The sequence below is a fragment of the Equus asinus genome, chromosome 2 (assembly GCF_041296235.1).
Source record: "Equus asinus isolate D_3611 breed Donkey chromosome 2, EquAss-T2T_v2, whole genome shotgun sequence".
In the NCBI taxonomy this organism is placed as follows: Eukaryota; Metazoa; Chordata; class Mammalia; order Perissodactyla; family Equidae; genus Equus; species Equus asinus.
Genome location: NC_091791.1, coordinates 47,061,364 through 47,122,311, shown reverse-complemented (window position 1 = coordinate 47,122,311; position 60,948 = coordinate 47,061,364). Strand labels below are relative to the sequence as shown.

At 38.7% G+C, this 60,948-nt stretch overlaps 1 protein-coding gene across 1 annotated transcript; it reads left to right on the top strand.

The window, feature by feature from the left end:
- Positions 1 to 2,389: 2,389 nt before the first annotated feature.
- On the top strand, positions 2,390 to 21,452 carry ZWINT (ZW10 interacting kinetochore protein). Its single transcript, XM_014861137.3, has 9 exons — positions 2,390 to 2,543; positions 3,455 to 3,545; positions 3,712 to 3,835; positions 3,985 to 4,151; positions 4,298 to 4,354; positions 4,734 to 4,876; positions 4,957 to 5,134; positions 5,225 to 5,347; positions 21,084 to 21,452. The coding sequence occupies exons 1-8, from the start codon at positions 2,503 to 2,505 to the stop codon at positions 5,300 to 5,302; spliced, it is 879 nt and encodes a 292-aa protein (XP_014716623.2). The 5' UTR covers positions 2,390 to 2,502; the 3' UTR covers positions 5,303 to 5,347; positions 21,084 to 21,452.
- Positions 21,453 to 60,948: the final 39,496 nt, after the last annotated feature.

Below are 60,948 nucleotides of genomic sequence, written 5' to 3'. Positions count from 1 at the left end.
GAGCTTCTTCGATATGTGAATTTATAGTTTTCATCAAATTCCAATATCTTTGGTCATTATCATTTAATTTGTTTTTGTCCTCTCCCCTTGCTTCTTCTTCAGGGCCTTCATTTACAAGTATATTTGGCTGTTTGACATTGTCCCACAGCTCACTGTTGCTTTTTTCTTTTGATTTTATATTTTATTTTCTGTGATTCATGTTAGTTTCTTTTCTTTATTTTTTGGGTGGGGGAGATTGGCCCTGAGCTAACATCTGCTGCCAATCCTCCTCTTTTTCGCTGAGGAAGACTAGTCTGGAGCTAACATCCATGCCTATCTTCCTCTCCTTTATATGTGGGATGCCTGCCACAGCATGGCTTGACAAGCAGTGCATAGGTCCACACCCGGGATCCGAACTGGTGAAGCCTGGAGTGCCAAAGGAGAATGTGAGAACTTAACTGCTGTGCTACTGGGTCGGCCCCATTCATGTTAGTTTCTAAGGCTATGTCTTTTTTATTATGCCATGCTTAATTTGCAACTGATCTCATCTAATTACATCTATACATTGTAGTTTTCACCTCTACAAGATTTAGGTCTTTATTATGTTTCATATCTCTAACTTTTTAAAGTCTTTTATTGCGATCCATTTAAAGTGTAAATTGAATGGCTTTTTGTATAGAATTGTGCAACCTTCACCGTAATCTAATTTTAGAACATTTTCATTTACCCTCCAAAAGAAATCCCATGTCTATTTGCAGTCCCTTCCCATATGCTAGCAACCTCCCCCAACCCCCTGCCAGCCCCTAGCCCAGGACAATCACTAATCTACTTTCTGTTTGTTTAGATATGCTTATTCCTGACATTTCATATAAATGGAATCATACAATATGTGCTGTTTTGTGAGTGATTTCTTTCACATAGCATGTTTTCAAGGTTCATCCACGTTTTAGCATATGTATTAGTACCTTGTTTTCTTTTATTGCTGAAAAATACTCCATTGAACGGATGTAGATTTTGCTTTTCCATTGACCAGCTCATGGGCATTTGTGTTATTTCTACTTTTTGACCTTGTAAATAATGCTGCTATGGACATTTGTATACAAGGTTTTGTGTGCACGTTTTCATTTCTCTGGGATATATATCCCTGAGTGGAATTGTGGTTCATATACTAACTCTATAGTTAACATTTTGAGAAACTGTTAAACTCTTCTCTAAAGCAGATGCATCATTTTACATTCCCACCAGCAATACGAGCATTCTACTTTCTTCACATCTTTACCTTTTATTATTTTTATTACAGCTCTGCTTATCTTTCTGAACATATGGAATATAGTTATAAAAACCGGTTTAATGTCCTTGTCTGTCCATTCTAACAACTATTTCTCTTCTGATTCAGTTATTGATTTTTCTCCTCATTATGAGTTTTGTTTCCCTCCTTTTTTTGCAAGCTTGGTAATTTTTATTTGGATGCCAGACATAGTAAACTGTACCTTATTGGTTTCTGGAAATTTTTGTATTTCTATAAATATTATTGAACTTTGGTTTGTCATATATTTAAGTGACTTGTTAACAGTGGTCCACTTGGGTCTAGCTTTTAAGATTTGTTAGGTGGTATGAGTGCAGTGATCAGGCTGGAGCTAATTATTCCCTAGTACTAAGGCACAAACTGTCAGCGTACTCTACCCAGTGTCCCACGGATTACGGTTTTGCAGCCTGACTGGTGGAAACAGTCACTATTTCTGACCGAAACTGATCTCTAGGAATCTTTAAACATCTTTTCAGGGTCGTTTCCTCAAACACACGATGCTCAGTGGTCAGCTGAATACTTGACAAAGCTCCGCAGAACTCCGAGTTTCTCTCTGAGCAACTATCTCCTTTCTCCTACATTCTGCAGAAAACATTAGCTGCCTTTGTCTCCCCAGAACTTCAGCTCGAGCCCGTCAATTCAGGAAATGCGCTGCGCTCTGCTTGGGTTCTCTCTCCCAGCACCGCCTCCTGGAAAATCTTCCAAGGCAGTAAGCTTTTTGAACTGATATCATTTGTTCCGTGTCTCCAGGATCACTGTTCTTCGTTAGTGAAGCACAGTGTTTTGGAAGACAGACCCAGTGTTGTCCTTCTACCTTAGCAGAATTTTCTTAAATACAGTTAATACTGAGAGTTTCCCCTAAAACCCAAAACTCACCGCAATACTTTTCCCACTTCCGCGTAGACAGAGAACCCAGCTGCCAAGCTAACCACCAGCGAGGTCAAGCCGCACCTCCAGTTTCCAGCACCGCCCACACGCTAGCGCGCAGGCGCAGAACTCCTGCGCGCCCTCTTGGCCCAGCCATAACTGCGCCTGCGCCAAACAGCGGGGCGCGCCAATGCGCGAATATGCACTTACCAATGAGAGCGCATGATCTGCCTTGATTCCCGCCCACTGACCGAGCAGCCAATCATCTGCCCTGGCGCGCAATCCGTGATGGATCCAAAGAGGACGGAGGGTTTGCGGTAGGGGAACGCTGAAGCGCGGCGCAGGGGAGGATGGAGGTGGCGGAGACCAAGGCGGAGACTGCTGCGTTAGAGTAAGTGTCTGTCACCAGGGGACAGCCGGACAGCCGGGGGCGGGCTGGGGCGGACCCTGTGGGCCCCCACGTACAATCGACGACCCTCTAGACCCCGTACAGCTGTTGGAATTCGACTGGGCCGTGAAGTGATCCTGACCCCAGTCCCTCAGGCTTAGGTTCCTGAGGTGACGGTTGCTTCTCCCCCGGAGGACGGCCGGTGAGGGACTGTCCGTGGCTCTTACCTACACACACGCCCCAGGGGTGTGGCCTGAAAGGCGACGGTTCAATCTGTCGCCCCTGCACATCTTTTTGCGGACCGCCCTATCCTAACAGGAGACTTTGCACCCCAGGAGACGTCCTGGAGGGGCCATTTCATTTCTGTCTCCCCTGTTCCAACACACACTCTCCCGGTGTGTTATTTGATCCTCATCCCGGCCTCCTGGTGGACCGCTTCAGCCCCTAAAGAACTCAGCTTAGACCGAGGCTTTCAGCGCGCTGTCCTGAGCGCCTTCTCAACATTCTGAGACCCTGGTCCACGGCTAGTGTTCTCTGCCTGGAGCGCTTCCCACTGCTCATCAGAGTTCTGCCCTTATTCTTCCTTTTCCCTGTATATTTCCCTCACTGCCTTCAGATCTTGACTCAAATGGTTTCTCTGCAAAGACGCTCCCTATTTAAAATGCACTCCCTTCCGCGCGCACTCCTTACTCCCCTTGCTGTGCTTATTCTTTCTCATGCCACTCATTAGCTCCATATATCCTCCATACACAGACCATTGCTGGTCCCAGGTGGCCCTTCAGTGTGTGGATACTGGTCAGGGCAAGACTCTCGGCATTAATACACACACCCACATGGGTGCATATGCACACAAGTTCTCCAGAACTAGCCCCCAAGGAGTCTGCCGTTTCCCTCCTTTCCTTTTGCCACTTAAGGACCCTGGCAGAGGTGGCAGATATCCTGGAGCCAAGAGGCCTGCAGGAGGAGGCAGAAGTGCCTGCCCAGATCCTGGCCGAGTTTGTGACGGTATGTGCAAGATGGGAGCCAGTCTGTCAGAAGCCAGGGACTGCGCCTGGGTCCTTCTACTGAGATACTGGGCAGCATTGATGGTGAGCAGACTGGAAGGTAGCCTTGTTGGCCTATAGTACAAGGAGGTAAGAATGTTCCCTGCCTCTACCCTCCCTCTAAACAGGACTCCCGAAAGAAAGACAAGCTGCTCTGTAGCCAGCTTCAGGTGGTAGACTTCCTGCAGAACTTCTTGGCTCAGGAGGACACTGCCCAGGGCCTGGACCCCTTGGCTTCTGAAGACACGAGCCGTGAGTAGGAGGGGTGGAATAGGGGCTGCCCTGAGGAGGAAGGAACTGGGATGTCAGTCAGGTCAGCTCTTTGGCTGATGGCAAGACTCAGTGCTGCAGGCAGGTGGGCTGACTTCACTGATGCCTTCATTCTTGGTGGCTCGTCTCAGGGCAGAAGGCAATTGCAGCCAAAGAGCAATGGAAGGAGCTGAAGGCCACCTACCAAGAGCATGTGGAAGCCATCACAAGTGCCCTGACTCAGGTCCTGCCCAAGGTGGAGGAGGCCCAAAGGAAGCGGGCACAGCTCCAGGAGGCCCTTGAACAACTCCAGGCCAAGGTGAACCCAGGGTGTGGGAAGGGAATGGCAGGCAGAGGGGAGGAGGGAAAGTATGAGCATGCTGGCTTAGACCCACTGGCTGCCTCCCAGAATCCAACTAGAAAAATCCGCTCCTCTCCTTGTCCCCCTTCTTTCTTTACCTGCAGAAGCAAGTGGCCGCGGAGAAACTCAGAGTAGCGCAGAAGCAGTGGCAGCTGCAACAGGTAGGTCCATCCTCGGAAAACTTCTATTCCCACCACCATGCCATTGCATGGGCTAAGTCCTCTGCCTGGAAAATCTTTATCTCGTTTCTTCCTGTGAGGCATTATAGTATAGGAACTAACTTTGGCTTGAATTTCAGCACCAGCACTTACCACTGCATGACCTTGGGTGCTCACTTGTCTGTGCTTCTATTTCTTCATCTGTGAAATAGGGAAAATATTAGCATCTACTCTATCAAGTTGTTAAGGTGATTATGTAATTAGTACAAGGGCTTAAAATAATGCCTGGCAGATAGTAAACTAAATGTTATCATCATCTTTGTTATCATCATCTAAGACCTCAGCATCTCAGGTACCATGTCTACATTCTCACTCCTGGTAGGAGAAGCATCTGCAGCATCTGGCAGAGGTTTCTGCAGAGGTGAGAGAGCGTCAGACAGGAATGAAACAGGAGCTTGAGCGGCTGTATCAGGAACTTGGAACCCTGAAGCAGGAGGCAGGGCAGGAGCGAGAAAAGCTGCAGAGGTGAGGCTGGGAGCATAGGCTGCAGACCTGGGGTGGTCCAGCCGAGATTCCCTCCCTTCACACCCACTTCCTCCTTCCAGGCACCAGACCTTCCTCCAGCTGCTCTACACCCTGCAGGGTAAGCTGCTACTCCCTGAGGCAGAGGCAGAGCTACCACAAGAGCAGGATCTTCTTGAACCTAAGTCCCAGCAGGTGACCCAGTCCCAGGAGCTCAACACTGGGGACACCATGGAGAGAGTCGGGGATGTGTCGTCCAAGGTGAATGAGAGATGGGACAGATGGGCAGGGAGGTGGAGAGAAAAGCCAAGAGATAGACCTTACTCACTGCCCATACCATGTCTCCCCAAGGCCAGTGGCCCACCACCTATTGCAGATGCAAGCTTGCCACAGCTTTCTGAGAGACAGCAGCATGGGGAAGGATCCTAGATCAGGTCAGACTCCAGCTCAGGCCCTGACGTCCCTGGACTGCAGGTATGGAAGGAGGGAGGGCCTCTGGTCTACCTGTCTCTGTATCTGAGCTCTGCTGCTCATGGAGAGGGTGGGTGGTGGGAAGGAGTAAGGAGTTTATCTTATGATTGAAGCTTAGCACCTCATGCCCATGCCAAGCGTGTCCTGGGTAACCCCTCTCTTCCTCTTCCCCACCCTCCCTGGCCCTACCCTCATTGTAGGATGAAGTGTGAATTCCTGAATACAGCCTGATTTTGACCACAACCCAGGTTGGGGCAGGCTCTGGATTCTGTTGATTAAACGTGATGGGGCTGTCTCAGTTGCTTCTTTGTCTGTTCATCTCCATGTATTGGTAGGAAGAGCCATACCATTCTCAAAGGCCAAGAACATGACAGGTGCTAGGACTGGTATGAACAAAGAGGGTGCAGATGGGGAGGGGACCCTGGCTTGGGGCCTCAGGGGTTGCTTGCCCAAATCGTTATGATGCAGACATACTGAGCTTAATTCAAGGAAGAGGAGAATGCTTTATGCAGGTGGTTAGATTTGGGAAGATGATTTTAATCACTCATCCAAATGTTTATTGAATCCCTGCTTCGTACCAGGCCCCTTGCTATGTACTGGAGCTACAGCAGTGGGCTTGTCTGATCAGTCCCTGGCCATGTGGAACATGGAACATAATGAGCATAAACAAGTCAATAAGATGCTTTCAGAGTATAGTACAACAGGGTAGCAAACTAAAAGTGTAATATGATAAAGAGCAACAGCAAGAGAATATAGAGACCCCTGTCTGTCTGTATTGACCTGTGTCTATGTGAGGTAGCATTTCTGTGTGTGTCTGTATGTTTCTCTGTTTGTTGCTTTCCATCTCGGTTCTTCTGTGTGTCTGTTCTTGGGGGTGTGGGCAGTGAGGGGCACTACTGTGTGTGAGAGGGGGATTGCATCCCTGATTGGGAGTGTGGAAACTGCTGTCTAAGAGAGGAGAGAGAGATCAGTGACAACTCTCAGAGTGGAGAACCCGTTTTCCATATGAGAAGACGACCTTCATGTTTGAGAAAGATCTAAACATCCATTTGAGAGACACTGAGGCCCTTTGTTTTTGGTGAGAGAGTGTTTCAAGGAACGTTAGTCCCTGTTCCGTCTCAGAATGGGATGCCCTCTCTCAGGTTGAGATTGAGATCCCTGTGCATGCTATGTTTGCTCTACTTTTCTGAGGTGTCCGTAGTTTTCTCTCACATTGTTCAAAGTGTGTTGGGCCCACTTTTTAGTTTTGAAATAGGACAGATATCAGAGGTCTTTGAGGGCCTGCATCACGACTGAAAGAGGGCTTCAGTGAGGATTGAGGATACTTCACTAGAGGGCACACAAATACCCAGAAAGGCTTCCTCAGTCTACCCATCCCACCGTGTCCCCCGTGGTCTCTGCTGTGGCCTTCTAGCAACCCAGCTATCCAGGCTTATCCTTCCCTCTCTTCCTGCTGGGTGAGCTTCCCTACCCCTGATTTCTTTTCTAGTCTCAGATACTCTAAAATTTTTGCAACACAAAGGAGAGAGTAAGAATGTATATATCCAGGGGCCATCCTGGTGATGTAGTGGTTAAGTTCCTGCGCTCCGCTTCGGCAGCCCGGGGTTCACCAGTGGGGATCTGGGTACAGGCCTAGCACCACTCATCAAGCCATGCTGAGGTGGCGTCTTACATAGGAGAACTAGAAGGACCTACAACTAGAATATGCAACTATGTACTGGTGCTTTGGGGAGGAAAACAAAAAATAGAATATATATATCCATCCTGGGCAAGGAGTGTGTCTATTAAGGGACACTGGGGAATGGGTTGGAATGGTGTGGAGTTTCCCTGTCTTTGCAGACATGGTGGCTGACAGAAAGTCAGCAGGGAAGGGAAGACACTCACATGGAGCCCAACAGGCTGGAGATAAAGATAACATCCTGACATAAGTCCAAGCGGCAGGGCAGAGGGAGGAGATTGGGCAAATGTACAGTAATCAAACTTAGAGGTCTGCAAAACTGCTGGGAAGCAGATTTCTTTCAAGGAGTGTGGAATGAGTCAGTCCACCCTGAGGTCAAATGGAAGGGGAGACTTCTGTATCTGTCATATTCAAATCCCCAAAATTGCCCAGTATGGCTGGAGCCTCGAGTTATCCAGAAGTTTCTTGACTGACAAGCTCAAGAATTGGGACTTGTTTTCAGATCAGCTTTCAGCTATTCTCAGCCCCCTCTTAGGCACCCCTACAGACTATCTTGTTCACTGATAGTTGCAGGAGGTAGATGTGTGCAGGGAGGGAACCTCCCTCTGGGAAAATGTGGTCTCTTGCACAGAGATGTGGAGACTTAGGAGTCCACAGTGACTTCTGAAAAGGCCCAGCTTCTGCCAAAGATTTTCTCTTCCTCTTTTCGATCCAAAGGAGGGACAGACACAGAAACCAGTGGGGAGGGATGGGGACTTCACTTGATTGTTAGCACAATCAAGAGAGTGTTACTCTACCTTGACCAGAAAGGGTCTTCTTGATAAAATGAAGATTATGCTTGCTCCATTAAGCTAATAGGAAAACTTGCTTTCTCTATTCTCTGTAAGAATAATATTTCACAAAATATTTCACATTTTCTAGGTATTGTCATTTTTCTAGGAATTTTTGATTTCTGATTTTTTAAGTTTATTGATATGAAGTTGTCATATCTTTTTTATCCTTTAAAATCATATGTTTTTTATCCTTTATCCTGTTTTAGGATTGCCTAATGTCATATTCCTGAAATTTTCTTTGTGCCTTGTATAATATTTTTCCTTGATCCATCTTTTCAGATGTTCATTCATTTTCAAATATTCAAAGATTGGCTTTTGTGATCCGCTATTGTATGTTTGTTCTGGTTCATTGATTTGTAGTCTTATCTTGATCATTTCCTACCTTCTGTTTTTAGATGGAGAAGATGTACTTCTTTTGTACACTCTTTATTTTTATCACGTTAAACTTGTGTATTTGGATCTTTGTTTTCTCAAATAAACTTTTAAGGCTATAAATTTCTTCTGGCTTCCTCTAAGTATTTTCACAATCATTCAATTCATAGAATTTTCTGTTTTCCGTTATAATTATTTCTTTGATTCATGAGTTCTTTAGAAAAATAATTTTGAAATTTTCTACTGTATGTTTCTGGGAGGATAATCTAAGTTTATTCCAATTTGGTCAGAAATGTCATCTATACAATAAAAGCTTTGAAATTTGGTAAGGGATTTTTTTTAATGTTTCATGTGGATTTGAAAAGAATGTCTGCTTTGGAACTGTTCTGTGTAATGTTTTCTATATGTCTGTTAGATTATGATGTTATTTTTTTCAGTTTCTATCTTCTATATACTTAATTTTTTGTTTTCTGAGTATCATCTGAGAGAGGTGCGTTCCAGTCTCCAAATATGATAGTGGATTTATTTCTCTTAATAATTCTGTTGAATTTTGCTTTACATGCTCTGTGGCTATTTTATTAACTTCCTTACGAGTTTACACTTACTATATCTTTCCTCTAAACTGAACTTTTACTATTATGTAGTGGGTTTCTTCATTTTTGTGCTAGTGTTTTTCAGTCTTGAAGTCTAATAGTTTTAATGTAACTTTGCCAACTATCTTTTGTTTCTCCTTTGCCTGATTTGTCTTTCCTACAGTCTTTTGAGTTTCGACCTTTGTTTATCCTTGTTTATCACTTGCATACCACATTTAAAGGGCTGTTTTTGGAAATGCAGTTTCATAATCTTTAAGATTTTGTATTTTTTATTCCCTCTCCCTTGTTTTTTAGTTTATTCCTTTCTTGCCTTTTGGTTTTATTTATTTTTTATCTTTTTGTTTTCATTCCTCTTACCTTTTTTCTTGTTTGGAAACTCTTCACTGTTTATTTTCCCAGTTTAGTTTTCATAGTTAATAAAGTCTAAAGTTAAGACTAAAGAATCTGATACTTTCCTTAAACAAGTAATGAAGCTTAGAAGGCTTTACCATTGATGGATCATCCCACTCTTAAGTAATAAGGTATTTTTGTCCAGTTTGTTACTTCTAGCCAGGTTTTGTTTTCACAAATTAGACATTATTGTTTTATAGTCAATGTTTTATTTATAGTTCCTTATGATTTTTTGCCTACTTAATTTTGATATGTCAGAGCTTTCATATGGGATAATTTCCCCATCTGAATCAGAATTTCGTTAGTTAAGATCTGCAGGCTGTGTAATACTTTAGTTTTTCTTAGTATGAAATAGTTTTGTTTCATTCTCATTCTTGAAAGATACTTTCTAGAGAATACTTAGTAGACAGCTACTTTCCCTTAAAACATTGAAGATAATTTCCCATGCTAATCTGGCTTTCATTGTTGTTGATGAGAAGTGAGCTGCCAGTTTAAAAGCTCTTTCTATACATCTTCTTTTACTCACTGGCTACTTAAAAAATCCTCTATCTTTGGTACTCTATAGTTTTACTATGTTATAAATAATTTGGGATTCTGGTTTGTTTATTTATTCATTCATTCTCCTTGCCGTTAGTTGGACTTTCTAAATCTGAAATTGCTGGTCTTTCAACAATTCTGGAGTATTTTCAGCCTTATCTTTTTAAAAAGTACTCTTACTTCTTCTGTATTAAATTCTTCTGAGACACCAATTAGACATCAATTAGATTTTCTAACTTTGTTCTTCATGTTACATAAACTTTGTTTTATGTTTACCATTTTTTTCCTGTAGAATGCATTTAGATAACTTTCCTTAAATCTATTTTATTAACTGTATGTTGCCAATGTATTGTTTAATCATTAGTTTCTTAATTTTTGTTTTTCATTTCTAGCAGTTATATTAGACCCTAATCTACTTTATTTGGATTTTTTTTTGTTATTCTGGCTCATGTTTTGAGCTTATCTTTTATTACCTTAAACATAACATACTTAGGCTTTTTATCATCTGTGTTGGAAAGGTTCAATTTACGTCTTTGTGGGCCAGTACGTTTTGCCTATATCACACACCTCCTATTTCTTTCTTTGTTTTGTGTAGTTTTACCATGAGCTGTCCAATTTTCCTGAACTTTATCTTTGGGGATACTTTGTGGCCTGTTATTAAATTGAGAGAATTTGTGTTTACTTCTGTCAATAGGTTGTAGATACTACCAATATAACATTTAGGAAAATTTAGAAATACATATATATTTTTAATGTTCTTTATGTCCATATACACTTGTATTTTTCATTCTTGCTGTTTGAAGATTCTCTCCTTTTCATTAGTATTTCCCAAAGGTTTTTTTTTTTTCATTTTAATTTGTCTTTCAAAAGCACAAGCTTTTGCCATATTTTCTTTAATACTGCTTTGTTGTCTTTTCATTGTGTTCCTATCCAAGATACCATCCTATAATTCTTTATTGGGTATCTTCTATTTTTGTGTGACTTATTCCTGCCACGAAAATATTCTTAGCACCTGGATAGTTTCAGCACCTTCTCCTATCTTTACAATTTTGAAATTTGTAAAACTAAAGCTTCACTTCAAATAGTCTACCCTGCCATGAAAAGAAAACTGTCATCCTGTTTTAGAATCTTTCTGTGGTTAATACACCCCATTCTTGTCTTGGAGAGTTTATGCACCTTCTGGTATTTCACTATTTTTATGTCTCCTGTTTGGGCCAAATATGTATAAGTTTTTAAATACAGACAGACTGTGAAATTAGGTAAACTAATTTCATTATTGTTCCCCACCCATATTTAAATGACCCTTTTGATACTTCAAACACTGGGCTGTGAAGAATTTAGTATTTGATTTTTGATACACTTTGCTCTTCGCTCTTGAAACCCTGAATAACCTAGGTATTAAGCCTGAGAACTGGAGTCTCAGGAATCAACATCTTTTATGTTTATTTTGAGGCCTTTTTAAACTGGCGTTTTTGGGGGGTATAAATTCTTCTATTTATGTTGTTAAATTGAATTTAGATAACTGTTGACATGGTTATGAAAAAAGGAAACCTTGTTAATCTTTATGGAGCTCTGTAATATGCAAAAATTAGATTTTGGATGCCATGTTCGCGTACATTTCTAAATTTTAGGTTGTCAGATAGACTTTAGGAAGCACACTTACACAAGGCATGCCTAATTCATTTCATCATGCATTTCATAGTGATTATACTCGAGTGTAGGAGTTGATAATCGTTTAAATGGGTTTATTACTCTGTATCTAAAACCATATTTTGAGATAGGAAAAAGAAGGGGAAAATCCAGAGTTATGCTTTCAGAAGATAACAGGACTATTGGAAATAAGAGATTGTCAGATATAAACATTATAAAAGAAATAAACCATAAAAATATATATAATCTAGTGCACAAATATTTGTTCTGTTTATAAATATTATAAAAAATCATAAGAAAAACAAATGTGAATTGGAGTGATTAAAATAGGGTTTGTTTTATAAAAGAATGAGTAAGTCTTTAAAATATCCTATATATTCTCCATGTTATGAAATTATATTGCAAAAACTTTGGGTCTGATCTTAATAACCAATCATAACCAGCAAGCCAGTCAATTTTATTAATTAAAATACTAGTGAAGAAAGTACATATATTAAATTTTCAACCTTTTCTTATAACTTAGTGGACAAGAAGTTAGGCTTTGGGAAAATTTCTCTTTAGCGACACAGGCCTGTCCACAGTCTCCATGTAGGTAAGGCCTGGATTACCCTGACCAGATATTCTAGAAATAAAAGAGGAAATAATTTGTTTACTGAAGTTTAGCATTATCTCTGGTGGTTTCATGTGGTTCACCATGAAGGTAATGGACTCATTGGGGAAGATATGCTGGTTTCTTTTTTGAAAACTCTACTCTTGATGATGATTCAAATGCCTGACTTTGTTCCAGTGTGCCATTTTCAGCATGAGAAGGAAATAAGGGGAAAAGGAAAAAATGGTAAATTCAGTAGAGGACTTCAATTATTGAAATATATTTATCTTGTGTGTGTGTGTTTATATATATACACATACATATAACATACACACATACAAACATAAAATTGGCAGGGAGAATTTAGATTAGATGGAGGAAGTGAGAGTGACTGCATGATGGATATTGGGTTTCTGTTTTCGGATGAAGATCCTGTCATTAACCATTTGTTCTCCTAATCCCTCTGTCCAGGAATCTTTGCATCCACAATTGAACATACCCCAGTGCCTTCATTCTTTAAAAGTACTTAGTAAGTGTTCATTGGATCATATTCAGGGGAGATTTCCTAAAGAGGTGCCTCTTGAACTCAAGTTCCAACAAATGAAATTATCCAGAGGCAGATTTCATCATTTATTGTTGGCTATGTGCTGAACATGAGTTCTGAGAATTAAAAGAAAAAGAAGGTGATAAAGACAATCTGAGTTTAAATTTGGAGACAGGAAGGAAAAATCTATTGAAGACTAATTCTAGCAAAAAATAATGTTTGTCATTGTTAAGGACTAAGAATTGGAATGTTTTGGCAGCGCCAAAGATAATCATATGTACTAGATGGAAGGAACATCATAAGTGAAGTACAGGAATTGAGAAACTGGTGATTTCAGGAATGCAAGTGGCCAAGCAGAGCTTGGAGCCTGGGTTATAAGGGACAAAATGGGAGTAGTGAGTTCATGAGGGCCTTTTACCTTTACCCTGATGGCTATAGGAAGTCAAAGCCTTCACCTAGAAGTCAAGGAAACCTATTTGAAACAGTTTCTTTTATACTTTGGCAAGAAATTTCCAAGTACATTTTAAATCTATTAAAATACAACTCTCAGGGAATTCACACTGTTAGTGAGTACATTTATGAATTCTGGGCAGAATGCACATTTAGAAAGCAGTGCAAATACTTCCATCCTCCTGAGGTAAACACATCTCCCTGAGTAACCATTGCTTATTATTGGGACTTGCTATAATGACAGCAGCTAGAAAGCTGAAATCCATTTAGGCAGTTAGAGATCATAGTAAGGCAACATTGGAGTGGCGTTCTATTTTAGAATGTTACTGCTGAAAAATATGCAGAATACAGTAATCGTAATTATGAACAGCTGCATATTATACCCACCAAAACAATCACTAAAGCAGTTCAGTGATGCTAGTATTCCTGTAGGTGACAGTTACCAATCAAAAAAAGTGCACACCAATTAGAAACTGATGAACCAGCTATCCCACAGCTCAGTGCTTTCTGCTACATTTGTCACTGAAGGCTTGGCACTTTCAGAGAACATTGGAAAGCCTTTCAGCAATACGGAATCGCTCATTGCACCTGAGTAATATTCTACTTAGCAAAGTTTAGGGACTAACAATTGAGAATAGAAGGGGAAAAAAACCCTCATAATGTACATTGTTTCTATTAGAGAATAGTGACATTCTTCACATCAATTAGCAAAATGAGTATGGTATTCAAACAGTACCCTATGACTACCATAACGACTTTAATTTTAATAATTATCTTGAACAATATTCAGAGATTACTGGAATGTAAAGATAAGAGGAGCTTTACATTAGGTGCCAGTGTCACCTTTGGCACTAGCAACAGGCTTATTCTTTTGAAAAGGAATATGACAAATCTTACCTGGTTAAAAAAAAGTTTGGTTGGTGTCATAAGAGATTTTCTATTTTACCTCTTCAACCTTATCTCTACCTCAATCTCAGGAATTTTCAGGAACTAATTCACTAACTAAATTTAACTTTTGGTGGTGGTGGTGGTGATCTGAAGGAGTAGAAGTAGTGAAAAGAATGTTATTTTTGTAAAACAATAAGGAAGGGCTAGTAGATATTCAGGTAAGTCTAATAATCATTATATATTGTATATCTTTTGTATAGGAAAAAAACTAAAACTGGAATTCTGTGTGCCTCAAGGCAAAACTTTTATATCTAAATAATGGAGAATTTCTGGTCTTTTGGATACTACAAACAACGTTATTGGTATGAGTCACGGTACCTGTAATTTAGCAGTCACACTGTCTAGCTCATAGAGGTAGCACAGTCTGGCAGATCAGAGTCAAGATTTATTTACAAGGTTCACAATTTCTCTCAAATTTCTTGCCTTGTTTGTTTTTCTAAAAGTTTGTGTGTGTGTGTGCACATAGCCAATGTATTCATATAAGATGTGCTATTTTATATTTGAAAGTAAGTTGTTAACATAGATTCAGAATTGTACTAACGCTGTTAACTTTTTCTGTCAGTATTCATACAGCATTCACTCAATAAACATTTCTGAGCACCTGTGTGCTAGGTGCTATTCTATTTCTTTTATTAAAATATATTTGACATATAACATTGTGTGATTTTAAGGTACACATGTTAATTTTATACATTTATGCATTGTAATGTGATTGTCATTGTAGCATTAATTAGCATCTCTCTCACATTACATAATTATCATTTCTTTCTAGAGGTTAGAATTATTAATTTCTAGTCTTTTAGCAAGTTTGATGACTATAATACAATTCTTGTTGTCCATATTCCCTATAATGTACATTAGATCTCTAGGGCTTATTTACTACTCATTGCAAGTTTGTACCCTTCAATAACATCTGTCCTATTTCCCCACCCCCTATCCCTTGGTAACCACCATTCTACTCTCTCTTTTGAGTTTGGCTTTTTTAGTTTCCACATATAAGTGATACCATATATAGTACTTCTGTTTCTTGGTCTGACATCTCTCACTCAGCATAATGTGCTCAAGCTCCATCCCTGTTGTCGCAAATGGCAGGCTGCCCTTCTTTTTATGGGTGAATACACACACACACACACATCTTCTTTATCTGTTCATCCATTGATAGGCACTTAGGTTATTTCCGTATCTTGGCTATTGTGAATAATGCTGTAATAGACATGGACGTGCACATATCTCTTCAATATCCTGTTTTCATTTTCCTTCAGTATATATCCAGAAATGAAATTGCTGGATTATATGGTAGATCTATTTTTCATTTTTTGAGGAACCTCCATATTGTTTTACATATTGGCCGAACCAGTTTACATGTCCACCAACAGTGTACAAGGGTTCCTTTTTCTCCACATCTTTGCCAACGCTTATTATATCTTTTCTTCTTGGTGATAGCCATTCTAACAGTTGTGAGATGAATCTGCATTGTGGTTTTGATTTGTATTTCCCTGATGATTAGTGATGTTGAGCATCTTTTCATGTACCTGTTACTTTTGGATTTCCTTTTTGGAGAAATGTTTATTTAGTTCCTCTGCCCATTTTTTAAATCAGATTGTTTGGTTTTTTGTTATTGAGTTGTGTGAGTTCTTTTTATATTTTGGATATTAACCCATTATTGGATATGTGGTTTGCAAAAATTTTCTCCCATTCTGTAGGATGCCTATTTTGTTAATTGTTTCTTTTGCTGTGCAGAAGCTGTTAAGTTTGATGTAGTCCCATTTGTTGATTTTTGCTTTTGTTGTTTGTGCTTTTGGTGTCATATTCAAATAATCATTGCCAAGTCCAATGTTAAGAAGATTTTTCCTACATTTGCCTCTAGGAATTTTATGGTATCAGGTCTTCTTATGTTTAAGTCTTTGATCCATTTTGAGTAAATTTTTGTGAATGGTGTGAGATAGGGGTCCAATTTTATTGTCCTGCATATGTTTATCCAAGAACATATCCATATATGTTTTTGGCTCCCTTGTTGAATATTAGTTGACCGTATACGCTGGGGTTTAATTCTGGACTGTCTGTTCTGTTTGATTGGTCTATGTGTTGGTTTTTATGCCAGTCCCATACAGTCATGCATTGCTTAACAATGGGGATATGGGCTGAGAAATGTGTTGTTAGGTGATTTCATCATTGTGTGAACATCATAGAGTGTATTTACACAAACCTAGGTGGTATAGCCTACTACACACCTAGGCTATGTGGTGCTAATCTTATGGGAGCACTGTTATATGTACCACTCGTTGTTGACCAAAACATCATTATACAGTGCATGACTGTTATTATTTTTATTACTATAGCTTTGTAATATAGTTTGAAATCAGGAAGTGTGATACCTCCAGCTTTGTTCTTCTTCAGGATGGCTTTGGCTATTCAGGGTCTTTTATGGTTCCATACAAATTTTAGGATTGTTTTTTCTATTTCAGTGAAGTATGCCTCTGGAATTTTGGTGGTGATTACATTGAATTTATAGATGGCTTTGGGTAGTACTGACATTATAACGATATTAATTCTTCTGTCCTGTGAATGTGGGATGTCTTTCCATTTGTTTGTATCTTCAAGTTCTTTCAGCAAAGTCTTATATTTTTCATTCTACAGATCTTTCACTTCTTTGATTAAATCTATTCCCAGCTATTTTATTGTTTTTGATGCTATTGTGAATGGGATAGTTTTCTTTCTTTATTTTTGAAATGTTTCATCATTAGTGTATAGAAATGCAACTGCTTTATGTCGATTTTATATCCTCTAACTTTACTGAAAATTCCAACAGCTTTTCGTTGAGACTTTGGGATTTTGTATATACAAAATCATGTCATCTGCAAATAGTGGCAATTTTACTTCTTTCTTTCCAATTTGGATGCCTTTTATTTTTTTGTCTTACCTATTGCTCTAGCTAGGACTTCCAATACCATACTGAATAAGGGTAGTAAGAGTGGGCATCCTTATTTTGTTCCTGATCTTAGAGGAAAAGCTTTCAGTTTTTCTCTGTTGAGTATAATGTTAGCTATGCATTTGTTACATATGGCCTTTATTATGTTGAGGTATGTTTCTTTTACACCGAGTCTCTTGAGGGTTTTTATCATGAAAAGGTGTTGTATTTTCTGCATCTATTGCAATGATCATGTGATTTTTAATCTTTTGTTGTTGGCATGTAATTGTTCATAGTAGTCTCTTAGGATCCTATGTATTCCTGTAATATCAGTTGTAATGTCTCCTCTTTTATTTCTAATTTTATTTATTTGAGTCTTCTTTTTTTCCTAGTCCTGCTAAAGTTTTGTCAATTTGGTTTAACTTTTTGAGAAAACAGCTTTGTTTCATTGATTTTTTTTCCCCATTGTTTTTCTAGTCTTTATTGCATTTATTGCTGCTATGATCATTATTATTTCCTTCCTTCTGCTAAGTTTCGGCTGAATTTGTTTTTCTCTAGTTCCTTTAGGTGTAAAGTTAGGTTGTTTATTTGAGATCTTTCTAATTTCTTAATATATGCATTTATTGCTGTGAACTTTCCACTCAGATGTGCTTTTGTGGGAATTGATATGGTATATTTCCATTTTCCTTTGTTTCAAGATAGTTTTTGATTTCCCTTTTGATTTCTTATTTGACTCAATGGTTGTTCAAAAGCATCTTGTTTACTTTCCACATATTTGTAGATTCTCCTGCTTTCCTCTTGTTGATTTCTAGTTTCATACCATTGTGGTCAGAAAAGATAGTTGGTACGATTTCAGTCTTCTTAAATTTGTCAAGGCTTGTTTTGAGTTCTATCATATGATCTATCCTATAGACTGTTCCATGTGTGCTTGAAATGAATATGTATTCTGCTGCTGTTGGATGAAATGTTCCACATATGTTGTTAAGTCCTTTGGTCTAAAGTATGGTTCGGTGCCTATGTTTCTTTATCCATTTTATGTCTGGATGATCTAACCATTGCTGACAGTGGGGTATTGAAGCACCCTACTATTTTTGTACTATTGTCTATTTATCCCTTCAGGTCTGTTGGCATTTGCTTAATATGTTTAGGTGCTCCAATGTGGAGTGCATATGTATTTATGATTATTATATCTTCTTGATTTATTGACCCCTTTATTATTATGTAATGATCTTCTTTGACTCTTGTTAACATTTTTGGCTTGAAGTCTATTTTGTCTGATATAAGGATCCTGGCTTTCTTTTGATTTACACGGGCATGGAGTATTTTCTTCCATCCCTTCACTTTGGTCTTATGTGTGTCTTTAGAGCAGAAATGATTCTCCTATAGGCAGCATATAGTTGGATCTTGTTTTTTTAATCCATCCAACCACTTTATGCCTTTGATTGAAGAATTCAATCCATTAACATTTAGAGTGATTATTGAGATGTAAGGACTTACTACTGCCATCTTACTGTTTATTTTCTGGTTGTTTTGTGTCTCTATTGTTATTTTTTCCCTCTGTTTCTGGCTACCTTTGTAAATTGGTGGTTTTCGTTGGCAGTATGCTCAATGTTCCCTTTCTTTAATATTTTGTGAATCTATTCTAGATTTTTGCTTTGTGGTTACCATAAGGCTTACATAAAACATCTTGTAGATAAAATAGTTAATTTTATGCTGAAAGCAACTTATCTTTGTTCCCCTATAAAGGCTTTACCGTTTCACTCCTCCTCTTTTATGTTTTTTTTTTTGAGGTATAATTGACATATAACATATTAGTTTCAGGTGTATGACATGATTCAACATTTGTGTATATTGCAAAACGATCACCGCAATAAGTCTAGTTGGCTCATCTAGTCTCAATCACCATACATAGTTACAAATTTTTTTTTCTCTTGTGATGAGGGCTTTTAAGATCTACTCTCAGCAACTGTAAAATGTGCAATACAGTATTGTTAACTATATTTTGTGTTTTTATGTTTTGTTTCTTTTTTTTTTTTGAGGAAGATTAGTCCTGAGCTAATATCTGGCACCAATCCTCCTCTTTTTGCTGAGGAAGACTGGCCCTGAGCTAACATCCATGCTTATCTTCCTCTACTTTATATGTGGCACGTCTGCCACAGCATAGCTTGACAAGCAGTGTGTAGGTCCACACCCAGGATCCAAACTGGCAAACCCTGGGCCGCTGAAGCAGAGTGTGTGAACTTAACTGCTGTGCCACTGGGCTGGCCCCTACGTTTTTATGTTTTTAATGTCACAGTTTACCTCTTTTTATGCTGTGAATTTGTTAACAAATTACAGTAGCTATAGTTATTTTTAATACTCTTTTCCTTTAACCTTTATAATATAGTTAAATGGTTAAAATACCATTCTAATATAGAGTCACAGTTTTCTAATTCTGACTATTTTCCCTGTACCAGAGGGTTCTGTACTTTTATATGTTTTTGTGTCACTTATTAGCATCTTTTCATTTCAGCTTGAAGACGTCCTTTCAGTATTTCTTGCAAAGCAGGTCTAATGGTGGTAAACTCTCTTAGCTTTTGTTTGCCTGGGAAAGCCTTTATTTTTCATTTATATGTGAAGGATAGCTTTGCCAGATAAAATATTCTTGGCTGGCAGTTTTTAATCCTTCAACACTTCGAATATGTCATTCCACTCTCTCCTGCCCTCTAGAGTTTTTGCAGAGAAATCGGCTGATAGCCTAATGGGGGTTCCTTTGTAGGTTACTTTCTTTTTTTCCCTGGCTGCATTTAAGATTCTTTCTTTATCACTGCTTTTTGACAGTTTCATTATAATGTGTCTTGGAAAAGGTCTTTTGCGTTGAGATAATAGGATGTTCTAAGAGCCTTGTAGACTTGCATGTCCAATTCCTTCCCCAGATTTGGGCAGTGCTCAGCTATAATTTCTTTAAATAAACTCTTTGCCTTCTTCTCCCTCTGGTACACCAATTATTCTTATATATGCCTTTCTAGTTGAAACCAATAGGTCTTGTAGGGTTTCTTCACTATTTTAAAATCTTAGTTCTCTCACCTGTTCTAACTGAATTATATCTATATTCCTATTTTCCAAGTCAGTTATTTTTTCTTCTCTCTGGTCTGTTCTGTTACAGATGTTTTCTATTGCATTCTTCATCTCATTCATTGAATTATTCAGTTCTCTTTTATAATTTCAGTCTCTTTGGTAAAGAACTCCTATTCCTTAATTTTAATTCCTCAGTTCATTGAATTGCCTTTCTAAGTCTTCTTGTAGATCACTGAATTTCTTCATAACAGCTATTTTGAATTGTCAGTTAGACCTCAGTATTCCATGCCTTTGGGTTCAGTTGCTGGAATTATCATTTTCTTTTTTTATGTCATATTTCCTTGATTTTTTGTAGTGTTTGAGGATATGCAATTCTACTTTCACATTTGAAGTAGCAGTCCCCTTCTTTAACTAAGGTTTTATGTTTACTTTGGATCTTACAATTCAAGAGACTAGCTATTAGAAATGTCTTTTTTATTCCGGTTGGTGGCACTAGAGCTGAACTTTGTGGTTTCTCCTACAGGAGCTGGATTTTGAGGACTCCCTCAAGAGTGGCACAAGAGTTGGCAGCAGAGTAGAGGGAGGTGTGGGCTTAGCATCTCGGGTATGGGGATGCTCATGGGTCCAGTGGGGAGATCCTCGAGCAGGGTACACCCAGAGGTCTGTGGGCAAGTCTCCTATTGAAGTCCTGAAGCAGGCAGGAAGAAACATGTTCCTTCAGTTCACTTTACTATTTTGATCTGCCTCCTTTCCTTTCCTCTCCCTCCCCCAAGTCATGGAAGTCCTTCCTCAGAAATCCAGGTGCTGCTGGAGAGAAACAAGTCTCCTGCTGCAACCCACACAACTGATGCTGACATCACTCTTGTAATAATTGTTGGAATTATTTTGGCCTTTGCATTACACTTTATAAATCTCCAGAAACTTGCTTCCCAATAATTAGGATGTAATTTAAAGGAAATATCTTTGTTAAATGACTTTTCCATAGAGTAGTATTTTCTATTAGATGTTATAATATTTAATTTTAGTTTGGAAACTTAGATTATACAGCTGTTTGATGTATTTTGGTTTTTCTAGCTAAGTATCTCTAGTGTCAAATATTTTTTAAAACGTGCATTTACATATATTCTAAACTGTGAAGTCAGGCATCATTCTCTCATTATAATTTAATTTATTTTGTGTTATTTTTTAAGGAATCATTTATTTCAATCATGAAGACACCTGGAAACTACGGGAAACTCATCTCACTTTGTTGTAGTACTGATTGCTATCAAAGGTTTGCAGTTTTTTACCTGAGTGTCCTGTTTATTTGTGAAGAAGCTAAATGACAGCCTGGTTCATTTTTGAATTTTGTACGAGGAGTAGAGTTCACATGTAGTGCTAACTTAGAATTCAAGAGATATTTTCTTCTTGGATGTTTGTCTTATTTTGACAATATTAAAGTTTTGTTATGAACAGTGTATTTGTTTTGTTTAATCTCAGTTGAAGTCTATCAAATATTTCCTTTATGGTTGAGTATATAAAATTATGTATAATATAAAATATAGAGAAATTGAAAATCTAGTGTCTTCCTCTAGACATCACTGTCCTCACAGAAGTATGTCTGCTTGGCAGAAATTTGCATAAAGCATTTCCATCCTTGTAACAAATCCTCCACAGATTTCCATAAAGTTTCATATTTTAGTCCTTGGCCCTTGATTTACAACTCTTCTAACCCCCTGAGGCATTTTCTATTAACATATAATATCTTTCTTTCATTGACCAACTCTCTCGATGAATTTACTCTTCTTGTGCTATTGAATAAGAAATCATACTCCTAGTATTGCTCTTACTTTGTTAAGCAGTGGTTGCTTGCTTCTTTAATGATGGTTTTTACTGATCAGCCCATATCTAACAAAACAAAGAGAAAACTGAACTTACTAATTCTCTTTAGTTTTTTCACCTATGTTATCCTAAGTATATCTGGCATGAGAATAGCCTTGTGAAGGCAATCAGACACTCTGTGAACATTGCATTTCCCTTCAAGAAATGGTCTTTCAAAAATCCACTTGAAATTCATAGATTAAGCGAATGAAGGCCTGAGAGAAGCAATTTCACCACTTATGGTACAATCATAACAAATAATTCAAGTATCCTTTGATCACAAGCATCTTTGAATATCTATGGCAATGGGTTTTCTAATTTGAGTTTAAATGAAAGATTGATGCAATATTATGGGGTATCAAATTCTAATTGGCTTTGATCCCTACAGGTGTAAATGGTTCTGTATAAGAGTTATCACTAATGACCATTCTCAGCTCCCACTCACATAACCGACATTGGTAGTTAATCCTGGCTCTTTGCTAATGGCCATAAATGTGATGGACCACTTCTCCCCACCCCTCCTCCCACATTACCCCATTCAGCCACTACTGATTGATAGATGTTTGGCATATAAGATAAGGTATTTTTGCTCTACCAACCACAATATGTTTAAATGAACATGGCATAAATATGCTACAGAGATATGTGAAGTAGGAAGCTAACTCTACATGAGGTGGAATAGATCCAGGAAGTGTTATGGAAATAATGGGATGTGAAACAGGCTTTTGTAAAAGGTATGTTTTGTCAAGGAATTTTAGAGTAAAGTATATTTTAGGCAAAATTGAGAAAAAATACAGATATAGGATAATATAACAATGTATCAAGGAACAGCAAAGCAGTAATGTGGCTGAAGGAAGGATGTACTGTATATGGATATGTGACTGGGAGAGAATTGTGATTAGACTGCAGAGACAGTTGGACAAATTGTGCTAAATTATGTCCTAAGAAGTTTGAAGGGTAGAGACAAAATCAAATAGATGTTGAAACTTCAGTTGAACTTGTATTCATTTGTCTTAATACAGGCATACCTCGATTTATTGCACTTTGTTTTATTGTGCTTCACAGATGTTGCAGTTTTTATAAGACCCTCCACCAACAAAAATATTACAATTCACTAAAGGCTCAGATGATGGTTAGCATTTTTAGCAATAAAGGTTTTTTCTTTTTGAGGAAGATTAGCCCTGAGTTAACATCTGCCGCCAATCCTCCACTTTTTGGCTGAGGAAGATCGGCCCTGAGTTAGCATCTGTGCCCATCTTCCTCTACTTTATATGTCTGATGCCTGCCACAGCATAGTTTGATAAGCAGTGTTAGGTCCACGCCCAGGATCTGAACTGGCGAACCCTGGGCCTTTGAAGCGGAACATGTGAACTTAACCGCTGTGCCACTGGGCTGGTCCCAGCAATAAAATATCTTTTAATTAAGATACGTATGTTCTTTTTTTTTTTTTTTTTTTAAAGATTTTATTTTTTCCTTTTTCTCCCCAAAGCCCCCCAGTACATAGTTGTATATTCTTCGTTGTGGGTCCTTCTAGTTGTAGCATGTGGGACGCTGCCTCAGCGTGGTTTGATGAGCAGTGCCATGTCCGTGCCCAGGATTCGAACCAACGAAACACTGGGCCGCCTGCAGCGGAGCGCACAGACTTAACCACTCGGCCATGGGGCCAGCCCCCGTATGTTCTTTTTTTAAGACACAATGCTACTACATATTTAATATACTACAGTATAGTGTAAACATAACTTTTATATGTTCTGGGAAATGAAAAAATTTGTGTGACTGACTTTATTGTGATATTTGCTTTATTGTGGTATTCAGAAACCATACCTGCACTCTCTTGGAAGTTTGCCTGTATTTATTTTGTCACCTACCTGATTGTTTTTTCAGGGAAAATAGCAGACTTTTGTCCGTTCAAAGTTTTTAAACTGAGATTAGTAATCAATTCATAGGTATTGAACATCACTATGCTTTTAGGCATTAATTAAATAGTATTGTTACCATTTATAGACTAAATAACTGAGGATCAGGTGCTTTGCCTAAAAAAAAAATGCCAGCAATAGCTATGATATTAAAATTTGGTGTGTTATGCTCAAAGTTTCTTTCCACATGTCATAGTTGCCACATGCAAAAAAGATTACTTTTTTTTAAAGGCACTCTAATAATCCAAACATCTTATCTGGGAAGATGGTCCTGCTGATTCTTGTAGTTCTTAAAATTTAATGTGCAATATGGTCACATGGAAGTGTTTTTCAAAATGTCAATTTCAGTCATCTCCCTGGGAGATTGTAATTCCCAATTCCTGGCTTAGATTTGCAAATTTAACAAACATCTCAGATGATTATGATGCAGTGAATTTAGGGACCATTTTGTGAGAAGCACTACACTATTTCCCATTAAGACTTTAGCATATATTATATTATCAATTTGTGAGGTAGTCCTTAAGACTATGGAACAACAGACATATCCATTTTGAAAAGGATTGGAGATCCAGAAAGGAATTTACAGTACTGATATAGTAGGAAGAGTTGGGTGTGAAATAATGATGGGAACACTGTGTTCTTGCAGAAGTCTGAAGTCAGTGAAGAGGTGCAGCCTGAGGCAGTAAGATAGTGCTGAAAGAGTAGTAAGAGAGTGAAAGCAAACTTCTGCTTTAGAGGGTTTGACAAAGTAATAATTTAAACTCGTACATGTACCTACACCACACACATGCACAAACACAGAAGCCGGGAAAGCAGACAAAACTGGATAAGATAAGTATACAAATCTTGTTTTGTTCTCATGGAAAATACACTCAAGAAATAAAAATTCTTTTCTATGAAGAGATAAATTGCCCAAATTACTCATTGTTCACCAAACACACAGCTAAGTTACATTTCCTGCCCTCCTTGGGAGTTAGGTGAGGCCAAGTGACTGGAGTATAGCCAAGAACATGTGGACACAAATGACGTAGACATACCTAAGAAATTGTGGGTTCTGTTCCAGACCACTGCAATAAAGCAGATATTGCAATAACGTGAGTCACATGAATATTTTGGTTTCCCAGTGCATAAAATGTTACTTTTAATAGATTATACTGTAGTCCATTAGATATGCAATAACATGTCTGAAAAACCAATGTACAGACTTTAATTAAAAAATACTTTATTGTAGAGGCCGGCACAGTGGCATAGTGGTTAAGTTTTCATGCTCTGCTTTGGCGACCTAAAGTTTTCAGGTTCAGATCTCAAGCCATGCTGTGGTGTCATCTCATATATAAAGTAGAGGAAGATTGGCATGGATGTTGGCTCAGGGACCATCTTCCTCAAGCAAAAACGAGGAAGATTGGCAACAGATTTTAGCTCAGGACCAGTCTTCCTCACACACAGACACACAGACACAGACACACACACACAATACTTTATTGCTAAGAAATGCTAACCATCATCTGAGCCTTCAGCAAGTTGTAATCTTGTTGCTGGTGGAGGCCCTTGCCTCCGTGTTGATGGCTGCTGACTGGTCAGGGTGGGGGTTGCTAAAGCTTGGGGTGGCTGTGGCAATTTCTTAAAATGGCAACAGTGAAGTTTGCTGCATTGATTCACTCATCTTTTCACAAATGATTTCTCTGTAGCATGCAATGCTGTTTGATAGCATTTTACCCACAGTAGAACTTCTTTCAAACTGGAGTCAGTCTTCTCAAATCCTGCTACTGATTTATCAACTAAGTTTATGTAATATTCTAAGTCCTTGTTTGTCATTTCAACAATCTTCACTGCATCTTCACCAGGAGTAGATTCTATCTCAAGAAACCACTTTCTTTACTCACTCATAAAAAGCAACTCCTCATTTCTTAAAGTTTATCGTGAAATTTCAGCAATTCAGTCTCCACGTTTTCAGACTCCACTTCTAATTCTAGTTCTCTTGCTGTTTCCACCACGTCTGCAGTTAGTTCCTCCAGTGAAGTCTTGAACCCCTCAGAGTCATCCATTAGGGTTAGAATCAACTTCTTCCAAACTCCTAATGTTGACATTTTGACCTCTTTCTGTGAATCACAAATGTTCTTAACGGCATCTAGAATGGTTAATCCTTTCAAGAGATTTTCAATTTATTTTGCCTAGATCCATCAGAGGAATCACTATTTTGGCAGCTATAGCCTGAAGAAATGTACTTTTTAAATAATAAGGCTTGAGAGGTGAAATTCTTGCTCCATGGGCTGCAGAATGGTTGTTGAGTTAGCAGGCATGAAAACAATATTAATCTCGTTGTACATCTCCATCAGAGCTCTTGGGTGAGCAGGTGCATTGTCAGAGTGCAGTAATATTTTGAAAATAATCTTTTTTTCTGAGCAGTAGCTCTCAACGGTAGGCTTAAAATATTCAGTAAACCATGTTGTAAGCAGATGTGCTGTCATCCAGGCTTTGTTATTCCATTTATAGAGTACAGGCAGAGGAAATTTAGCAAAATTCTTAAGGGCCCTAGGATTTCAGAATGGTAAATGAGCATTGGCTTCAACTTAAAGTCTGCAGCTATATTAGCCCCTAACAAGAGAGTCAGCCTGTCGTTTGAAGCTTTAAAGCCAGGCATTGATTTCTCCTCTCTAGATATGAAAGTCTTAGATGGCCTCTTCTTCCAATGGATGGATGTTTCAACCACATTGAAAATCTGTTGTTATTGTAGCCACCTTCATTGATAATCTTAGCTAGATCTTCTGGATAACTTGCTGCAGCTTCTAGATCAGCACTGGCTGCTTGACCTTGCACTTTTATGTTATAGAAGTGGCTTCTTTCCTTAAACCTCATGAACCAACCTCTGCTAGCTTCAGACTTTTCTTCTGCAGCTTCCTCACCTCTCTCAGCCTTCATAGAATTGAAGAGAGTTAGGGCCTTGCTCTGGATTAGGCTTTGGCTTAAGGGAATGTTGTGGCTGATTGGATCGTTTATCTAGACCACTGAAACTCTCTCCATATCAGCAATAAGCCTGTTTCACTTTCTTGTCATTCATGTGTTCACTTGAGCAGCACTTTTAATTTCCTTCAAGAACTTTTCCTTTGCATTCACTATCTGGCTAACTGTTTGGCACAAGACACCTAGCTTTCAGCCTGTCTCAGTTTTTGACATGCCTTCCTCACTAAGCTTAATCATTTCTAGCTTTTGATTTAAAGGGAGAGATGTGCAACACTTCCTTTCACTTGAATACCATTTTACGGTTATTCTTTGGCCTGATTTCAAGATTCTTGGGTCATAGGGAATAGAGAGGCCTGAGCAAACGGAGAGAGGCAGGGAATGGCCAATTGGTGGAACAGTTAGAACACACGCATCATTTATCAATTAAGTTCACCGTCTTATAGGGGTGTGGTGTGTGGAGCCTCAAAACAATTACAATAGTAACAAAGATTATTGATCACTGGTCACCATAACAAATATAATAATAATGGAAAAGTTTGAAATATTGCAAGAATTACCAAACTGTGACATAGAGATACAAAGTGAGCAAATGCTGTTGGAAAAATGGCACCAATAGACGCTTGACACAGGTGGTCACATACCTTCACTTTGCAAAAAGTGCAATATCTGAGAAGCACAATAAAGGAAAGTGCAATAAAATGAAGTAGGCCTATTCTCTAGATACCTCATGTGAGTGGAGTCATATAATACTTGTTCCTTTGTGATTGTCTTGCTTATATTAGCATAATGTTTTCAATGTTCATCCATGTCGTAGCATATGACAGAATTTCTTTCTTTATTAAGGCTGAATAATTTTCCTTCGTATGTATGTACCATATTTTGTTCATTCATCTATTGATACACACTTAGGTTGATTCAATTTTTGGCTATTCTGAATAATGTCTCTGAAATGGGTATACAAATATCCATATGAGTCCCTGCTTTCAGTTTTTTGAGTATCTGCTCAGAGGTGTATTGCTGAATCATATGCTAGTTCTATGCCTACTTTTTGGAGAAACTACCATACTATTTTCCACAATGGCTGTGCCATTTAATCTTCCCACCAGCTGTGCACAAGTGTTCCAGTTACTCCATATCCTCACCAAAACTTTTCTATTTTTTTCAATATAGGCACCATAATGGATGTGAAGTGGTATTTCATTGTTTTAATTTGTATCTTCTTATCAATTAGTGAAGCTTAGCATCTTTTCATACATTAATTGACCATTTATTTGGAGAAATGTCTATTCAGTTTTTGCCTTTTTTTAAGTCACATGTTTGTTTTTGTTGTTGAATTATAGGAACTCTCTCTATATTCTTGATGTTAATCTCTTATCAGATATATGATATGCAATTACTTTCTTCCATTGGAGAACTCCCATGGATTACCTTTTCACTGAATTGATTATGTCCATTGATGCACAAATATTTTTAATTTTGATAAAATCCAACTTAACTATTTTTTTTCTTTTGTGTCTTGCTTTTGGTTTCATATCCAAGAAATCATTGCCAAATCAAATGTACTGAAGCTTTTTCCCTATGTATTCTTCTAACAGTTTCATAGTTTGGATGCTTACATTCAAGTCTTTTATCCATTTTGCATTATTTTCTGGATGATGTGAAGTAAGAGTCTGACTTCGTTCTTTTGCATGTGGATATCGAGTTTTGCAGTACCATTTGCTGCAAAGAGTCCTTTCCCCTTTAAATGATCTTAGCACTGTGGCCAAAAGTCACTTGACCATGCATACAGGCAAGCATTTATTTTTGTAACTTTACTGAATTTCTTTATTAGTTCTAGCTGTTTTCTGTGGGATCCCTAGGGTTTTCTACATGTAAGATCATGTCATATGTGAATGAGATAATTTTGCTTCTTCCTCCCTATTTGGGTACCTTTTATTTCTTTTTCTTGTGTAATTGCTCTGACTAGGACTTCTAGTACTGTGTAGAATAAAAATGGCAAGAGTGGGGATCCTTGCCTTGTTCCTGATCTTAGAAGAAAAACTTTCAGGTTTTGCCTTTGAATATGATGGTCACCATGTGTTTTTCATAAATGGCTTTTATTATATTGAGAAAGTTTTCTTCTATTCCTAGTTTGTTGACTGTTTTATGATGAAAGGATGTTGAGTTCTGTCAAAAGCTTTTTGTGCATCAATTGAAATGATCACTTGGGATTTTTGCTTTCATTCTGTTAACGTGATGTATTTCCTTGTTTGATTTTCATGTGTTGAACCATCCTTGCATTCCAGGAATAAATCCTAGTTGGTCATTGTGCATAATCTTCTTAATATGCTCTTGAATTTGATTTGATAGTATTTTGTTGAGGATTCTTACATCAATATTCATAAGGAATATTGGTCTGTAGTTGTTTGGTTTTTTTCCTTGTAGTGTCTTTGGTATCAGAGTAATGCTAACCTTGTAGAATGAATTGGAAAGTTGTCTTAGTCTGTTCAGGCTAAATACTGCAAACTGGGTTGCTTGTAAACAACAGAAATTTATTTCTCACAGTTCTGGAGATTGGGAAATTCAAGATCAAGTTACAGAAGATTTGGTGTCTAGTAAGGACCTTCTTCCTAGTTCATAGCCAGCACCTTCTTGCTGTGTCCTCACATGGTGAAAGGGGCAAAGGATGTCTGGGCCTGTTTTGTAGGGGCACTAATACCATTCATGAGGGCTTCACCATCATGACCTAATCACCCCCCAAAGGCCGCACCTCCTAATACCATCACCTTGGGGGTTAGGATTTCAACATATGAATTTTGGGGAGACACAAACATTCAATCTATAGCAGAAGTGTTCCTTCCTCTTCGATTTTTTGGAAGAATTTGAGGAAGATTGGCTTAATTCTTCTTTAAATGTTTGGTAGAATTCATTAGTGACACCGTCTGATCCTGGGCTTTTCTTTGTTGGGAGTGCTTGATTACTGATTCAGTCAGGCTAGTAATTCTAAGTTATTCAGATTTTCTATTTCTTCATTATTCAGTCTTAGTAGTGTATGTGTGTTTTAATGTTTAAGTGAGAGAATTAGCGCCTGGAGCTTCTTAGCTCACTGTCATACTGCCATCACTCTTTATTGCATTATTTTTACATTTATGTTGCTGACACAACTGCTACCTCTCTATTCTCCAATTAATTTTCTTCATGTCAATTCCTCCATTTGACTTCTTTTTCCACAGTATCCTCTGATCACATTCTTCCACAGTGTCTGAGTAGCCAGCATACTCAATTGTGGAAGTGTTTCTCAAGACCCAGTACTTTTCTTAGCTGTATCACAGAAGAATGCTGTCCATCACAGAAAAGATTTATTAACAGATACAGATTCATTGGGGAGTTATATATTCAAATTCTAGTCTGCTTTTATAAGTAAGCTATTTTTTTAAAAAAATTTTCTTATCTTTCAAAGAAAGTCAGTGATTATAAACAGATCTAAACTTTCATTTTTAGTATATAACTTAATAGGTGCTTTAAATCTAATCAGTACAGGGTGCTTTCCTATGCAATCAAATGAGGATCAAAGGCATACTATACATTTTCTTCTGTGAATTATGCATGCCATGACCTCTCCAAAGCCATATACACTTTTATGTCTATAACTTGAAACATAATTTTTAAATGTTAACGTTGAGAATATTCTGGGATTATGTACTCCCTAACTACTTCCTTCCACTGACACAACGATGACCAAACAGCATTCCTCCCCCTCCCCTGCCCACACACTCAGTCCAAAAATACTCTCAGTAAGTGCCTTTCGTTCACCACTACACTTTTCTTATTTCTTTCTTTTTTTTTTTTATTAGCACCTGTGCTAATATCTGTTGCCAATCTTCTTTTGTTTTCTCTTTCTTCTTCTTTTACCCAAAGCCCCCCAGTACATAGTTGTGTATCCTGGTTGTAGGTGCTTCCACTTGTGCTATGTGGGATGCCACCTCAACATTGCTTGATGAGTGGTGCCATGTCTACACCCAGGATCCAAACCAGTGAAACCCTGGGCCACTGAAGCAGAGCATGCGGACTTAACCACTTGGCCATGAGGCTGGCCCCTACATTTTTGTTTTGTCAAAATTTAAGGTTTGCATATTTTTGCTACAATCAAGGACTCCTAGGGTTGCAAAGGAAATTTCCATGCAAATTCCTTGAGAACTTTCTATAAATTATTGACAGTAGTACAAAATAGTTCTTGCAATAAGAACTTAGTTTTCTTGTTTTCCAGCCAAGTGATCTCTCTCTCATTTGCACCACTGTGTATGATTGTACCAATAAGATCAATGATCAATATGTACATCACTTTTCTTCCTGTGAATAAATCCTGTATTTTACACTAAAGGCAGCATGTTTTAGTACAAGGAGTTGTGATGTGGCTTTCGAAAAATATGTATTTATGTTCCAAGCCTGGTGATAACCAACATTAGTATCTTGGGGACTCAATTGGCTCATCTGTAAAATGAGAATGTTAGATTGAGTGATCTTTAGATGCTTTATATATCTAACCCTCTGCGATTCTGTAAAGCAGATAGTAATTTAAATTTTGAATCTGGGTACCATAGTGTAAGTGAGAACAAGAATCCTTTTATGTATACTTGCCTCAGAAACATACCTACCTGAAGTGTTTTGGATTAGGTCACCAGGAATCCCCTATAGAAATAATGAAGAGGGCACAGGGATAAATTATTGTAGCCTAAGACTTTTAAGCAAACATGTGTCTACCTTAGGCTTTCAGAAAATGTTATAGGTTGTCTGTGACCTTTCCCCCCAGAGTAACATAGATCACATCTCTGGACATTTTCCTGGAGGGAGTGTTTATTGCCAGCAGGGAGGATCTTTGGAGAATAATACTGTATGATACACCTCAGATATCCTTTGATTCAGTCCTAGGCGAATATGGTTCAAGTTCTTTAATAAAATGGGGTGTAAGAATCTGACAGAAAGCTCACTATTGCTGAAATATAAGAATATATGAAGGAAAAAAATAGTGAAGAAGAACTTCAATGTCAATAGAAAAAGAAACTGAGTTAGAGAGGAGGATCCAAGATGGCAGCGTGAGCAGTCCTCTTTGTCTCTCCCCCTTCGAGTCTACAATTATTTGGACACTCATCGCTTAACAAAGGATATCCAGACAGCATCTCAGGACGTCTGAGAGACCCACGCGACTATACATCGGAAGGCGGAAGGACTTCCCTCCGGGAGGATGTGGAGATAGGTGAAAACTCTCCGACCGCGACTGAACAGCCTAGTACCTGCAAGCGGCTTTCTTCCAACGGACGCCCCCAGAAGATCAACACACACCTAGGGCAGGAGCGAGCACACAACAGAGGAGCAACGGTGGAAACAGGTGACCAGAACCCTACCTAAACCCCCTGCAATTACTCTTAAACACAGCGGGAAACTCTAGATTTACACACCTGAGCCCATGGGGAGAGTGTCTCCCCGCCAATGGCGGGGAGATCCTGCCTAGTTTTGACGGCACCTGGAGGGTCCCAGAGAGAATCACAGAGGGTACGGAGGCCCCCCGGCTGCCACTGTCTGCACGGTGGGGAAAGGGATTGCCGGAGATCTCGGAGAGGACTGGGGCTGGGTGAAGCTCCAGAGGCCAGCTCTGCGCCCCGGAGGGGAAGCTCTGGAGTTCCGCTCGGGCGGCAGCAGACAGAACTCTCTGTCTGCCATTAGCGGAGGGGCCATTCCCAGCATTCGCAACTCCGGGAAAGTCCCGGAGAGAATCCCAAGGGCGAGGTGACCCCCAGCTGCCGTTGCCCGCCCCGTGGGGTAAGGGATTGCCGGACATCTCGGAGAGGACTGGGGCTGGCGGGAGCTCCAGAGGCCGGCCCTGCGGCCCGGAGGGGAAGCTCCAGAGTTTTGCCCGGGCAGCAGACAAAACTCTCTGTCTGCTATTAGTGGAGGGGCCACGCCCAGCATCCACAACACCGGGAGGGTCCCAGAGAGGAGAATATCAGGCAGGGCAGCAGCTGACCAGCTACCACTGAAAGCAGGATCTCCGGCTATCCCCAAGACAGGGCAAAGGGCTCCCCGAGTTCCTGGGGAACAGGACTGGGGCTGGGTGGAGTTCCAGCGACCCAGCTCTGTAGCCTAGGGGGAAACCCTACAGGCTCACAGCAGCCTCAGGGAAAGCCTCTGCACAGCACTAGTAGAGAGCACCCATCCGGCAGCCACAAGGCTCGAAGACCCTGGGACAAAAGTATCATAGCTAGATGAGCTAACCACAGACTGTAGAAGATGCCAACATCTCTGCTGCGACCCATAGTGGACAAGTGAGATTTTGTGGGTGCTGACAGTGACAGAGTGACAAATATAAGTGATCCTACCCCTGGCCGCTGGAAAAGCCCATGACACCATTGCAGACCCCAAGGAGGGAGCACGTCTAGGTGGGCTGCAACACTAGGCACCAGCAGCCTGAAGCCGCCCCGTGACGGCCCCCAAGGCAGAAGAGGGAATCCAAAGGACCACTTTGACTACGAGGAGGGGCCCAGGCCCAGTTAACAATGGCGGAGAGGGTTCCTGGTTGGTGCAGTATAATCAGCAGCTCCCACACCACAGCAGCAGAAACAAGTGGAAGGAGCAACTAAACTCTATCTCTATGCGGAGGCACAAATCAACAACATCAAGCAATATGAAAAAATACATTAAATCTCCAGAACAGAAGGAAAATAACAAATACACAGAAAGCAATCCCAAAGAAAATGAGATATATAACCTAAATGACGATGACTTCAAAACAGCCATCATTAAAATACTCAATGAGTTAAGAGAGAATTCAGATAGACAACTCAACGAATTCAGGAGCTATGTCACAAAAGAGTTTGGTACGATAAAGAAGAACCATACAGAAATATTGGAAATGAAGAACACAATAGAGGAGATTAAGAAAAATCTAGATGCACTGAACAGTAGGGCCGATAATATGGAGGAAAGAATTAGCAATTTGGAAGATGGAAATATAGAAACGCTGCAGGCAGAGGGGGAAAAAGAAGTAAGACTAAAAAGAAATGTAGAAACTCTCCAAGAATTATCAGACACAATTAGGAGATGCAACGTAAGGATTATAGGTATACCAGAGGGAGAAGAGAAGGAGAAAGGGGCAGAAAGCCTATTCAAAGAAATAATGGCTGAGAACTTCCCAAATCTGGTGAGGGAGATGGATCTTAAGGTGACAGAAGCCAATAGATCTCCAAACTTTATCAATGGAAGAAGACCAACCCCACGGCATATAGTAGTGAAGCTAGCAAAAGTCAACGACAAGGAGAAAATACTAAGGACAGCCAGGCAAAAGAAACTAACCTACAAAGGAACCCCCATCAGGCTATCAGCAGATTTCTCAGCAGAAACTTTACAGGCTAGAAGAGAGTGGAATGATATATTCAAAAACTGAAGGACAAAAACCTACAGCCGAGAATTCTCTACCCAGCGAAAATATCCTTCAAATACGATGGAGAATTAAAAACTTTCCCAGATAAACAAAAATTAAGGGAGTTCATTGCCACAAAATCTCCTCCACAGGAAAACCCTCATTCCTGAAAAATCAAAAAAAGCAAAGGGGCTACAAGACCAAGAGCAGAGGAGATAAGTAGAAGGACAACAAGAGAGAGTAGCAGCTCTTCACCAGAACAGATTAAACCATGGGACAAGAAACAAAGGAAATTGAAGAAAACCGGAAAACAAGACATAAAATGGTAGTGGTAGGCCCCCACATCTCAATAATCACTCTAAATGTAAATGGATTGAACTCCCCAATCAAAAGACACAGAGTGGCAGGATGGATCAAAGAACAAGACCTCAACACACCATTAACACCAATGGACAGAACATCCAGACAGAAAATCAACAAGGAAATAATAGAATTAAATGAAAAATTTGACCAGATGGACTTAATAGATATATATAGAACACTTCATCCAAAAACAGCAGGTTACACATTCTTCTCAAGTGCACATGGAACATTCTCAAGGATTGACCATATTTTGGGAAACAAAGCAAACATCAATAAATACAAGAGAGTTAAAATAATATCAAGCATCTTTTCTGATCATAATGCTATGACACTAGAAACCAACTACAAGAAAAAAGCAGAGAAAGGTGCAAAAATGTGGAGACTAAACAACACGCTGCTGAACAAACAATGGATCATTGAAGAGATTAAAGAAGAAATCAAATATTATCTGGAGACAAATGAAAATGAGAACACGACATACCAAATCATTTGGGATGCAGCAAAAGCAGTCCTAAGAGGGAAATTCATCGCAATACAGGCTCACCTCACTAAACAAGAAAAAGCTCACACAAGCAACCTCAAATGACACCTAACAGAACTAGAAAAAGAAGAACAAACAAAGCCCAGAGTCAGTAGAAGGAGGGAAATAATAAAAATAAGAGCAGAAATAAACGATATGGAAACAAAAAAGACAATAGAAAGGATCAATGAAAGGAAGAGTTGGTTCTTCGAAAAAATTAACAAAATCGACAAACCTTTAGCCAGACTCACCAAGAAAAGAAGAGAAAAATCACAAATAAATAAAATTAGGACTGAGAGAGGAGAAATTACAACAGATACCAATGAAATACAAGAGATCATAAGAGAATACTATGAAAAACTATGTGCCAACAAATTGAAAAACCTGGAAGAAATGGACAAGTTCCTAGACTCCTACAACCTTCCCAAACTGAATCAGGAAGAAATGGAGAATCTGAATAGGCCAATCGCAAGTAAGGAAATAGAAATGGTAATCAAAATCCTCCCCAAAAATAAGAGACCAGGACCAGACGGCTTCTCTGGAGAATTCTACCAATCATTCAAAGAAGACTTATACCTATTCTTCTCAAACTGTTCCAGAAAATTGAGAAAGATGGAGAACTCCCTAACACATTGTATGAAGCCAACATCACTCTGATCCCCAAACCTGACAAGGACAACACAAAGAAGGAGAACTACAGGCCGATATCACTGATGAACATAGATGCAAAAATCCTCAACAAAATTTTGGCAAACCGAATACAGCAATACATCAAAAAGATTATACACCATGATCAAGTGGGACTTACACTAGGGACACAGGGATGGTTCAACATCCGCAAGTCAATCAACGTGATACACTACATCAACAAAATGAAAAACAAAAACCACATGATCATCTCAATAGATGCAGAGAAAGCATTCGACAAGATTCAACACCCATTTATGATAAAAACCCTCAATAAAATGGGTGTAGAAGGAAAGTACCTCAACATAATAAAGGCCATATATGACAGACCCACAGCCAACATCATACTCAATGGACAAAAACTGAAAGCCATCCCTCTGAGGACAGGAACAACACAAGGGTGCCCACTTTCACCACTCCTATTCAACATAGTACTGGAGGTGCTGGCCAGAGCAATTCGGCAGGAAAAAGAAATAAAAGGAATCCAAATAGGTAACAAAGAAGTAAAACTCTCACTGTTTGCAGACGACATGATCTTATATATAGAAAACCCCAAAGAATCCATAGAAAAACTATTAGAAATAATCAACAAGTACAGCAAAGTAGCAGGGTATAAAACCAACATACATAAATCAGTAGCATTTCTATACACTAACAATGAACTAACAGAAAAAGAACTCAAGAACTCAATGCCATTCACAATCGCAACGAAAAGAATAAAATACCTTGGGATAAACTTAACCAAGGAAGTGAAGGATCTATACAATGAAAACTACAAGACTTTCTGGAAAGAAATTGATGACGACATAAAGAGATGGAAAGACATTCCATGCACATGGATTGGAAGAATAAACATAGTTAAAATGTCCATACTACCTAAAGCAATCTACAGATTCAATGCTATCCCAATCAGAATCCCAAGAACATTCTTCACAGAAATTGAACAAAGAATCCTAAAATTCATATGGGGCAACAAAAGACCGCGAATTGCTAAAGCAATCCTGAGCAAGAAAAACAAAGCCGGCGGAATCACAATCCCCGATTTCAAAACATACTACAAAGCTACAGTGATCAAAACAGCATGGTACTGGTACAAAAACAGGTCCACAGATCAATGGAACAGAATTGAAAGCCCAGAGATAAAACCACACATCTATGGACAGCTAATCTTCGACAAAGGAGCAGAGGGCCTACAATGGAGAAAAGAAAGTCTCTTCAACAAATGGTGCTGGGAAAACTGGACAGCCACATGCAAAAGATTGAAAATTGACCATTCTTTTTCACCACACACCAAAATAAACTCAAAATGGATCAAAGACCTAAAGATTAGGCCTGAAACAATAAGTCTTCTAGAAGAGAATATAGGCAGTACACTCTTTGACATCAGTTTCAAAAGAATCTTTTTGGACACTATAACTCCTCAGTTCAGGGAAACAATAGAAAGAATAAACAAATGGGACATCATCAGACTAAAGAGCTTCTTTAAGGCAAGGGAAAACAGGATTGAAACAAAAAAACAGCTCGCTAATTGGGAAAAAATATTTACAAGCCACTTATCCGACAAAGGGTTAATCTCCATAATATACAAAGGACTCACACAGCTTAACAACAAAAAAAACAAACAACCCGATCACAAAATGGGCAGAGGACATGAACAGACATTTCTCAAAAGAAGATATGTCTATGGCCAATAGACACATGAAAAGATGTTCATCATCGCTAATCATCAGGGAAATGCAAATCAAAACTGCACTAAGATATCACCTTACACCCATTAGATTGGCAAAAACATCTAAAACCAAGAACGACTAATGTTGGAGAGGTTGTGGAGAAAAAGAAACCCTCATACACTGTTGGTGGGAATGCAAACTGGTACAGCCACTATGGAAAACAGTATGGAGATTTCTCAAAAAGTTAAAAATAGAAATACCCTATGACCCAGCCATCCCATTACTGGGTATCTATCCTAAGAACCTGAAATCAGAAATCCCAAGAGTCTCTTGCACCCCTATGTTCATCGCAGCATTATTTACAATAGCCAAGACGTGGAACCAACCTACATGCCCAGAAACTGATGATTGGATAAAGAAGATATGGTATATCTACACAATGGAATACTACTCAGCCATAAAAAAAAGACAAAATTGGCCCATTCACAGCAACGTGGATGGACCTCGAGGGTATTATGTTAAACGAAATAAGCCAGTCAGTGAAAGACGAACTCTATATGACTCCACTCATAGGTGGAAGTTAGTATATTGACAAGGAGATCTGATCGGTGGTTACCGGGGAAAAGGGGGGTGGGGGGAGGGCACAAAGGGGGAGGTGGTGTACCCACTACATGACTAACAAAAATGTACAACTGAAATCTCACAAGGTTTTAATCTGTCATAACATTAACAAAAAAAATAAATAAAATCATAATCCACATCTCAAAAAAAAAAAAAGAAACTGAGTTCACAAAGTTGGAAGAAACTATGTAATGTTTACATGCAAGATCCATCAGAAAACTTTCAAAACTGGCCAATCAAATATGAGAGAAAATAAGACATTGCTTTAATATTGCTTACTGCCTAAGAAATTATTATTGGTCATTTTAGGACCTGAGGCCTGTTTGATTAATGCTGCCGTGAAGAAAATTTGTGTAAACAACAGGAAATTCTTCTTTATCTTCATAAATCATGGCATGGAAAATAAAACAAAAAATATACTTGAAGGGGCTTCTAAAAGCAGACAAAATTCCATAAACATTCAGTTTACTTTAGATGTTAAAAGATAACATTCTTGAGTAATACCCTCAAACATTTCTTTTGGTGAATATGTTTTTTGTTTGTTTATAATTCATACCTAACTGAAGATTTTTACACTTTATAAATGTCTAGTATGCATTGCTATTTATATAGTATTTCCTATGCTATTAAAATATACAATGTCGTTATCTTCCAATATTTTCAGATATTTCTTTATTTCACATTTTCACACATATGGTACTGTTAATTTATGTCACTTTTTTAATGCTTGTGAATGTCAATAATAACAGAAAAGAGAAAACTGAAGAATAATGAAAATACTGAAGACTCCATTAAAGTGTGAATAAAATAATTCAAAAACAGGTGAAAGTTTATGAGTTTTGCAAATGTGTTTCATGAATGTGAAGTTAACTTATATGAATTAAACACTAGCAATTTTTGGCCAAGATGCTCAGTTCTAACGTTTACATAACAGATGCAGGCAAAATATGAAAGACCAAGTATAAAAATATGTCAGTATCGTTCTGGCTGTATCCCTTAACTAGCCAGGAATAAGTTAAGACCCTGTGGGAAGTAACTGATGAAACACCTCAGGGGGAGGATGCCGGAAAGATGGCAGACAGAATAGGAAGCGCCAGGAATCTGTGTCCAAATTAGACAACAATTGTGCTGGTAAAATCTGTTTAATGTAACTATTTTGGAACTTTGGAGGCTGTTGAAACTTTACAACTTCCAAGGGAAGGCTTAAATGGTAAATTGTGATTAATTTCAGTCAATTTTAGCTCCAAGCTCAGCAATGGCTACCTATCACTCAAGCCAAAGCCCCAAAGCAAGCAGCCATGCACATGTTCCTGGAGTAGCTTGCACACTGCTTGCAGTACCACGGTGGGCAATAAGGATGCTGTCCTCTAAATATCAATGATCTGTGTTTTGATCACTGATTGTTGTTTCTGACTATGGAGGTGCACACACAGAGGTGGACAACCATTGTTGTACCACCACCTCACTGTTACTAGGACCTTCCTTTACACTGAAGCAATTTCCAAGAGATTTAAAGGGCCAGCATGTTATTTTAACGTCTTCAGTTTTTTCTTATTTTCCTTTTTGGAACCAGACATTAAAGATTAGGACATTCAAAAACAGCTGCAAATATGAGGGAAATTTAGAAGTCTCTGCATGCCCAAGGAAAGGTGCAGGCTCAGAAAAGACTTCAGAAGACCTTAAGTTTACACCTCAGGCTGATCTTTGGCATGAAGATGGCCTAAAAGAATAAAAACAAAATGAAACAAAAACAAAAAGCAACAAATACTGGGGCAGTGACATGATGGGAAGAATCTGATTACCAGAGTTGCCACATTAGTAGATTCAAATGCCCAGTTTTAAACAAAAAAATCATAAATCATGCAAAGAAATTGGCAAGTAGGACACATTCAAAGGAAAGAGAATAAAGCAACAGAAACTGTCCCTGAGAATGATCAGATGATGGGTTTACTTAACAAAGACTTTCAAACAATCTAAAAGATGCTCAAAGAACTAAAGGAATATGTGGATAAAATCAAGAAAATGATGTCTTAAGAAAATGCTAATTTCAGTAAAAGTACAGAAAAATAAAAAAGAAACCAAAATAATTGTAGAACAAACAGAACAATAAATGAGAAGTTCATTGGACGGATTCAGAGACAGATTTGAGCAGGCAGAAGACAGAATCAATGAAATTTAAGATAAGACCATTGAAATTGAGTTAGAGGAAAAGAAAGAAAAATGGTTGAGTAAAAATGAACAGAGCCTAAGAGACTTGTAGGAGAACATTAATGAGACCAACATGTGCATTGTGGAAGTCTCAGAAGGAGAAGTGATCACGAAAGGCACAGAGAGGGGCCGGCACAGTGGCTCAGTAGTTAAGTTCACACATTCTGCTTCGGCGGCCCGGGATTTGCTGATTTGGATCATGGGTGTGGACCTATGCACCACTTGTCAAGCCATGCTGTGGCAGGCGTCCCACATATAAAGTAGAGGAAGATGGGCATGGATGTTAGCTCAGGGCCAGTCTTCCTCAGCAAAAAAGAGGAGGATTGGCAGCAGATGTTAGCTCAGAGCTAATCTTCCTCAAAAAAAGAAAAAGAGGCACAGAGAGATTATTTGAAGAAATAATTGCTGAGAACAATTGATGAAAGACATAAAGACAAACATTGAAGAAACTCCATGAGTCCAAGTAGGATGAACTCAGGCCCACTCTGAGACATATAAACAAACTTTTGAAAGACAAAGACAAAGAGAATCTTGAATAAAACAAGGGAGAAGCAACTCATTGCATATGAAGGATCCTCAATAATATTATCAACAGATTTCTCATCAGAAACTTTGGAGGCTAGAAGGCAGTGGGCTGATACACTTAAAGTGTTAAAAGAAAAAAGTTGTCAGCCAAGACTCCATATCCAGTAAAACTGTCCTTCAAAAGTGAGAAAGAAATTAAGATATTTCCAGACAAGCAAAAACAGTCATTACCACTGGACCTTCCCTGCATGAAATCCTGAGAAAGGAGTCCTGCAGGTTGAAATGAAAGTCACTAAAAAGTAGGAAGAAATAAAGGTCCCAATACAGGTAAATACATGGGCAATTATAAAGCTGTGATTATTCTAACAATGATTTGTTAGTCCATTTTTATTTTCTAGATGATTGAAGAGACTAAAGTAATAAAAAAAAATAGGCATTTATTAGTCTAAAACCTAGTATTATTTTACATTTTTTGTAACTCCACAATTTTTTTCTCCACAATTTAAGAGAATGATTCATTTAAAACCAGCTATTAGCTTATGTCTTTGGACAAACAATGAATAAAGATGTAATTGGGCAAATTGAATAAAACATTAAGAACTGAAAGAGGTGGGTAGAGAGGTGTAAAAGAGCAGAGTTTTGGTATGTTGTTGAAGTGTTCCCTTTTCTCCACATCCTCTCCAACATTTGTTATTTTTTGTCTTGTTAATTATAGCCATTCCGACAGGTGTAAGGTGATAGCTCATTGCAGTTTGGAGTTGCATTGCCGTAATAATTGGTGATGTTGAACATCTTTTCAAGTGCCTACTGTCCATCTGTATATCTTTGGAAAGATGTCTGTTCATATCTTCTGCCCATTTTTTGATCAGGTTGTTTGTTTCTTTTTTTATTGAGTTGTATGAGCTCTTTATATATTTTGGGAATTCACCCCTTGTCGGGTATATGATTTGCAAATATTTCCTCTCAGGTGGTGGGTTGTCTTTTTGTTTTATTCATGGTTTCCTTTGCCTTGTAGAAGCTTTTTGGTCTGATGTAGTCCCATTTGTTTATTTTATGTTTTTTTCTCTTGCCTGAGTAGATATGGTATTCGAAAAGATTCTGCTAAGACTGATGTCAAAAAGTATACTGCCTATATTTTCTTCTGGGAATTTTATTGGTTCGGGTCTTACATTCAAGTCTTTAATCATTTTGGGTTAATTTTTGTGTATGATGTAACATAATGGTCTACTTTCATTCTTTTGCATGTGGCTGTCTCGTTTTCCCAACACCGTATATTGAAGAGAATTTGCTTTCTCCATTATGTGTTCTTAGCTTCTTTTTCAAAGATTAGTTGTCCATAGATGTTTGGTTTTATTTCTGTGCTTTCAATTCTGTTCCATTGATCTGTGTGTCTATTTTTGTGCCAGTACCATGCTGTTTTTATTACTAGAGCTTTGCAGTATATTTTGAAGTCAGGGATTGTGATGCCTCCTGCTTTGTTCTTTTCTCTCAGGATTGCTTTGACTATTTGAGGTCTTTGTTTGTTCCATGTAGATTTTAGGATTCTTTGTTCTATTTCTGTGAAGAATGTCATTGGGATTCTGATTTGGATTGCATTGAATCTATAGATTGCTTTAGGTAACATAGACGTTTAGCTATGTCTATTCTTCCAATCCATTAGCATGGAATATCTTTCCATCTTTTTATGTCTCCTTTGATTCCTTTCAATAATGTCTTATAGTTTTCAGGTTATAGGTCTTTCACCTCTTTGGTTAAGTTTATTCCTAAATATTTTATTGTTTTTGTTGCGATTGTAAATGGGATTGTATTCTTGAATTCTCTTTCTTCTACTTTGTTATTATTGTATAGAAGTGCACCTGATTTTTGTAAGTTTATTTTGTACCCTGCATCTTTGCTGTAGTTCTTGATTATTTCTAATAGTTTTCTGGTGGATCCTTTTGGGTTTTCTATACATTGAATCATGTCATCTGCAAACAGTGAGAGTGATACCTTTTATTTCTTTTTCTTGCCTAACTGCTCTGGCCAAATCCTCCAATACTATGTTGAATAAAACTGGTGAGAGTGGGCACCCTTGTTTTGTTCCTGTTCTCAGAGGGATGGCTCTTAGTTTTTCACTGTGAAGTATGATGTTGGCTTGGGTTTATCATATATTGCCTTTATTATGTTGAGGTACTTTCCTTCTATACCCATTTTATTGGGAATTTTTATCATGAATGGATGTTGAATCTTGTCAAATGCTTTCTCTGCATCTGTTGAGATGATCAAGATTCTTATTCTTCATTTTATTAATGTAGTGTATCACATTGATTGATTTGTGGATGTGGAACCATCCCTGCATCTTTGGTATAAATCCCACTTGATTGTGGTGTATGATCCCTTTAATGTATTGCCGTATTCAATTTGCCAATATTTTGTTGAGGATTTTTGAATCTATGTTCATCAGTTTATTGGTCTGTAATTTTCCTTCTTTGTGTTGTCCTTGTCTGGTTTTGGTATCAGGGAAATGTTGGTCTCATAGAATGAGTTAGGAAGCATTCCATCTTCCTCAATTTTTTGGAATAGTTTGAGAAGGAAAGATATTAAGTCTTCTTTGAATGTTTGCTAGAATTCTCCAGAGAAGCCATCTGGTCCTGGACTTTTGTTTTTTTGGGAAGTTTTTGATTACTGTTTCAATCTCTTTTTGTGTGATTGGTGTATTCTGATTTTCTATTTCTTCTTCTTTTTAAATTTTTTTTGGTGAGAGAGATTAACCCTAAGCTAATATCCATTGCCAAACTTCCTCTTTTTTAGCTTGAGGAAGATTAGCTCTGATCTAACATCTGTGCCAGTCCTCCTCTATTTTGTATGTGAGATGCCTCCACAGCAGGACTGATGAGTGGAGTAGGTCTACATCTAGCATCTCTACCCCTGAACCTGGGCTGCCAAAGCCAAGTATGCAGAACTTTAAACACTTGGCCCTGTTGCTGGCCCCTCAGTTTTTCTTGATTCAGTTTTGGGAGGTTGTACAAGTGTACAAATTTATCCATTTCTTCTAGGTTATCCAATTTGCTGGCTTATTGTTTTTCATAGTATTCATTTATAATCCTTTGTATATCTTTGGTGTCTATACTAATTTCTCCTCTTTCATTTTTACTTTTATTTATTTGAGCCTTCTCTCTTTTTTTCTTTACAAGTCTGGCTAAGGATTTGTCAATTTTTTTTATCTTCTCAATGAACCAGCTCTTAGTTTCATTGATCCTTTCTATTGCTTTTTTTTGTCTCTATTTCATTTATTTCTACTTTAATTTTTATAATTTCTCTCCCTCTGCTGATTTTAGGCTTTGTTTGTTCTTCCTTTTCTAGTCCTGTTAGATATAACGTAAGATTACTTATTTGAGATTTTTGTTGTTCATTAAGTAGGCCTTTATTTCTATAAATTTCCCTCTTAGTACTGCTTTTGCTGCATCCCATAAGAGTTGGTATGGTGTGTTTTCATTATCATTTGTCTCCAGGTATTTTTTTACTTCTCCTTTGATTTCTTCATTGATCCAATGGTTGTTCAGTAGCATGTTATTTGGTCTCTACATATTTTTTACTTCCTCAGCCTTTTCCTTGTAATTGATTTCTAGTTTCATAGCTTTGTGTTCAGAAAAGATGCTTGATATGGTTTCAGTCTTCTTACATTTACTGACGCTTGCCTTTTCCCCCAAAATGTGGTCTATCTTTGAGAATGTTCCATGTGCACTTGAGAAGAATGTGTATTCTGCTGGTTTTGGATGGAATGTTCTATATATATCTATTAAGTCCATCTAGTCTAGTATTTCCTTTAAGACCACCTTGTTGACGTTCTGTTTGGGTGATATATCCATTTACGTAAGTGGGATCTTGAGGACCCCTACTATTATTGTTTTGCTGTCAGTCTCTTCCTTTGGGTCTATTAATAGTTGTTTTATATACTTGGTATGCCTGTGTTAGGTGCATATATAAGTGTTATATCCTCTTGGTGGAATGTCTCTTTTATCATTATACACTGCCCCTCTTTGTCTGTCATTGTCTTTTAAAATTTTGAAGTCTGCTTTTTCTGATATAAGAGTGGTGACACCTGCGTTATTTTGTTTTCATTTGCTTGGAGTATCATCTTGTATCCCTTCAATCTGAACCTATATTTATCTTTAGAGCTGAGCTGTGTTTCCTGGAAGCAGCATATTGTTGGGTCTTGTTTTTATAATCCATCCAATTACTCTGTGTGTTTTAATTGGCGAATTCATTCCATTTACATTTGGAGTGATTATTCATAATATGATAATTCATACTGCCATTTTATCTCTTGTTTTTCAGTTTTTCTATATTTCTATTGTTTCTTGTCCCTTGTATTTCTGACTGCCATTTGAGTTTGGTAGGTTTTCTGTGTTAGTTTCTCAGTTTTCTCTTTATTTATGATTTGTGACTCTGCTCTGATTTTTTGTTTAGTGGTTATAGTAAGGTTTGTATAAAAGATCTTATAGATGAAATAGTCCATTTTATCATAGCCTCTTATCTCCATTAGCCTAAGCAGTTTCCATCCCATTCCTCTTCCCCTTCTGAGTTATTCTTGTCCCGAATTGTTCTGTTTTGTGTTGTGAGTTTGTGACTAAATTGAATTGTTTATTGTTATTTTTGATGTTTTCCTTCCCTTTATCTTTTTTGTTAAAATTAAGTGTTTACTAACCTATTCTGATATAGAGCTGCAATTTTCTGATTCTGTCTATTTATCTTCTTGCTTAAGGTTTTGTAAAACTTTGCCTTCTTGTTTAAGGTAAGAGGGCTCCTTTTACTATTTCTTGTAAGGCAGGCCTAGTGGTGATGAATTCCCTCAGCTTTCATTTATCTGAGAAAGCTTTTATGTCTCCATCATATCTTAAGGATAGTTTTACTGGATAGGGTATTGTTGGCTGAAAGTTTTTGTCTTTCGGTATTTTGAATATATCATTCTGCTCTCTCCTAGCCTTTGAGGTTTGTGCTGAGAAATCTGCTGAAAGCCTTATAGGGGTTCCTTTTTAGATTATTTTCTTCTGCCTTGCTGCCCTTAATATTTTTTGTGTGTCATTGACTTTTGCCAGTTTTGATATATGCCTTGGATAAGGTCTTTTTGCATTGATATAATGAAGAGTTCTATTGACTTCATGTACTTGTAAGTCCAGTTTTTTTGCCCAGGTTTGGGAAGTTCTCAGCTATTATTTTTCTGGGAAAGCTCTCTGCTCCTTTTTCCCTCTCTTCTCCCTTTGAAATACCTATAATCATTATGTTGCATTTCGTAATTGAGTTGGATATTTCTCAAAGAATTTCTTCATTTTTAAAAATCTTAGTTCTCTCTCCTCCTTCACCAGAAGCATTCTATATTTCCATTCTCTAAATTTCTAATTCTGTCCTCCATGATGTCAGCTCTATTTTTTATGGTTTTTAGATTATTTCTTTTCTGATTAATACATTCTTCATATCCAGAAATTCTGGCTGGTGTTTTTTTAGAACTTCAATATCTTTGGTGACATATTCATTCTACTCATTAATTTTATTCTTCAGCTCATTGAACTGTCTTTCTGTGTTTTCTTGTTACTTATTGATTTTCCTTATGCCAACTATTTTGAATTCTCTGTCATTTAGATTGTAAATTTGTGTGACTTCAGGATTGGTTTCTGGAGACTTGTCATTTTCCTTCTGCTCTAAAGTGTTACTGTAGTTTTTTGGTGTTTGATGAATTGGTCCTTTGCTGGTGTATTTGTGGTAGTATGAGGTTGCAGATTCCCCTTTCCACTGGTTGGGGGAAGGAGCTGTGTTTTCTGATCCTGCTTCATCTCCTGGAAGTTGTGCTGGTAGTGCTGATCTGTGTCTGCATGCTTGCCGCAGCTGCCTGGCAAGTTACGCATGCACATGCCAGTGGGGACTCTTTGCTGTGCCAGTGAGTTATTCCCATGCGGGTGCGGCCTCTGCATTTGGCAGGGGACCCACTGAACTGCTGCACTGGGCAAGAGGACAGGGGTGGTTTCTTTCATGCATGGTCTGGCTCTGTGCTTGCAGGTGGTTCAGATGAGCTCCTGCACTTGGTGGGTGCAGCTCCTTCTCAGGGGCTGAGCCAGTACCACTTGGTGGGGATTGTTCCCCTGAGTGGCACTGCCTTGGTAGGTGGGTGCTCACTCAGGCAGGGCTACCACTCTGAAAGCATTTACATGCAGGCTGGGCTGCGCCCACCTCCTCTTACAGTTGCACTGGCAACTGTATGAGGATCCGTGACCTGGATTGCTGCCATTGGGTTGGGGAAGTGTTCACTCTCCTAGTTCCACTGCTTCCTGGGGATCCAGTGCACCCACCTTCAGATGTATAGCTACATGGATCTCTCAGGCATCCTGTTGTGCCATGTAGGGAATGCTCTGATGGTTAATGAATATCTGTTTAGTTGTAACTTGGAGGGGAGACACAAAGCAAAGTCACTCCGCCATGATGGTGACATCACTCTCATTTTTACATTGTAATATCTTTAACATGCTTACTTTTACATTGTAATATCTTTTTAAAATCAATATGAGTCATAACCAGTGCAATTAGAAGTATTACATCTAGATCAATTGACAGTTGTCCTCTTTCTTGATTGTCTTACAGTAAATAAATACTGTAGTTTTACATACACATGTTATGTCATTCATTTCTTTGTTTTCATGTTTCTGTCTCTGTTGTCCAAAGAACATTGTAAAACACTGTTTTCTTCAGGTCTCAGGTCTGTCATTAACTTACTGTGCTGTCTTAGGCAAGTCACCAAAATTATGTGAGCTTCATAAACTAGGTAGCCAAAACTGCACTCTCTTCATCTATATATTAGGGAGCCGACTGAGTCGGGTAAGAATCTCCTGGAGAAATGATTGGACAACAAGTGTAAATTTCTGTCCTAGACAGAAAGAACAAAAGAAAGAGGAGAAAACATAATGACCCTAACAAAAATAATTAGGACCTATTCCTTCCAGCAACAGTAGAGATGATATTGGAATCATGTTGGTTTCCAGGAGAGAGTGTGCAAAAGGGAAAATAATTACCATGCAGCCTGTGGGTTCCCCAAAAGAAAAAACAAAGAGATCACAGTCTTGATAACTAAGGAGTTAGGGGAGTGAGTATAGAGGATGGTTTGTCTGGGGTACATAGAGTTTTGGCTATTCCAGACTTCAGAGTCTGGCAAAGAGTTTCAACAAAACTGGGAGATTTAAAAGAGAAGACAGTTATACTTACAACTCCTACATACCTGCTTGGAAACAGAAATAAATCAATAGTGTTGTTTTCTTAATTTTATTTCCTGAAGTACTTTATAGCAAAATACACTTGTCTTATATTTCAAATATTCCCCAAAGGGCCAGAGGTGAAAATTAGTCACATCAGGGAATTTCATAACATTAATTGTCTTTAGTTCAAATCTCTCTGAAGAAGACCGTGAGATAAGGATTTGAGCACAAGTAATTTGTTTGGGGGGTGGTTCTAGGAAGCTTTGGATTTGAGTGTGAAATAAGAGAGAGAAAGGAAGGAAGCCAATACGTACTGTTTAATGAACATGTTACTGTTGTAGGTAATTGGAGCACACACTCACTGTGTTCTGTGGGTGATAGTATAAAACATAGTTCAGAGTTATCCTAACTAAGTGGCAGGAAAGCTGAGATAAATGCACAACAGTTTTCAGTTGTCATACTTTGAGGTTGTTCCGAGAGGTATGAACTTCCTAATACTTATGCTTGGCCCTGTGCATGGGGAGAATATGTTTTTCCAGTGAGAGAAAGCTACCAGAGTTAGGCACAGGATAAATTAGTGCTAAAAAGTTTATTAACGGGATACCAGCAGTTTCTTCTACAGTCTACCACTTGCGCTCTTCAAATCCACCTCTGTCTCCTATAGTGTTCTTCATGTTTTATCATTGTTTTTGCAAGATCATGGCTAGTCAAAATTTTACATACCTATTTACAACAAAAGAGTTTATGGGATAAGATACAGTGAACCCTGCAAAATTTTTTTTATGATTACTTTTTTAAAAAAAAAAACTTTGTTTTGAAATAATTGTAAAATCACATGAAGTTTTAAGAAATAATACAGAAATCCCATATTTCACCCAATTTCCCCCAACTTCAAATTAGCTTAGAGTCTGTAATTAATAATCATTTTTTCCCTTTTATACTACAGATTCTAGATTTTTCTCAACCTCTGTCAACACATCTGATGATCGAGGTTGCTTGCTCAGCAAAGTAATCAAGATATTTAACCCTGAAGTACATGAACAACTGGTTACTGTGCTCTTTTCAGTCTGTGGTTTCTGCAGTTGCCCGTTTAAGATCATTACCAAGCGTGGATGCACCAAGAGGTGCCCTAGTGAATCTCCTGAGCTCAAGATATATACATCTTTGTCCTTACTATGTAGTCTCATCTCTTGATTCTAAGGATTTATTACTTCCAAGAGTATATAGTATTTTATTTCTAAGCCACCTACTGATCTACTGACATGAGAAATCTCAAATGACTAAGTGGTTATCATAGCTTTATATTTAGCAAAATTCATGTCTATTCTAAGAGGACTATCCCCCTGCCCAACCTCCCTCCAAAACAAGGCCTCTAATTCCATAGTTTCTAATTTTATATGTATGGAAAGTAGAAATTATCCATTGGGTCACTAAGAATGACAGTGAGATCGGCCCCCTCTCCTATCTCCATACTTTGGTTCCTTGACCCATATATTTTAGTTTCAGAAATATACAGCCATTGATGTATAGTACTCCAATGCTAAAGGTATCTTTTCCAAGCTGGCATCTTAGTTGCATCTTAAAGAAGTCCTTCTGATACCCTTACAGGAAAGAAATTTCTGAATGATACAGTATATGCTAGAACCAATGGATCCTATTGTCATGGATAGTCTGGGCTTCTCAAAAGCATACATTCAAATGTCCCCTGGCAGACTCGTCTATCAGAGCCCTACCTTTAACATGGGTGACTTATTGGGGCTAGGAGTTTAGCCTCATTGTAACTTCTCATTCTAATAAGGACATCTGAATCTTGATTTTCAACACATTCTACTCTTTGTTGGAAGAGGAAGTGAAGTTCTTTTTTTTTTTTTTTAAAGATTTTATTTTTCCTTTTTCTCCCCAAAGCCCCAAAGCCCCCCGGTACATAGTTGTATATTCTTCATTGTGGGTCCTTCTAGTTGTGGCATGTGGGACGCTGCCTCAGCATGGTTTGATGAGCAGTGCCATGTCCGCGCCCAGGATTCGAACCAACGAAACACTGGGCCACCTGCAGCGGAGTGCGAGAACTGAACCACTTGGCGACGGCGCCAGCGCCGAAGTGAAGTTCTTTTTAAATGCTACCTATGAGGCCTTCAGTCTTGTACAACATGCACTGAATTAAAAGGCTGACCTGAACCTGTTATTTTATTTTTAATTTCAGGGCTTCTATGGCTTACGATTACCTTTGGCATAAAATCTTGTAAGTGCTAGAGATACCGTAAAAGCTAATGCGGCCACTTCTACCATACCTCATCTCACTTCATTAGCGATAAGTCAGAACTTTATTGCTACAATATATCATAGGTTAACACAGTGCAACGTACTATTACCAAAATAGTACCCTGGTAGCATTTTGTTGAGAGATTCCATAACCCCATCCTAAAAATCTGATTTCTAGGGTCACATGTGGAACTAACTATCTTTGTTTGGATCTCATTAAAAGAAACCTTGATACATAAATTTGAGTGCAAGTAGTTCATTTTGGAGATGATCCCAAGAAGCACTGTGGGGAATTGGATAGTTTGGATAGGAAAAGGAAAGAATCTAGTATAGCTATGCTAGTTAGCATTCTACCTCCATGAGTCACAAATTCTCAAACTCTTGGGACCCCAGGGAGATGGTGTATACAGTTTTATCATCTGAAGAATATAGGAATTGGATCATCTTTGGTTGAAAACTGCTTTCATAAGTGTCATCATCTTGGCAACTTAGGACTGCCTTGCAGATGTGGCAAGAAAACTTCCTTGGGCAGAGAGATCCATCAATTGTTATAGAAAAACCTGCAGGTTTTTGCTGTAAGAAATAATTAATATGTATAGAAAGGGTATGAGTACGTATAGGCGTGAGGTTATTAGTATCTATTATGCCACTCTTTAAACAAATTAATGAAAACTTTCCTGGATGGAAAGGTATTTATTTTAAATATGACAAAGAAAAAAGAGTCATGCTTTATTTTATACCCTTTATGCATTCAAGTGCATTAACAATCACTATACTTTTGAGATGGGGTAAAATTTCTAGCGTCACAAAAGAAAGCAATAATCGAGAGAAGATCCAAGATGGCGCCGTGAGTAGTCCTCTTTGTCTCTCGCCCTTCGAGTCTACAATTATTTGGACACTTATCGCTTGACAAAGGATATCCAGACAGCATCTCAGGACGTCTGAGACACCCACGCGACTATACATCGGAAGGCGGACGGACTTTCCTCCGGGAGGATGTGGAAATAGGTGAAAACTCTCCGACCCCGACCGGCAGCCTAGTACCCGCAAGCGGCTTTCTTCCAAGGGACGCCCCCAGAGGATCCACACACATCTAGGGCAGGAGCGAGAACACAACAGAGGAGCGACGGTGGAAACAGGTGACCAGAACCCTACCTAAACCCCCCGCAATTACTCCTAAACGCAGAGGGAAACTTTGGAGTTGCACACCTGAGCCCGCGGGGAGAGTGTCTCCCCGCCATTGGCGGGGAGACCCAGCCTGGTGCTTGGGGTGCCCGGAGGGTCCCAGAGAGAGTCACGGAGGGTACGGAGGTCTCCCAGCTGCTGTTGCCCGCCCCGTGGGACTAGGGATTGCCGGAGATCTCGGAGAGGACCGGGGCTGGGGGAACTTTCAAAGGCCGGTTCTGTGACCCGGAGGGGAAGCGCCGGAGCTCCGCCCGGGCAGCAGACAAAACTCTCTGTCTGCCATTAGCAGAGGGGCCACGCTGAACATTCACGGCTCCGGGAGAGGCCCGGAGAGAATCCCAGAGGGCGGGGCGACCCCCAGCTGCCATTGCCCGCCCCGTGGGGCTAGGGATTGCCAGAGATCTCGGAGAGGACCGGGGCAGGGGGAACTTTCAAAGGCCGGTCCTGCGACCCGGAGGGGAAGTGCCAGAGTTCTGCCAGGCAGCAGACAAAACTCTCTGTCTGCCATTAGCAGAGGGGCCACGCCCAGCATTCAGGGCTCCCGGGAGAGGCCCAGAGAGAAGCCCAGAGGGAGGGGCGACCCCCAGCTGCCGTTGCCCGCCCCGTGAGACTAGGGATTGCCAGAGATCTTGGAGAGGACTGGGGCTGGAGAGAGTTCCAGAGACCCAGCTTAGTAGCCTAGGGGGAAACCCTACAGGCTCACAGCAGCCTTAGGGAAAGCCTCTGCACAGCACCAGTAGAAGGCACCCAGCCGCCAGCCACAAGGCTGGAAGACCCCAGGGCAAAAGCAGCATAGCTAGGTGTACTAACCACAGACTGTAGAAGATGCCAATAGCTCTCCTGCGACCCATAGAGGACAAGTGAGATTCGGTGGGTGCCGACAGCAACGGAGCAACAAATATAAGTGATCCCACACCTGGCTGCTGGAAAAGGCCATAACACCGTTGCAGACCCCAAGGAGAGAGCACATCTAGGTGGGCTGCAACAGTAGGCACCTGCAGCCTGAAGCCCCCCTGTGACGGCCCCAACGGCAGAGGAGGGAATCCAAAGGGCCACTGTGACTACGAAGAGGGGCCCAGGCCCAGTTAGCAACTATGGACAGGGTTCCTGGTTGGTGAAGTATAAACAGCTGCTCCCCCCACCACAGCAGCTGAAACAAGTGAAAGGAGCAACTAAACTCTATCTCCATGTGGAGGCACAAATCAACAACATCAAGCAATATGAAAAAATACATTAAATCTCCAGAACAGAAAGAAAGTAACAAATACACAGAAAACAATCCCAAAGAAAATGAGATATATAACCTAAATGATGATGACTTCAAAACAGCCATCATTAAGATTCTCAATGAGTTAAGAGAGAATTCTGACCGACAACTCAACGAGTTCAGGAGCTATGTCACAAAAGAGTTTGATACGATAAAGAAGAACCAAACAGAAATATTGGAAATGAAGAACACAATAGAGGAGATTAAGAAAAATTTAGATGCTCTGAACAGTAGGGCCGATAATATGGAGGAAAGAATTAGCAATTTGGAAGATGGCAATATAGAATTGTTGCAGGCAGAGGAGGAGAGAGAAGCAAGACTTAAAAGAAATGAAGAAACTCTCCGAGAATTATCAGACACAATTAGGAGATGCAACGTAAGGATTATAGGTATACCAGAGGGAGAAGAGAAGGAGAAAGGGGCAGAAAACCTATTCAAAGAAATAATGGCTGAGAACTTCCCAAATCTGGTGAGGGAGATGGATCTTAAGGTGACAGAAGCCAAGAGATCTCCAAACTTTATCAATGGAAGAAGACCAACCCCACGGCATATAGTAGTGAAGCTAGCAAAAGTCAACGACAAGGAGAAAATATTAAGGACAGCCAGGCAAAAGAAACTAACCTACAAAGGAACCCCCATCAGGCTATCAGCAGATTTCTCAGCAGAAACTTTACAGGCTAGAAGAGAGTGGAATGATATATTCAAAAACTGAAGGACAAAAACCTACAGCCGAGAATTCTCTACCCAGCGAAAATATCCTTCAAATACGATGGAGAAATAAAAACTTTCCCAGATAAACAAAAATTAAGGGAGTTCATTGCCACAAAACCTCCTCTTCAGGAAATCCTCAGGAAAACCCTCATTCCTGAAAAATCCAAAAAAGGAAAGGGGCTACAAAACCAAGAGCAGAGGAGATAAGTAGAAGGACAACAACAGAGAGTAGCAGCTCTACATCAGAACAGATTAAACCATGGGACGAGAAACAAAGGAAACTGAAGAAAACCGGAAAACAAGACACAAAATGGGAGTGGTAGGCCCCCACGTCTCAATAATCACTCTAAATGTAAATGGATTGAACTCCCCAATCAAAAGACACAGAGTGGCAGGATGGATCAAAGAACAAGACCCAACAATATGCTGCCTCCAGGAAACACACCTCAGCCCCAGGGACAAACACAGACTCAGAGTGAAGGGATGGAGAACAATACTCCAAGCTAATAATGAACAAAAGAAAGCAGGTGTCGCTATACTAATATCAGACAAGGTAGATTTCCAAGCAAAACAGATAAAGAAAGATAAAGAGGGACAGTATATAATGATAAAAGGGACTCTCCACCAAGAAGACATAACACTTATAAATATATACGCACCCAACACAGGAGCACCAAAATTTGTAAAGCAACTCTTAATAGAACTAAAAGAAGACATCAACAACAATACAATAATAGTAGGGGACCTCAACACACCATTAACACCAATGGACAGAACATCCAGACAGAAAATCAACAAGGAAATAATAGAATTAAATGAAAAATTTGACCAGATGGACTTAATAGATATATATAGAACACTTCATCCAAAAACAGCAGGTTACACATTCTTCTCAAGTGCACATGGAACATTCTCAAGGATTGACCATATTTTGGGAAACAAAGCAAACATCAATAAATACAAGAGAGTTAAAATAATATCAAGCATCTTTTCTGATCATAACGCTATTAAACTAGAAATCAACTACAAGAAAAAAGCAGAGAAATGTGCAAAAATGTGGAGACTAAACAACACGCTTCTCAACAAACAATGGATCATTGAAGAAATTAAAGAAGAAATCAAATATTATCTGGAGACAAATGAAAATGAGAACACGACATACCAAATCATTTGGGATGCAGCAAAAGCAGTCCTAAGAGGGAAATTCATCGCAATACAGGCTCACCTCACTAAACAAGAAAAAGCTCACACAAGCAACCTCAGATGACACCTAACAGAACTAGAAAAAGAAGAACAAACAAAGCCCAGAGTCAGTAGAAGGAGGGAAATAATAAAAATAAGAGCAGAAATAAACGATATTGAAACAAAAAAGACAATAGAAAGGATCAATGAAACAAAGAGTTGGTTCTTCAAAAGAATTAACAAAATTGACAAACCCCTAGTCAGACTCACCAAGAAAAGAAGAGAGAAATCGCAAATTAATAAAATCAGGAATGACAGAGGAGAAATCACAACAGATACCAATGAAATACAAGGGATCATAAGAGAATACTATGAAAAACTATATGCCAACAAATTGAACAACCTGGAAGAAATGGACAAATTCCTAGACTCCTACAATCTCCCCAAACTGAATCAGGAAGAAATGGAGAATCTGAATAGACCAATCACAAGTAAGGAAATAGAAACGGTAATCAAAAACCTCCCCAAAAACAAGAGTCCAGGACCAGACGGCTTCTCTGGAGAATTCTACCAAACATTCAAAGAAGACTTAATACCTATTCTCCTCAAACTGTTCCAGAAAATTGAGAAAGATGGAGAACTCCGTAACACATTCTATGAAGCCAACATCACTCTGATCCCCAAACCTGACAAGGACAACACAAAGAAGGAGAACTACAGGCCGATATCACTGAGGAACATAGATGCAAAAATCCTCAACAAAATTTTGGCAAACAGATTACAGCAATACATCAAAAAGATTATACACCATGATCAAGTGGGATTTATACCAGGGACACAGGGATGGTTCAACATCCGCAAGTCAATCAACGTGATACACTACATCAACAAAATGAAAAACAAAAACCACATGATCATCTCAATAGATGCAGAGAAAGCATTCGACAAGATCCAACACCCATTTATGATAAAAACCCTCAGTAAAATGGGTATAGAAGGAAAGTACCTCACCATAATAAAGGCCATATATGATAGACCCACAGCCAACATCATACTCAATGGACAAAAGCTGAAAGCCATCCCTCTGAGGACAGGAACAACACAAGGGTGCCCACTTTCACCACTCCTATTCAACATAGTACTGGAGGTGCTGGCCAGAGCAATTCGGCAGGAAAAAGAAATAAAAGGAATCCAAATAGGTAACGAAGAAGTAAAACTCTCATTGTTTGGAGACGACATGATCTTATATATAGAAAACCCCAAAGAATCCACAGAAAAACTATTAGAAATAATCAACAAGTACAGCAAAGTAGCAGGGTATAAAATCAACATACATAAATCAGTAGCATTTCTATACACTAACAATGAACTAACAGAAAAAGAACTCAAGAACTCAATCCCATTCACAATCGCAACGAAAAGAATAAAATACTTTGGGATAAACTTAACCAAGGAAGTGAAGGATCTATACAATGAAAACTACAAGACTTTCTGGAAAGAAATAGGCGATGACATAAAGAGATGGAAAAACATTCCTTTCACATGGATTGGAAGAATAAACATAGTTAAAATGTCCATACTACCTAAAGCAATCTACAGATTCAATGCTATCCCAATCAGAATCCCAAGAACATTCTTCACAGAAATTGAACACACAATCCTAAAATTCATATGGGGGAACAAAAGACCGCGAATTGCTAAAGCAATCCTGAGCAAGAAAAACAAAGCCGGCGGAATCACAATCCCCGATTTCAAAACATACTACAAAGCTACAGTGATCAAAACAGCATGGTACTGGTACAAAAACAGGTCCACAGATCAATGGAACAGAATTGAAAGCCCAGAGATAAAACCACACATCTATGGACAGCTAATCTTCGACAAAGGAGCAGAGGGCCTACAATGGAAAAAAGAAAGTCTCTTCAACAAATGGTGCTGGGAAAACTGGACAGCCACATGCAAAAGATTGAAAATTGACCATTCTTTTTCACCACACACCAAAATAAACTCAAAATGGATCAAAGAACTAAAGATTAGGCCTGAGACAATAAGTCTTTTGGAAGAGAATATAGGCAGTACACTCTTTGACATCAGTTTCAAAAGAATCTTTTCGGACACTGTAACTCCTCAGTTGAGCGAAACAATAGAAAGAATAAACAAATGGGACTTCATCAGACTAAAGAGCTTCTTCAAGGCAAGGGAAAACAGGATTGAAACAAAAAAACAGCTCACTAATTGGGAAAAAATATTTACAAGCCACTTATCCGACAAAGGGTTAATCTCCATAATATACAAAGAACTCACACTGCTTAACAACAAAAAAACAAACAACCCAATCAAAAAATGGGCAGAGGACATGAACAGACATTTCTCAAAAGAAGATATGAATATGGCCAATAGACACATGAAAAGATGTTCATCATCGCTAATCATCAGGGAAATGCAAATCAAAACTACACTAAGATATCACCTTACCCCCGTTAGATTGGCAAAAACATCCAAAACCAAGAACCACAAATGTTGGAGAGGTTGTGGAGAAAGAGGAACCCTCATACACTGTTGGTGGGAATGCAAACTGGTACAGCCACTATGGAAAACAGTATGGAGATTTCTCAAAAAGTTAAAAATAGAAATACCCTATGACCCAGCCATCCCATTACTGGGTATCTATCCTAACAACCTGATATCAGATATCTCAAGAGTCCGTTGCACCCCTATGTTCATCGCAGCATTATTTACAATAGCCAAGACGTGGAACCAGCCTACATGCCCAGAAACTGATGATTGGATAAAGAAGATGTGGTATATATACACAATGGAATACTACTCAGCCTTAAAAAAAGACGAAATTGGCCCATTCACAACAACGTGGATGGACCTCGAGGGCATTATGTTAAGCGAAATACGTCAGTCAGAGAAAGACGAACTCTATATGACTCCACTCATAGGTGGAAATTAGTATATTGAGAAGGAGATCTGATCGGTGGTTACCAGGGAAAAGGGGGGCTGGGGGGAGGGTACGGAGGGGGAAGTGGTGTACCCACAACATGACTAACAAAAATGTACAACTGAAATCTCACAAGGTTGTAATCTATCATAACATTAATAAAAAAAAAAAAAAAGAAAGAAAGCAATAATCCTAGGATCACTGAGAGCAAGTAACTGAGTGTAGATTTTCACCAAAATTTGTCTCAACCTAATGGCCCAGATGGCAGCCAGGTCAGACTGTTTTCGTTATGTGATATTAAATCATGCAATTAATTATCAGTCTCTTCTTTGATAATCCCAAATCCTATAAATAACTAAAGAAAAATAACTGTTGTTATTTTGTTTATGTTATGTTATGTTATATTATATGTTTGTTCTGTCCAGTTTCATAAATGGCAAATCTGAATTTCACACATTTAGTTTCAGGTGGTGACTGGTAATACAAGGAAATGGATCTGGTAGAAAAGATTCAGTCTCTACAACTCAGAATTTTGTCCATTTATCTGCTGGAGTCACAGATGTCCCTAGTGGGGAAAAACCTCAGAAAATATCAAATGTAAGTGGATGTAAAAGGACATGTGTATTTACAATAAGCTGTCTGAGAGAATTAAAAGTATGCAAAATATTCTTAGTCAAACAGTCTTACTGTACATGGTTTATAATTTTGGGAGCAAAACTTCTCCAGGAATTTTCTCTTTATAAATCAACATCATTATCATCTATCATCATCATCACCATCATTATCATTATCGTCATCACTATCATCTCCATCATTTCAAAAGAATGCTTAGGTGATGATAAGAAATGTTGGAGAGACATCTACACATGTGCAATGAACTCTGCAGTTTAACAACCAGCCATTGAGCTCTTTCTACCTGGATTTCTTGTATCTTTATTTCACATTTCCACACTGGTTGTGTTTCGGTTGACTCCAGCTGTGCTGGAGAAATATATGTCTTTATAGTTTAGGCCATGATTCATTTCACTAAGTTCCTTTTGTTTTGATCTGCTTAAATATATCTTAATACCAACAATAAAGGTATTCATTCTTATGGCAAATTCAGTGCTTAATAGATGTGATGTTCTGTTCTCACCACTTGGGAAACAGTTATGAAAGGAAACAAAGTTCCTTACTTCAGTGACTTATAATTTCATGGAGGATACTGAGGATATAATCAGAAAACGCATATTATAATGTCATATCATACAATGAAGGAAAAAAATGAAGCTAAAGTTAAAGGGATATAATGAAAGACTTTTATATTAGATAATTGATCGATGCTAATAAGGTGACATTTGAGCAGAGACAAGAACAAAATTTGGCAGAAATGCAAGTCATTGACTGAGGGAATTAGTGTTCTGGAAGGAGAAAATAGTAAAACAAAAACTCTAAGACTAGAGAGTGTTTCATGTCTTTGTGGAATAGTTACCAGACTGTGATGATTACAACAGAAAAAGTAGGGCAGAGAAAGTATAGAACGTCTGAAGAGGAGCTCAGGGCCAGATCAGAGGGAGCTTTGTAGTCTATGGAATGAGTTACTATTTTTTATTTTGAGTAAGTTAGGAAGCTGGTTAGAATTTTGAGTAAATGAGTAGTATGGTGTGACTCATACCGTAAAAGAGCATGTGGCTACTACATGGAGAATAAAATGTAGGAGGGTAAGAGATGATGATGCTTGGATTGGGTAGTACCATTGAAGCTGGTGATGAAATGTCACATTTTGTTGTATTTTGAGATTATAGCTGACAGGATTTGCTTGTCCTTGATTCCTGTCCCGTATATAGCCATATTAATGTTCTATAGTGAACTGAGAGCCTGCTATGTCGCTGCTTTATTTGATAGACTTTAACTAGCTAGGTTCTTGATATTCCTTCAACACTTCTTATGACACCAGGTGGCATATCCAAAGTAATAAATGTGATGAGATAAAAGAGCTGACAGAAAAAAACAGAATAAAGTCTTTCTCAAAATTGAGAATCTTGTGACGAGAGAGGCAGATGCAGTTGCTCTACCCCAGGGCAACCTCAGACTGTAGCTGTCAAGCCTACCTCCCATCATTTGTTAGCAATTCCCCTGTCTTGGTGGCTGGCAGTGGAATTTGATGGATCTATGATCAAGTGTATCTTTGCCTGATCTTGATATCGCAAGGCTTGATAAGAGAGGTTAGTGAGAAGTGCAACATTTAGACAGGTAGATAAGGCTCTGCTGGGGAGAAAACTCTGCTGAACTTCCAGATAGAGATCAGCTTCCCACATCTGTGCTCATCATCATTATCACATGCCTCAAGGGATATATCCCAGTGATAATGAACTGTTCCAATTTTTGGGATCAGAGAATCTTGGAATTTAAGTGCTGGAGAATATCTTAGAGGTTATTTTATTTGATAGAGAAGAAAATTAAGATGCAAATGTCAAAGATAATCCTCTATCACCACACAGTTGAATAGAGGCAGAACTAGAACCAGTTTACACCTTCAGTGGCATGGGTAGCCTTTCCTTTAAGAGTCAATCTCAATTTATAAAGATTTAATCGAGCAGGGGTTGTAAACGGAGAGCCGTTGGGACTGAATTCCATCTTTAACATCAGGACATGCAATTATTCATCTGGTTTTGTTACTCCTAGCTTTGATAAGAACAATTCCATCCATCTATTTTGGACACATGTCTGAAAATGTAGTCCCAGATTTTTCCCTTTGTCTTATTTTATTTTATGCCTTACTGACAATTTTAGAGGAATTATAAGAATAGTTTAAAATAAGTCATCATGGAGTCCAGTCCAAGATGGCAACATAGGAGTTGCCTGAATTTCTGTCCTCACATGGGTGTACCAAATATGTAGCTGAATATGGAGCAATTCCCTCTGAGAGAGGTCCAGAAACTAGAGGAGTGACATAGGAGCAACTAAATATATGAAGTAAGTATTAACAGATCTGAAGAGAAAAATAAATAGCAATATGATAATAGTAGAGGATTTCAATACCCACATTCAAAAATGGATAGATCATAAAGACAGAAAATCAATAAGGAAACATTGGACTTAAACTACACGTTAGATCAAATGCACACAACAGACATATACAGAACATTCCTTCCAAGAGCAGCAGAATAAACATTCTCCTCAAGCACACCTGGAACATTCTTCAGGATAGATAATATATTAGGCCAAAAAACAACTCTTAATAACTTTAAGAAGATTGAAATTATATTAAGTATCTTTTCTAACTACAATTGTTTGAAACTAGAAATCAATTACAAGAGAAAAACTGGAAATTTCACAAATATCTGGGGGTTAAACAACCTTACTGAACAACCAATGGTTCAGAGAAGAAATCAAAAGGGAAATCAAAAAATCTCTTGAGACAAAGGAAAATGGAAACACAAAATATCCAAACTTATGGGATGCAGCAAAAGCATTTCTAAGAGAGTCTATAGCAATAAACACCTACATTAAGAAAAAGGAAAGATCTCAAATAAACAACCTAACTTTACATCTCACGAAAATAGAAAAAGAAGGACAAA

Bases quoted from the DNA above. Each gene is read 5' to 3' on its own strand.
- ZWINT (XM_014861137.3), top strand. From the start codon at position 2,503: ATGGAGGTGGCGGAGACCAAGGCGGAGACTGCTGCGTTAGA. The intron at 3,546-3,711 runs GTATGTGCAAGA...CCCTCTAAACAG, and splicing joins TCCTGGCCGAGTTTGTGACG to GACTCCCGAAAGAAAGACAA. The intron at 4,152-4,297 runs GTGAACCCAGGG...CTTTACCTGCAG, and splicing joins TTGAACAACTCCAGGCCAAG to AAGCAAGTGGCCGCGGAGAA.